Below are 72,089 nucleotides of genomic sequence, written 5' to 3'. Positions count from 1 at the left end.
GTGACTTTGATTATTTATAGTAAATTGTGATTTACAAGAAATTCGGTTATAAATAAATTAATTGGAAAGTAAACAAACGTGTATGTTTATTTTGTTAATTTAATTTATAATTATGGCAGTTAATGATTGGACCAAGATATATAATATTTGATCAATTGATTATTGTGATAATTAATTGATGTTGTATGATATGTGATATTATGCATGAAGGGTGATCAAAAGCCCAAGACCAATTTTCTAGGTGTATGCTAGGATATTTTGTGTTGAATGGGTTGTAATAATTATCAAATTATAAAGTGAGCATGGTTTATAGCCCGTTTCCACCCCATGAGATGTATCCCTATTTGCCATGGATATTTTTTTGTAAAATATTTGATAGTGGAAGATCAAGATTGGAAGATGGTGGGTCATGATGAATTATGAAGATCCAAGACATATGAATATTGGAAGCTTATGTAATTGTTGCATTTGCATCCCGTGCATTCCCTAGGATTGGACCTAGACCAATGTTTGGCTCACACAGGCCGAATAGTTCTGAGGCTATTGATCATCCTTGTTAATTTATTGTTTATAATATATGCATGATATATTATAAATAATCAGTATGTACGTTATTATTTTATAATAATAAAGTTGCATGAATCCGGCAATCATACGATCAAACATGGAGATTTTTAAAATTAATGATGAGACCATTTCAAAAATTAAAAACCCTCATTTTGAATTAGATTCAAAATTTATATCAAGCCCTAAAAGGGAAATTATAATTTTTTTATAATTTCCATGTCTTTCATCGACAATGGGTGCATGTTGAACGCTACATGTCTTCAATGCTCGGCTCATATTATTGGGGGGCTTGGATGCCAAAAAGTTGTGACATCCATTGACATGGTGATGTGAACTACGTTGAACTCCATGACTTCGGCTCATATTATTTGGGGAACTCATGGCGACCGTCCATTAAGGTTTGATATCGATGGGTAAGGTTTGACATGTAAAGATGAACGACGTCATATTATTTGGTCCTAATCAAGCGTGAGACAAAAGTTTACGTAAGGGTTTCATGGAGATGAATGGAATCTAACTTTTAGGAATTGTGATTGGCTGATATTATTCGGGATCATGATTGGCTAATTGGACCTTACGTACCTACTGAGAAAATGTGTTTCCCGTTTCCACTAGAGGGTAGTGAAAATATCAAAACAGTGGGAGCAAGAATTTATAAAGTAAAAGTCCATACTTTATATCTTATTAAACATTTTAAAATAGTCATTAACATTTATATGCTATGATTTTTCAGTACAAAACTTTTGACATGTAATCAATTCGCAATTCGTTATCAGCAATACTCAACAAACATGTACTGACTGGTCAAAATTACCTTGATTGGCTAAGAAATTTGAAAATTTTCTTGAACTCAGAGAGGATTGCATATGCACTTGATAAGTCACCCCCTGCTGAGGTTCCGACTGGATGTAGCCTTGATGAGCTACAAACTTAAAAGGATTGGTGTGACCATGACTTGAAAGCCAAGTGTTATATACAGGCTTCTATGTTTGATGAGCTGCAGAGGCGCTTTGAGGATGCCAAGAATGATGCTGACATTCTTTTGCATCTAAAAGAGCTCTTTGGTGTGCAAAAACGTCCACTTAGGCATGGACATTGCATGCATAATTTCAAGGAATATCTTGACAAGAATGGTTCTGGAAAGGATACGTTCTACATTGAAGTGAACATATCAATTAAATATTCTTCTTGGGTATTGGATATCGGCTGTGGCTCACATCTCTGTAATGATTTGCAGTTGATGGCAAGAAGTAGGAGACTCAGGGAAGGTGAGACCTTCTTGAGGATGGGCAATGGGGCAAGAGTTTCTGCCAAAGCTGTGGGAGATGTTTACTTATTGTTGAACAATGATTTTAATGTAATTTTAAGAGATATTTTGTTTTACCAGATTTGGTGAAAAACATTGTTTCCATTTCTATGTTTGATAAAGATGAATATTCTTGTTTATTTGGCAAAGGTGTTTGCAATATTTACAAGAATGAATGTTTAATTGGTACATGCAAATTGGAAAACGATCTCTATTATTTAAAATTGAAAGATATTCCAATGTATAATGTCCAAGAAATATCAACAACACACAAGAGAAAACAATATACTCTGAATCCTGCACACTTTGTGGCATGCTCGATTAGGTCATATATCTTTAACAGGGACGAACAAGCTAGTGGGAGAAGGCAGGTTTGATATATCTGATATTAATTCTCTTACTACTTGTGAACCCTGTCTAAAATAAAAGATGACCAAAATTCCCTTTAAGGGCCATGTGGAGCGGGCCAATGGACTGTTGGATTTGATCCATACAGATGTGTGTGGTACACTTATAAGCATCACTACTAAGCACAGACATTCCTAATTCATCACCTTTACCGATGACTTATCTAGGTATGGGTATGTGTATTTGATTAAATACAAAACTGAAGCTTTTGAAAAGTTCAAAGAATTCAGAAATGAAGTGGTGAAACAATTGGTACGAAGCATCAAGGCACTTTGATCGGATCGAGGTGGTGAGTACTTGAGTGCTGAATTCCTAGAGTATCTTAGGGAGAATGTGATTCTATCGCAGTGGACTCCTCCTGGTACACCTCAGTTGAATGGTGTTTCAGAACGTCGTAACCGAACTTTGATGGACATGGTTCGATCTATGATGGGGTTCACGGAGTTGCCGCCATCTTTTTGGGGATATGCATTTGAAACAGCGGCACTATTGTTGAACAATGTTCATTCAAAGGCATTTGATAAGACACCATATGAGATATGGATGGGAAATCCTCCTAATTATTCTTATATTAGAATATGGGGGTGTCCTGCTTATGTGAAGTAGACAGTGGGAGATAAATTGGATGCTCGATCCCTTTTATGATACTTCGTGGGATATCTAAGGAATTCGGTTGGATATTAATTCTATCATCCAAAAGAAACAAAGGTGTTTGTTTCTAGGAATGCAACATCTTGGAGAAGAAATTTCTATTGGATAGAAAATGGGAGATGATATAACTTGAAGAAGTTCGAGAAACACCCACGATTGTAGAGCCCATACCCGAACAACCAACAGAGGAGATACAAGATCCTAGAAGATCCGAGTGGATCTCAAGACCACCTATGAGGTATGGTCTGCTTCTTGAAGAGGGCCAAGATGAGCCTGACCATGGATGTGATCCAAGGGCATTCAAGGAAGCATTGTCTGATGTCGATTCATCCAAGTGGCTTGAAGCTATGGAATCTGGGATGAATTCCATGCATTCGAACCAAGTGTGGAGTCTTGTAGATCTACCTGAGGGAATTGTTCCTATAGGATGTAAATGGATTTACAAAAGGAAACTTGGAGCGGATGGGAAGGTAGTGACCTTCAAGGCGAAATTGGTAGCAAAAGGGTATACTCAAAGGCAAGGAGTTGACTTTGAGGAAACTTTTTCTCCAGTTGCAATGTTCAAGTCTATAATGATAATGCTTGTCATATCTGCATGGTATGATTATGAAATATGGCAGATGGATATGAAGACAAATTTTCTTAATAGGGATATTAAGGAAGAGATTTACATGTCTCAGCCTGAAGGGTTCACATCTATCGGAAGTGAGCATAAAGTATGAAAACTTCAAAGATCTATTTATGTTCTAAAACAGGAATCTAGGAGTTGGAACCTCAGATTTAATTCTACAATCAAAGAGTTTGGTTTTATTAAGAATCCTGAGGAATCATGTGTGTATAAGAAGGTCAGTGGGAGTGCCGTGACATTCCTGGTACTTTATGTTGATGACATTCTACTCATTGTAAATGATGTAGGAATGTTGCAATCGACTAAAGTATGGTTGGCGACTAAGTTCTCAATAAAGGATTTGGGTGAAGAATCTTTTGTATTGGGATTACAGATCTATCGGTGTAGCGACCCAACCCAGATCCACTACCTAATCAGAGTTAAGAGCATAATTAAGCATGCATTAAATACAATCGCTGCGGAAGACTTAAATACAAGCAGACCGGTAGAATACAACCGGCTAACAAACTCGATTTATACAACCCAATAGAATTACTTAGATAAAAACCTACAGCTAAATACTGTTGTCTTCAAGGTCGTTGGCTCCTCCAGGCTCCTGGTGCTCAATCCTGCACCTACACCTACCCTGTCGAAATAGGGTATCCAGATACACAGAAAATACTGGACGTGAGCTCTAAGTTCAATACGAAAGCACGGATAAACATACAAATATGATGCATGCAAATGACAGGGTATCCATATCTGGGATAACTGTATACGAACTACTCAGACTGGCGCCTGGGATATAAGCTCATCACATCGGGGTAGCTAACCACTGTGTGCGACCACTCATTCCCGAATCACGGACGTGGACCACGGAGTCCTTCAGGTATCAGTACCTAGGGGTACTCGATATCAAATGTCCTAACAGGGCTGAGCAACCCTAACTGGCTCATCTCGAAAGATATACAGATGTACAGGCACAAGATGATATGCACATTCCGCATAACAATAATAACATGCAAACACATAAATGCAACATATAAGCATGCATATCCGCTGGCAATCTCAGTCAGTACTTACGTACCTTTCTAAGGCAGTCCTAGTAGTCCCACTCTAGGTTCCAAGCCTATCATCAAGTCTACAATGCAAATACCCATGCATCAAACAATAAGCTCTACAACACGATCACTGCTCCGCTACTATGTCAGACACTGTCTGACTATACTAAAACAAATATCCTACTCCAACTCTAGAATAAGAGTACCCAAAGCCTTAAAATAGGGCCACGAGGGCGAAGGAGAGAATTCGAAATTGGCAAGAAATGAATGCCTCGGACCTTATATTTATAGGCATCGATCGGAACCTCCGATCCTCGATCGGAACGTCCGATCCTGCCATCGGAGCTTCCGAACATCCTTATCTGCCACATGTCAAAATCTCACTGGTTGACTTAGGATAGGGGTGATCGGAGCTTCCGATCCTGTTCGGAGCTTCCGATCAATCACACGTCATGTATGACGTAATTCGATCGGAGCTTCCGATCGTTTATCGGAGCTTCCGATCACCTTCGGAGCATCCGATCCTAACTTCGGAGCTTCCGATCTGTCTGACCCTCCGGACCATTTCTGATCATTTTGGGTCTATTTCCGGCTCCGTTAATCCATTTAGAAGTCTCCTTAATCACGTTTTACTAAATATAACATGATCACACGATAATTACTCATTATCGTTAATTCTGGATATGGGCCACTACATTCCCACCACCTTAAAAGGATTTCATCCTCGAAATCTAAGGTAAACCTCGGGACTATAGTATAAACCATTCGTCCAATTCATTAGTAGTTCTGGTTCAAAACATCTGGTCAAATAACCTTCGACAATACCAACCTCGCTAAACCTGCAAGGTCTGTTCATTCACTGAACCACATCAGAACATAAACTCGATTTATAATTCGCACTGATTTCAAACTCGTACGCTTTTAACAATCACTCTGGAAATCACTGTCTTCTTATCAGTAATCCTGCGAGAATCGAGTAACACTACTGACTATCGTCAGTTATCCATCGATAACCACAACAACACGGCACCTTCGGTCCAAATTGCCGACTCTATCAACCACACTGCCTAAAAATCTTAGCGATGACACTCCTGCTAAGATCGTAACTAGCCATCAGCTATTCTCTAGACATGCACGAACTCCATCGCTGCCCATTGAGAAAACAAGATACAACTCATTGTATCTCACTAGTGTAACGATAACATCGCATCCCTTGACGTTATCGCAAAGCTCTAAACAAATCGATCTAGATTCGACTCTCGGTCAAATCCTAGATATCCCTTTTCCAAGAACTCATGTGAGTTACTCTTTATCACGAAGGATAAAATATTTCTTCCCAAAACAGTACCTTATGCGAATAGAAATGGCAACTACCGGCCACCAGTTCGCAAAGCAATCGCATCACTGCCACCACTCTAACCATCTGAAATCCTTAGACTGATTGCGATAAACCTTGATCTGAATCCCGCTATCGTAGATAGCATCTACTCAATCGTATTAGTCATCCTTCCATGGATAACAACAAAATCCTGACAATTCCTGGCGTCATAGTACGTACTTTCAGTACTCACTCTGCCCGATGAATGTTTCCCAAAGAACACCAACTAAGTAACCAGATGACAAAATCTTTATACACAATTTCTTGTCTAAATGTATCCTTCGAGGTCGTCACCTCGAAATTCACTATCATCCTGCTGAAACTCCCAGATGGACTAACACCATTCTCAGCAGTAGTCTTCTATCAGATGCATACTTCTATCTCGGAACTAGAGATAGTATCGACGAAAATAATCTCCGTTTTATCCTGTTCCAGATAACCAAATCCTTGGCTCCCTAGCGAGGATAACCAAACTGATTCACCTTGATCCCGCACAGAATCTATCAATACTAGTGGCAATTACGTTATCTAACCCTTTCAATGACACAACATATCAAAACGCATTGGGATCTCAGTGATAACAATCCTGCCAGACTCAGAAACACAATTCTCAGCTGTTGTTTCATCCCATGAAACAACTAATGCTAACATGCTAATGTTCATTGAAATCCATGATCACTTGTCGAATCGCCTCTCAACAACAAATCTTGAGAAATCTGCTGGAAGCACCCCAAGCAAAACACTCTGACTAACAGTCTTCAAAATTCGTCCACTGACAAACCTGGGACGATCACTGAATCATATTTTCGTAAATTGAATAATTCATTGCTAACACCAAGAAATGCTCAGATCAAAATCCGTCACTAGTAGCTAAAGCAATGTTACCAACATCTACGATCACAAGAGCCAACTAATGATCACTTTCGTGATTCGCAGAATCCAAAAGTCTCGATTCCCGCATTCCTGGAGATCCCTTAACGACTAAAGAATTTCCTAAATGCACGTGAATCGTTATATCAAAGCATACCATACTTAAAGTACCATTCCCAGTACTTCTTGACTCACTATATCCCATCTGTACCGATTGGAATAATCTGATCAATCAAATCGATATACTGTAGCTCTCGCCATGCCTGACGATATCAACCCTAATCAGACAATCACTGATCAATGAAACTCTCATGGCTCGATCAATATCGATGATCTCACTGCCACACGTCCGCATATCCCAAATACTTGGAATAAAAAGAATCACAGCTGATTCAATCACTCATCTTTTACAGAGTCAGACAACAGTTACAAGTAGTCACTAGCGCTAAACATGCACCAGTCTAGACATACTATCACTGTCTATCTTCATCCAAGATGATCATAAGGACTTGTTCAATCCAAGCCGCAATACAAGTCCGAAAATATTTCAACTATCGTTGAACATGCTCCTGATAACTATATCTCTTGCTAAGACTGCAACAAATCGAGAGTGAGGTTACTTGTAGCAGTGTCCCACCTGAAATCACCACCAAGTGTACACTGGCATAAATCACGCTATCCTCACGCCTCAAATAGTCATGTGCAATCCTTAGCATCGGATATAATCTATCACTGAAGGAAACCATTAATGTTGAAAACTACTCATCCCCGAGTCAAATGTTTCAGGAATTTCACAAACCCATCTCCTGGATAGCCCCTATCACAAGAGCATCCAAACCCCGACTAGATCCACTAGTCTAGCAGTTCCCAATAGCTTAAAACAATCTGCTCAGAGTACGCACTCGTCAAGGAAATCCCTCCAAGACTGGTCCTTATGACAAAACTACAAACCAATATCTCTGACAACAGTCTGTCGATATATAAACCGCTGATACCTAACCAGGCATCTAATCCAATGTCATACCTTGTCGTGACTGTTACCAAAACTCTAGACTAGGTAGCCTTCCCACCGCCAATCCTGAAGCACGAAGGCTTCCAGGTATTCTCCGAAGTACAAAAGACTCCCAGAGTAATACTGGCATAGGGTCGCGCTCCATCATGTCTAGTCATGATCGTAGTCCACAACTCTCGATATGTACTCAACTGGTTCCTGATGAAATCCCATCATCACGAATTCCCAACCTATGAAGGTCAATCAGACTACTGTTCTACGGAAACAACCTAGAACGAAACTCAAAATTTCAAACAAGATCAAAATTTTCATGCCCCAGATGAATCACCTCATCACTGGCACTAACCCAGTCGAATGACTAATTAGGTCAATCCTAGGAAAACACCTAGACTAACCCCATGTCAATCCGTTACCGCTGGCTTACTCAAAATCCATGAGCTATCCTAGTTGATTACCAATCAACTAGTTCCAAGCCAAACTTTATAAAATTACTTGCAATCAATCACTAATTGCTGAATAAGTAACACATGTATCATTACTTTAATTTTGTACAATTTCTTTATTACAATCCCATGTAATATCATTACAGTATTCCGAAAATACAACAACATGTACATCCAATAACTTGATATGATACAACTAAATTTTGATGATATATTACAAATACATCAATACAGTATTTAAAATCGTCGAACTTATCTTCACTCCTTGAGCATGAAGCTTCCAATCGACACACGCATCGATACAAGCATACTTCCGTCCAAGTATCTCTACATGTCCTCCAGCGAAGAACTCCGAAGAAATGGAACGTGATAGCTAACCAGCTATGCTCTGCGTCAGTGCATGTCAGTTGACTTCTTCTGCTCACGATCTACCATCAGCGTTCTTCTTGTATCCAAATCATGCTTTTGAACATGAAGTTTCTCGTATGCCTACCAAAAGCATCGATACAAGCATACCGGCAAAACCATGTTCTGCACGAGTTTACAGACCTTACGCTCGAAACCTGTCATGCCTTAGGCAATCAAAGGTATCTCCTGTGAAGGTCTATCTGACAATCTCTCCAGCTACGAGTGTAGAATCTTCAAGGACTGGAACCACATGGATTACTAAACACCATTCGTTACAAAAAGCCCTCAGAGGTATCTGACGCGATATACTCGATCTTCCCTTCCAATCTTCCCTGGTTGAAATCCATATATTCTTCGATCAACATCCCAATGCATCGAATGATGAACCGTCCACAACAATCAGTCTATCTATCGATATGCTACTACTGGTGTTCACATCACTGCTTCATTCCTTATAGTAAAGACTTATGCCGCAAACCTCGGCAATGAAAAACCAAATCTTCTTTCGCTAGGCCTCAATCAATCCAACAAGGATAATCAAGAAGTCTTATTATCAATTTCCTAAGTCCCTTGAATGCAGCTCTGATACCAATAAATTTAGCGACCCAATCCGGATCCACTACCTAATCAGAGTTAAGAGCATAATTAAGCATGCATTAAATACAATCGCTGCGAAAGACTTAAATACAAGCAGACTGGCAGAATACAACCGGCTAACAAACTCGATTTATACAACCCAATCGAATTACTAAAATAAAAACCTACAGCTAAATACTGCTGTCTTCAAGGTCGCTGGCTACTCCAGGCTCCTGGTGCTCAATCCTGCACCTACACCTACCCCGTCGAAATAGGGTATCCAGATACACAGAAAATACTGGACGTGAGCTCTATGCTCAATACAAAAGCACGGATAAACATACAAATATGATGCATGCAAATGACAGGGTATCCATATCTGGGATAACTGTATACGAACTACTCAGACTGGCGCCTGGGATATAAGCTCGTCACATCGGGGTAGCTAACCACTGTGTGCGACCACTCATTCTCGAATCACGGACGCGGACCATGGAGTCCTTCAGGTATCAGTACCTAAGGGTACTCGATATCAAACGTCCTAGCAGGGCTGAGCAACCCTAACTGGCTCATCTCGAAAGATATACAGATGTACAGGCACAAGATGATATGCACATGCCGCATAACAATAATAACATGCAAACACATAAATGCAACATATAAGCATGCATATCCGCTGGCAATCTCAGTCAGTACTTACGTACCTTTCTAAGGCAGTCCTAGTAGTCCCACTCTAGGTTCCAAGCCTATCATCAAGTCTACAATGCAAATACCCATGCATCAAACAATAAGCTCTACAACACGAGCACTGCTCCGCTACTATTTCAGACACTGTCTGACTATAATAAAACAAATATCCTACTCCAACTCTAGAATAAGAGTACCCAAAGCCTTAAAATAGGGCCACGAGGGCGAAGGAGAGAATTCGGAATTGGCAAGAAATGAATGCCTCGGACCTTATATTTATAAGCATCGATCGGAACCTCCGATCCTCGATCGGAACTTCCGATCCTTGATCGGAACATCCGATCCTGCCATCGGTGCTTCCGAACATCCTTATCTGCCACATGTCAAAATCTCACTGGTTGACTTTGGATAGGGGTGATCGGAGCTTCCGATCCTGTTCGGAGCTTCCGATCAACCACACGTCATGGATGACGTAATTCAATCGGAGCTTCCGATCATTTATCGGAGCTTCCGATCACCTTCGGAACATCCGATCCTAACTTCGGAGCTTCCGATTTGTCTGACCCTCCGGACCATTTCTGATCATTTTGGGTCTATTTCCGGCTCCGTTAATCCATTTAGAAGTCTCCTTAATCACGTTTTACTAAATATAACATGATCACACGATAATTACTCATTATCGTTAATTCTGGATATGGGCCACTACAATCGGGATAGATCAAAATATTTCTTGGTCTCACCCAATCTACATACATTGATACCATCGTGAAGAGGTTCTCGATGGAAGAGTCCAAGAGATGACATCTACCAATGTGTCATGGCGTGTCTCTATCCAAGTCCATGTATCCCAAGAATGATGTAGAGATAGAAGCGATGACACACATTCCATGTCCATCTGCTATTGGTAGTATCATGTATGCGATGATATCTACACGTCGTGACGTGGCATTTTCACTGAGTGTTGCAAGTAGATATCAATCGAACCCATGAAGGACTAAGAATGTGTTCTTGGTCTATGGGGTGGAGAACTAAAATTGGAAGGCTATACCGACTCTAGCTTCCAAAGCGATATCGATGAATTGATGACAACCTCTGGGTTTGTATTCATGCTCAATGGTGTTGCTGTCTGTTGGTAGAGTTCAAAGAAAGACAACAATGCATATTCAACCACTGAGGCCGAATATATTGCTACATCAGATGTCGCAAAATGAGGGTGTTTGGATGAGGAATTTCGTCCAAGAGTTGGACGTTATTCTTAAAGGAGTTGTTCCAGGTCTCATCAGAAATCCAAACGTATACTGAGAAAATAACACATCATCCGGGAGATTGTGGAAAGAGGAGAGGTGTCATTAGACAGAGTCGCCTCCGCAAATAATGTTGCTGATCCACTAACTAAGCCTTTATCAGGACCATTGTTCGAAAAGCATCGCGAATCAATGGGTTTGAATAATATGGGTAGTTGGCTCTAGTGCAAGTGGGAGATTGTTAGAGTAGGTGCCCGTCAAGCTAAGTGTTGGCCGATGGTCCTTGAGATAACTCTTGTATAATAATATTTATTTTAATAATATTTGAATTATTTAATTTGGCACATCTTTATCTGAATACCCATGCTAGCTGTTTAGATAAAGCCCTTGAATATACAAATAGTAGAAAGAATATGAGATGGTCATGGGATGAGTATCATGAAACTCATATTTGGAGTACTGTATATTCTAAACCGTTCCTAGTCGATTCAACCGCCACAAAGAAGGATAAAGGCCGCTCGAGCTTGAGACTAGTATTTGCGATATGAGTACCATGTTTCATTGGTAGGGGACATGGTGATGTTCGATCAAGCATGCAAATAGGTGCTCCTTGTAGAGTGCATTGAACAACCCTCCCTAAAGGAGTTTCCAAGTGGTTATCACTTATCGAGTGGAGAAGTCCTAGTTTATGGTTGTACACCATGAGTCCTTATGACCCGGACAACATGGAGACTCTATATGCTAGTGCTTCACTTTGACTTGTTTACCGACTCAACTGAGGTCATCAGGTGGCAATGTTGGGTGTTGTGACGAAACATATAGAATTCGATGCATTGTAGTCGGGGATTCACCGCTTACCTACGGGTATTGATATCCTATGTGTTCTCATGCATATGTAGCTTGAAATCTTTGATCAGAGTAGGTGGTAATTAAGAAAGGGTTTCTTGAATTACACATTCGATGCAACTATAGCATTACACATAGTTATCGATTCATTGACAACTCTCTATATACCAATGGTTGTCGAATCGATAGGGATATATGAGTTGAAGGGACCTTAATGTACGCTAACCATAATTGATTGGTTCTTGCAGGCACTATCATTTGATACCTAGGGGGTCATGTAAGCGATACTGCTAGACGTTTAACATGACTGGTTGGGTACTATTAGACTTGAGTTTTCTGACGTTCTTATTATCAAGAAGTTGATTAATAAGAATGGAGCTATATAGGTTATGCTTAAATAAGGGACTTGTTGATCCCGAATCACATGGAGATGTGAACCCACTGCTAGTTGTATCAATAAAAAATTTAGGGTCACACAAGTACTAGTTTTATTGATCCCGTTGAGATTAAAATTAGTTCAATGTGTTGAACAACTTATATAGGAGTTTATAAGTAAAATAAATTAGAAGTATGACTTCTAATGAAGAATAAAAGGGAAAGTAACTTTTAATTTGTGACTGTGTTCCAAGATTAAAAGTTGACTTGAATAAATAATTAGTTTTTGAAAATGGTAATTTTCAAAAACTATTATTTCAAACTTAATTAATTAATTCAAGTGTTGAATTATTTCACTAGTAGACTTTGTGAAGTTTAAATAATTAAATTAATTAAAGTGTTGAATTAATTAAACACTATTGAGTCTAGTAGAGTTCAAAAATAAAATAGTGTTGAATAATTATTTTACTAGTGGGCTTGAATGAGTTCAAGATTGAATTTAATTAATTGATTAAACTTAAATGGGTTTGAGTTTAATAATTAATTAAATATTAAGTTAAAACGCCATGTATATATATATATATGATTGACATATATATATATATATATATTATTATATTTGTGAGGAAATATGAAGGGTTAAAATATTGGACACAATTTTCCATGCATGTCTTTCATTTTCCATGCATGATTTAATTGTATCAATCATCTTTGACCATGATAATTAGATTATATATATTCCTCCACTAAAATCAAAAAAGTGGCCGTGCACTTCATCTCTAATATTCTCCAAGTTTTTGTCTTTTATTTTGGGAGAAAAGGCAAGAAACATCTCAATAAAAAATTCTCTAAATATTCTAGTTCATATTTAGAGTGAATCTAGATTGTCTAGTCGTGGACCTAATTCGAAGGAGGAGCTATTTCGAAGAAGGTGTATTCTTGAAGGCTTGAATCCATTCGAGCAAGGTGTGTTCTTGGAAGCTTGTAGATTGTGTCTACCATTTCAAAAGCTAAGTTGTTCATAACTTGGTTTGGAGCCATAAATCAATTTTTGAGATTGATAGTAAAATATTCTGAAACACCATATGGATGTTTGATGATTTTGAATGCTACACAAGTTCTCGGTGTTTACTATAAAATTTTGAAATTCCGTTGCATTTTTGGGCATGAGTTAATCGATCCCCAACACTAAAAACTGGTGGATCACGACAAAGAGAGCCATTGTGAATCGAGGTACGGCAATTACCTGGAATCTGTTCAAAACGGGGTTTTATAAGAGGTTTTTCCCAGTTTCGTACAAAAAAGATAAGGGAGCCGAGTTTGCGAATATGCGTCAGAGGAATTTGAATATCGAGGAATATGTTACTAAATTTGATAGCTTGTAGAGGTTCGCACCGCACATTGCTGAGAACGATGAAGCCAAAGCCGATCGGTTCATAAACGGCCTGAATCCCGATATCTTTGTTTTGGTAAACACAGGTAGGCCTAATTACTTTGCAGATGCTATGAATCAGGCTAAGGGAGCTGAAGCAGGTCTGATGAGACAGCGAGGAAATCAGTTTGTACCTCAGCAGCAGCAGAGTCTTTTTCAGGCTCAACCGTCTCAGTATCAGAATCAACCACAGAGAACTCAGGGTGGTAGCTGTGGAGGTAGTAGGAAGGATTACTTCCGTATGAAGGGGAAACAGTTTAAGAAAGCTGAAAGCAGTTCATCAAGTTCCAGTGGTTTGAAGCAGTTTGGCTCTGGATAGAGTTCCGGTTCTTCAGGTTTGTTGTGCAGCAAATTTGGAGGTCGCCATGCTAGTGATCTATGCAGAGGGACTTTTGGTATTTGCCAGATTTGTAATCAGACTGGACACTTTGCCAGCATATGTCCTCAGCGTAATACTGAGAGACCGTAGAGTGATAGTTCTTCTCGACCTACAGCTCAGCCTGAGAAGCATTTATCTGCTGTTCATTCCTTTCAGCCACAACAGCAGGGTCGACATGGAGGTGGTCAGAACCTGAACCAACCTCCTAGAAACCAGGCAAGAGTTTATGCTCTTATTGAGGATCAGGCTCAGGCATCACCTGATGACGCCATAGAAGGTAACTGTTTGATATTTGGTTATCAAGCGCATGTTTTGATAGATACGGGTGCATCTCACTCTTTTATATCTTACAAATTTGTGTTGATGCATGTTTTACCTACTGAACCTTTGCCTGCTGTAGTTTCTGTTACTTCAACTTTGGGTAGAGGAATTGTATCTTTGAAATTTGTTAGAAATTTTGAACTTGGGTTTGAAGGAAATATGTTGAGTTGGATTGTATTGTACTTGGGTTATCTGATTTTGATTGCATCGTTGGAATAGATGTTTTGACCAAGTACATGGCTACAGTTGACTGTTTTCAGAAGGTAGTCAGATTGAGACCCGATACGGCAGACGAGTAGAAATTCTTTGGTAAGGGTTCTCGATCCATAATTTCTTTGATATTTGTTTTGTTATGACTCGATTGTTACAGAAAGGAACAGGGGGATTTTTAATCTACGCAGTGGATGTTTTGAAGTCTAGCCTCGAGTGGATTGACATACCAGTGGTTAGAGAGTTCCCTGATGTATTTCCAGATGAGATTCCTGGATTACCGCCTATTCGTGAGATCTAATTCAGTATTGAATTGATGTTAGGAACTCAGCCGATTTCCAAAGATCCATATCGAATGGCTCCGGTCGAATTGAAGGAATTAAAAGAACAGCTTGAAGATTTGATTGCCAAGGGATATATTCGACCTAGTGTGTCGCCTTGGGGTGCTCCTGTTCTCTTTGTTTGGAAGAAATATGGATCTATGCAACTTTGCATCGACTATTGTCAACTGAATCAAGCGACGGTAAAGAACAGGTATCCATTGCCTCAAATAGATGACCTTTTTGATCAACTGCAGGGTTCTTGTGTTTATTCGAAGATAGATCTGAGGTTTGGATATCATCAGTTGAGGGTTTGAGAGGATGATGTGCCTAAGACTGCTTTCAGAACGAGTTATAACCATTTTGAGTTTATAGTCATGCCGTTCGGTTTGACTAATGCCCCAACAGTTTTTATGGGTTTGATGAACCGTAACTTTCAGCGTTATTTGGATGATTTTGTTATTATATCATCGATGATATCCTTATCTATTTGAAGAGTCGTACTGACCATGCAGAGCACTTGAGAATCGTCTTGCAGATTTTGCGGACCAAACAGTTGTATGCCAAGTTGTATAAGTGCGAGTTCTGGTTGGACCGAGTCTTCTTTCTTGGTCACATTATTTTTGGAAATGTTATTTCCGTCGATCCCAGTAAGATTGAAGTGGTTATGAATTGGCCTAGATCGACATCGGTGCCGAAAATCCGTAGTTTCATGGGTTTAGCGGGTTATTATCGCAGATTCATAGAGGGATTCTCATCTATCGCAAAACCGATTACCAAGCTGACTCAGAAGAATGCACCTTTTGTTTGGACTGAAGAGTGCGAGGCCAGTTTTATTTATCTGAAGAAAAGATTGACCAGTGCTCTGATTCTATCTATTCCGTCAAGTACTGGTGGTTTTTCTGTTTATTGCAAGGCTTCTCACCGAGTTTTGGGATCTGTTCTTATGTATATAAAGCATGTGATAGCTTATGCATCAAGGCAGTTGAATCCGCACGAGACTTGATATCCAATTCAAGATCATGAACTTGCAGCGATTGTCTTTGCTTTGAAGATCTGGCGACATTACCTTTATGGTGAGACTTTTGAAATCTTTTCAGATCATAAAAGCTTGAAATATTTGTTTTCACAGTTCGAACTGAATATGAGACAGAGGAGATGGTTAGACTTGTTGAAGGACTTCGATTGTGAACTCAAGTATTATCCGGGGAAGTCGAATGCAGCTGCAGATGCATTGAGACGAAAGCTTTGTTCTTTATCTCTTTCTACTATTAGTGTTTCTCGATTGATAGAATATTGTTGTACTTCTGGTTTGATTTTTTTAGATAGATAGGAGGCCTATCAGAGTTCTCGCTATCCAAGCCAAGCCAGAGTTATTTTTGAGTATCATAGAAGCACAGAAATCTGATCCTGATATTCAGATTTCGATAGAAAAATTCAAGTTTGGAAATCACTCTTAGTTTCAAGTCAAGGATGACGTTTTGTTTGTGAATAACCATATTGTTGTGCCTGATATATCTAATTTGAAACAGCGTATTCTTCTAGAGGCATATTTCAGTCGGTTTAGTGTTCATCTAGGTGGCCGAAAGATGTATAATGATTTGAAGAGTTAGTTTGGAGGAAACAGATGAAGAGTGATGTCACGAGATTTGTGCCCGATTTTTGAACTGTCAGCAGGTGAAAGCAGAGAGAAAAAGATCGGGAGGCCTGTTACACAGTTTACCTATTCTTGAATGGAGATGGGACCATATCTCGATGGATTTCGTCACGAAACTACCGCGTTCAGTCCGAGTTTGTGATGCTATCTGGGTAGTGATTGACCGATTGACAAAGTTTGCCTGATTTATTTCGTACCGAATGAATTATCGACATGATCAGATGGTTGAGTTGTATGTCAGTGAGATTGTGAGATTGCATGGTGTGCCGAAGTCGATCGTTTATGACAAAGATCCTCGATTTACTTCTCACTTCTGGCACAGTCTACAGGAAGCACTTGGTACTCATTTGCACTTGAGCACAACATATCATCCTCAGACCGAAGGGCATTCTGAGCGGACGATTCAGACTCTTGAGGACATGCTACGAGCCTTAGTTCTTGATTTTGGCACAAGTTGGCAGGATTCATTGCCCCTTGTCGAGTTTTCATACAACAACAAATTTCATACGAGTATTGGTATAGCACCATTCGAAGCGTTGTACGAAAATAAGTGCAGATCTCCTTTGTCTTGGGATGAGATTTCTGAGTCACCTGATTTGGGACCAGATATGATTCGTGACATGGCTGAGCAGGTGAAGATTATTCAGTTGAGGATGAAGACGGCTCAGGACAGATATGTTAAATATGCGAATATCAGACATAGACCTAGGTATTTTGATCAGAGAGACCGAGTATTTTTGAAGATTTCTCCTTTCAGAGGAACTGTTAGATTCGGAAGGAGAGGGAAGCTATCTCCGAGGTTTATTGGGCCGTATGAGATTCTGGAGAAGATAGAAAATATTGCCTACAGACTAGCACTTCCTCCTTCTTTATCTGGTATTCATGACGTATTTCACATTTCTATGTTGCGGAAGTACATCCCGATCATTCCCATATTCAAAAGCCTGACGAAGCCGAACATGACGAGACGCTAAGCTACTTCGAGCGACCTATTCAAATTCTCAACCGAAAAGAAAATGAGCTCAGAAACAAGTTTATTCCATTGGTAAAAGTTCAGTGGAGCCAACTCGGAGTCCAGGAAGCGACTTGGGAGACCGAGGCTGATATGAGATAGTGATTTCCAGAGTTATTATGATGATGTAAGTTCTTATTTCGGTTTTTGGTTCTTATTTATATCTTATGTGATTGATTCTTATTCGATTTTGTGGACGAAATCTATTCTTCGAGGGGGAGAATTGTAACCCCCCAAAATTATTATAACTGAGTTTATTTAAGATATTCGGAGATTATAGAATTCAAGGACTGAATTGATATTGATCAGAAACCGTTTTGCAATTTTCAAAAATTTCAGGGACTAAAGTGCTATATTGGAGATTTTACTTAGTCTTTATATTTTATTGCATGACTAGGCTTCCCACTCATCCTTCTTCCTCTTCCAAACCGATTCCCCTCCATTGAAAACAAGAAACGAGATCTTCAAACTTTTGTCCTTCGATTTTTTATTGATCCGTTCGGCATAATTTTAATACGAAGCTAGTTTTGCGATCACAACAACGAGGGATTCGTTCTATCATAAGTATTTCTTCGATCGAATATACTTCAATTTTTGGATGTTGTTAGAATCAAATTCTTTTTGGATATAACGTGCTTGAGCTAGTATTTATCGTTATTTCGAAGACGGATCGGAAAAAGAACAAAGGTTGGATTTATTATGAATTTTCTAGTGATTTTCGAAAATGGGGGCTTGGAGATTTGTTGTTTTTGAAATATATTTTTTTTTTTTGAGATTGGGTTTTATATGAGTTGATCTTGATTGATATGTTGAATTGTGGTTTTTCGGTTGATCAGAATATAGTCGTTATGTCGTCGGTTTGAATTTGGATTATCGGTTGATTTGATTGTTTAAACCGTATTTTGATTGAGTCTGAATGTGGATATTGATCTATATTGCTCCATTTCAGATTGGCTTGAGAGTTCTTGAAGTCGAGGTTGCATAAATTGTTTTGAAAGAGAATTGAAGCCGGTATAGTATCGTTTTACTTACTTGACGATTGATTGAGTTCGAATGAGTTTTGAAATGAGTTTACCCTTTGTTATCCAGATTTGGAGCTTGTGAATCATCGAGAAAGGTAAACGATGAAATCGAATCGAATAGGGTTGAATACTCGAGATCTGATTGATTCTCGAGTCCCTAATTCACATATTATATGTCTAATTGTTTTGATTGAGAATGTGATCATATTTGTTCATATGGCATTCACATTTCTAAATCTCGAGTCGGTTACAAACTACGAGTAGTTGGGATAATCGCATCAAGATCGGATACGAATCTTGATGTCGAAATCGGATATGAATCTCGTTAGTAGAAAAAACTCATGAATCATCCATTGCATATACATTATATCATGATTTGATATATGATCTTTGTTATTTTCTTATGTCTCTTTTACTGGGATTTATTCTCATCGGTTTATCCGGTTGTTGTCTTGTTTTGTATGTGTGCTTGGCAGCAGGTAGGGAAGGATCGAGTCAGAGATCGCATGGATAGTTGGGATGAGAAGATAGAGTGAGGACTTGGTGTTTAAAAGTCGATTATGTAATCGAACTTATTATGTATTCGAACTTGTTATGATTTTGTTTTTTAAAAATTAGAACTAATACATGTTATACCTTTTGGGAGCTTTTGATCAACTCTAGAACTTCATGTATTGTATTATACTAGTTGAATATTCTAATGTATGTGGTAATTGAGTATATGAGTTGATTTTAGAATTGCATGAACTTGCTGCCTGCGTTTTTATTTTTCTGAACTTTTGCAGGGCACGGACCCCGTGCCACATCCATGCCAGGGTCCGTGTACCTTCGTATTTAAAAATGCATGGAAATTGTTCATGCACGGTCCCCGGACATGCCTCCGTGCCTGGGTCCGTGTGATCATGGCTCGAGGCAGTAACTTGAAGTTTTTGTAAATTTGGGCACGGACCCGGGCACGGAGGGTTCACAGGGTCCGTGCAGAAAACAGAGAATTGAACTTTTATTGTATTTTTTATGCACGGACCTTGACCCGGAGACAGCACGAGGTCCGGGCATGTTCTTTAAAAAAAATTATTTACCTTTTTGGTCTGGACTTTCTATCGATGGTTGTATGTTTTATTTTAATTAGATGATTAGAATCAAGGTCCTCACACTTTCATTCTTTGGAAAGCCCCTCCGGAGCTCATCCCAGAGTTCCAATCTCGTAAATTCCATCCTGTGAGCCATAATTTGGAAAGGCCCATAAGGAGCTCATCCCAGAGTTCCAATCTTGTATTGCCCCAACAAGAACACATACAACATCAAAATCTTATTCATGCATCATCATAACATTCATCATCGTACTTTCTTATCATAAATTTCATGGTCATAAACTTCTTCATAGACTTCATCATTCTTATCATAAAACATTCCTATCATAAAACTTTTTATCATTCATGAAGCATACTTAAAAAAAACTTAAAATCATCATGAACCTTGAACATAACTTTAAAATTTTCCTGTCATCATGAACTTTGACAATAACTTGAAAATTAAGGCTAACATGTCATGCTCTTAAAAATATTTTCATGCTCGAAAATCATGCGCTTTAATTAAATAAAATGAGAACATCATATTTACATTCATAAAATTGCATGCTTTCATAACGAACATAATTTTTGTGAAAACATACTAGAATATAATGCATTACATAACTTTACCGCTCCCCGTAAATCGTTTTTTCCGTTCTTGACATTAAAACTCGAAATGTTTTGCATAGGACATCTTAAAAATATTTAAAACACCTTAAAATATCATAAACATGAATTTAGGACTTAAAAACATGCATGAAAAATTTATGGGACAAAAGGTTGCTCGCTCGAGCGGTTCCCAATGCAGGAGCGGCCATTTTCACGCGCAGAGCGTGGATTAATCTGTCTGAAATGTTAGTTTGCGTCCCGAATTAGGAAAAATGGTAAACACAAAAGTTGTAGCTCTATGTCGTGGTTTTTATTTTCCATTGACCTCACTCAATTTGTACATTGAAATAAAAGGTTATGCTCGTTCTACCAAACTATATTGGTGCAGAAACTTACAATACACACGACGCACTTTATTATGATTTTGGTTATTCTTCCAATGGGATTTGGAAAAACTCAAAACATGAAAGTTGTAGATATATGAATTAGATTTCTATTATAATTGACCTCATATCAATTGGATTATTACATCAGTCTTGATCCTCAAAATCGTAACTGATGTCGCTAACCTGGTGTAACCCAACACATGTAAAATCTTTAAAGCTTTGGATAAAAAACACCACAACCTCTAAAGTATCGAAATAAAAACACGTACATCATATTCACACAAAAAATCTGAGATTTAAACATCTTTGAATCATTTTCTCATCAAAAAATTTCTCATAAACATCAAGAACAATAACAATTCACATATCTACATCACTCTCATCAAAACTCATAGAATCAATGCAATATATATATCATACACATCAATATACATATTTTTCATATCAAAATATGTATATTTTCGATTTGTGGTTTTAAAAGCATTTTAAACTTGCCTGATCGTCGTGGGTTGGATACAACCGGAACATTGGTAGGGATCCTAGCCTTGCACGAAGGAGTTCGGAGCATCTTTCTTATTCTTTGGTGTAGGGTTGAAAGAGAGAAAAGGGAGAGGAAGATGGGAGGCGGCGGCTAGGGGGAGAGAAGAAGAAATTTTGGATGAAAAATAGTTACACCCTCAATTAATTTGTATATAATGGGCTTAGTAATCGGCCGATTAGTAGCAAGTACTGACTATTAAAATATTTCTCTACTAATAATAAAAATTACACTGCACCAACGTGAAACTGAAACATAAAATATTTTCTTAATCTCGTTCGAAGGCTAGTCTCGTTCCTCAGTCCAGAATTAATCCCAACCTGAAACACCAAAACTAACTTGCAACCAACAAACATCAGGAATTTTACATAATATTAAAATATTCAACACAATATTTAAACATATATTTTAATACATAAAATCTCAACTTTGAAAAATAAAATCTCACGCATAATAAATAGCATGAGAAAACTTTTAAACACAATATTTTAAATCATTAAAACATCACATAAAGGCATTTAATTAAAAATAGCATTTAAATCATAAATAAATAAAAACATTTAAATTTCATTTAAAATCTTATTAATACTCGTGACTGAATTTATGGATTTTTCGATTGTTATAATATACCCTCCTTAGAAAAACGTTTCCTCGAAATTTGACTGATCAAACTCTAATAACGGAGTCTCTCTAAAAATCTAATCTACTAAATCCATGTGTACACATCTAGTTCCAAAATTTCAGTATCCCAAAAGTCATGCTTCAGTTGCGCACGCTGATAAAACAAAATATTTTATTCTTCTCATGTGTCTTCTTATCTCAATCAATCCTACATTTATAAAGCTTCTTTTCTAAACACCTCGTATTGAGAATTATTACAACTTACTAATTTCCCATTGTAAACCAAATTTGACATTTTTATTCAATTCTTAGTACTATAATGAAATTACAACCACATGGTTACATCAACATATAGATAAAACTCAAAGGTTAAATCTAATGTTCATCACCCCAAACACAACAATCGCATTATACCACAACTTGACTGATGACATATGCTTATACACTCTACTTATCTATCCTCAACCATTCGTGAGCCGAAATTTTGTTCCCAAATTTGTCATTTAAACATATAACTTAAAATACCAACTTCTATAATAAACGTAACTTAGAAAAACTTAACCATGCAACTCAAAATAACATCACATATAAACTATGTTCCTTGTCATAACTAAATCCACAATCATTCTTCCTAGAGTTCAGAGCAATAAAACCAGAAATAATCTTTATCAACGTACAAATCATATACAACCAAGGCATTCAAGATGACAATTATGTTGGGATATAGGATCTCTCCTGCCCAAGACGCAACGAAAGTTTAAAAATTTTATTTTGACATTGAAAAATATTGAACACTCGTATGGTTATTAAATTATTCGTAAGGAGTTTATCAAATTATACCTTTGGTGAACAAATTCACTGGACTCCAACTATTTCGCAAAATCGAAAATAGCTCTTGTTGTATATCCCTACGAACAATCAACTGGATTTTTCCTCCTTTCTTCAAATCAGATCCACGATTGGATTTCCTGTTCCTCTTCTAAAACGCTCTTAAGAAGAAGAAGAAATTTTTCGTTGAGAAAGAAACAACGAAGAAGACTGGCCGAGAGGAAAACATTGAGCTGAGAAGAAAATTTTCTTTTCCATTATTTCTTCTGATAGCTTCAGCTATCTTTTATTGCCTCAATCAAATCTCAATTGATTGAGGCAAATTAAATGGGCGTCGATTGACAACTCATTTAATTAATTTTTTTTAAATTATAATAATATAATATATATATATATATATATTATTGTAAACATAAGGTCCCACAATCGTAAATATATATTATATATATTCATATATATATACGATATATATATATGCATTTATTTATATTGTGTGAGTCATTAAATCTAAGTTCAACTAGGAAAAATTAATAAACCTTTTAATTAATTTTGCTCTCAAAATTTCTATAAGCTCTTATAAACCATTTATAAGCTTATCTATCGATTCAGTCAAATTTGTTTATCATAAATTCAACTCTTTGAATTCATTATCTCAACGGGAACAGGGAAACCAGTACTTGTGTGACCCTCAATGGTTCAGGGATACAACTAAACGTGGGTTGACAAATCTTTGTGATTCAGAACATTTTCCTTTATGTGGGCTTACCCTTATTAGACCCATTTTATGTATCAACCCCTTGATCATGAAATTTCAAAACTCATTTCTGATTTAACCCATCGAGTCATGGTAAGAGCGTCAAGTAGCACCACCCCAAGATTCCCTGGGTATCACTGATAGTGCCTGCAAGAACCAGTCGATTATGATTAACGTACAGTACAATCCCTTTATCTCATATATCCCGATCGAATCAGAAACCATTGGTATATCGAGAGTTGCCTATGATTTGATAAATATATTATATCATCTTGGATAACGCATAGTGATATTGTATATGCAACTAGAGTAACCATTTCCCTAAAACATATATCATGCTCTCGCCAGAGACTGAATACACTATCATTCCTCAAATCATATAGGATATCTACATTTCATAAATGTGTGGTTAATCTCCGACTACAACCACTGACTCCCATGTATGTCATAGCTACACTCAACCATGCCACTGTAATGCTCTCCTGGAGCCAGTAAACTGATCAATGTGTAGTATTAGTACACAGAGCCTAGTGTTGTTCCGGGTCATAAGGACTAATGGTGTACAACCATAATCAGTACTTCATCCACTAAAAAAGCTGATAACCACTTGGAAAGTCCTACGAGGGTTGTTCAATGAACACATCCTTTGTGTCACTACCTGTATTCTTCGGACATCCAATGTCCATTACCAATGAAACATGGTACTCCACATCACAGATGATAGTCTCAATCTCAAGCGACTCTTATCCTTCTTTTGGGCGGCTTAATAGACTATGAACTATGTTTAGAATATACAGTGGAATAAATATGTGTTTCATGACTATCATCCAATTATATCTCATCTTTCGTGCACTATAGAATATTCAAGGTCTTTATCAATGCAGCTTGCATGGGTATAGAGATAAAGATTTTTATATACAAAAGATAAATTGTATTAAATAAAGATTGTTTGTACATAGAGTCAATAATGTCCTGCCAACAGTTGGCCTTATGCGAATCTGATTCGCTATTCCAGACTGCAATTCAAAATCACAGACCGGAAAATATCGGGCAGAGGGGGAGGGGTCGGCCGAACAGAGAGAGAGAGCTAGGGTTCGAAATTTTCTCTGTCTCAAAAATTATGACCTATTGTGTGTAATTTCTGTACTGAAATAACTTATTTATAATGCAGGCCACTAACACCTTAGGGCCCATTAGTCATAAGCTGGGGCCCGACAAGCAAAGCCCGCTCGTTCAGAAATTAATATAAAATTCATCGTGACTCCGATTGATGAACTGATTTCACCAATGTGCACAGAAACCATTTCTGCACATTTTAAAGTCAAAATAAATTTTCCTGAATCCGAATTCAGTGGTTTCCAAAAATGTCCATCCCTATGTCATTTTAGTACTCCCTTACTCTTATTGGAACAACACTTTCCGACTTGCCCAACGAATCATGGTAAAGCGCCTAGCAACATCGCACCATGATTCCCTAGGTATCACTGATAGTGCCTACAAGAACCAGTAGATTTTGGTTAGCGTACAGTACGGTTCATCCATATATCCCGATCGAATCAACAACCATTGGTATTCGAGAGTCGCTCAAGATTCGATAACTATGCAATACATCTTGAAGATCAAACTAAGAAACCATTTCTTAAATCACATCAATTACTCTGGCCAGAGATTTTTCACACTAATATCTCCTCAGATCGCATAGGATATCCACACTCGCAAGTATGTGGTGAATCCTTGACAACAATGCATTGACTCCTATATGTGTCGTAACTGTACCCAATCTCGACACCTGATGACCCCCTCAGAGTCGGTAAACGAGTCAAAGCACAGTACTAGCATATAGAGTCTCCATGATGTTTCAAGTCGTAAGGACTAATGGTGTACAACCAAAACGTCCGGATAGGGTAGTTCGACTATTCATCCTATGAATATCCATTTGCATGCTTCGAACATCTCCATGTACCCTACCAATGAAACGTGGTACTCCGCATCGCAAATGCTAGTCTCAAACTCGAGCGATCCTTATCCTTATTATCGGACGGCTCAATCGACTAGGAACGGTTTTAGAAATACAGTGACTATAAGATGTATTTCATGATAGACATCTCCATGTTCTACCACATCTTACATACACTATAGTATATTCAAGGTCTTTATCAAAACAACAATAGTATATCACAATATAACAATATGAAGTAATATAAAGTCATTGCCATAAAAGTGTAAATAATATTAAACAAAAGATTGTTTATACAAAGAGTCATCAAAGCCCATAGCCACACAGTTGGCTCACTGGGCACCCACTCTTACAATCTCCCACTTGCCCTATAGCCAACTAGTCATACTACGTAGACCCATTGCTTCGCGATGTTTGTCAAACAATGGTCCTGGCAAAGGCTTAGTAAGCGGATCAGCGATATTGTCTGCAGAGGCCACTCGTTCGACAGTGATGTCTCCTCTTTCCACAATCTCCCGGATGATGTGGTATTTCCTCAGTACGTGTTTGGATCTTTGATGAGACCTTGGTTCCTTTGCTTGAGCAACGGCACCCGTGTTGTCGCAGTACACCGGGACTGGACCAACAAATTCAGGAATGACGCCCAACTCTTGGACGAAATTCCTCATCCAAACGGCCTCTTTAGCAGCAGCTGATGCTGCAATGTATTCAGCCTCAGTGGTGGAATCCGCTGTGGTGTCCTGCTTGGAACTCTTCCAAGAGACAGCACCGCCATTGAGCATGAACACAAATCCAGAGGTAGACTTCGAGTCATCCACATCACTTTGGAAGCTAGAGTCGGTATAGCCTTCCAGTTTGAGTTCTCGTCCTCCATAAACCATGAACATATTCTTAGTCCTTCGCAAGTACTTAAGAATGTCCTTCACGGCTTTCCAATGCATTTGACCAGGATTAGACTGATATCTGCTCGTGACACTCAGAGCAAATGCTACATCCGGTCTGGTAGATATCATCCCATACATGATACTACCTATAGCTGACGCATATGGTACATGTGTCATATTCTCTATCTCTGCATCAGTCTTGGGACACATAGACTTGGATAGAGAAACTCCATGACACATGGGTAGATGTCCTCTCTTGGACCCATCCATTGAAAACCGTTTCAATATGGTATCGATGTAGGTTGATTGAGTGAGTCCTATCATTCTCTTAGATCTATCTCTATAGATCTGAATCCCTAGAATGTAGGATCTCACCCAAATCCTTCATCGAAAAATCTACCTGATAACCATATCTTCGTTGACTGCAACATCCCTACATCATTCCCAATGAGTAGGATGTCATCAACATAAAGTACTAAGAATGTCACCGCATCCTTAACTACTTGTACACGCAAGGTTCCTCCGGGTTCTTGATGATACCAAAATCTTTAATTGTTTCATCAAATTTCTGGTTCCAACTTCTTGATGCTTGTTTTAGACCATAAATTGATCTCTGAAGCTTGCATACCTTATGCTCGCTTCCCATGGATGGTTCACTGCTTCATATAGATTTCTTCCTTAATGTCTCCATTAAGAAAAGCAGTCTTCACATCCATTTGCCATATCATAGTCATACCATGCAGCTATGGCAATAAGGATTCTTATGGACTTGAACATGGCAACTGGTGAAAAGGTTTCATCATAGTCAACTCCTTGCCTTTGAGTATAACCTTTCGCCACCAATCGCGCCTTGTAGGTCAATACCTTACCATCAGGCACAAGCTTTCTTTTGTAGATCCATTTACACCCTATTGGAACAATTCCATCGGGAGGATCTAAAGACCAAACTTGGTTTGTATGCATCGAATCCAATTCTGACTGCATAGCTTCAAGCCATAAATTCGAATCCGCATCAGAAATTGCTTTGGATCACATCCAATGTAGGGTTCATGAAGAAGACCATATCGAATAGGAGGTCTAGAAGTCCTCTCGGATCTTCTAGGTTCAGGCGTGTCCAGCAATGGTTCCTGAGGTGTAGGATCGTTATTTTGTATTTCGTTAGGAGCTTTGCCATTCCATAACTCGTATGGTGTTTTGTCCACTGCTTTAGTGTGGACGTTGTTCAACAACAATACCGCCGTTTCAAGCGCATAGCCCCAAAACGAAGGTGGAAGCTCAGTGAAGCTCATCATGGATCGAACCATGTCCAACAAAGTTCGATTACGACGCTCCGATACACCATTCAGCTGTGGTGTCATAGGAGGAGTCCACTGAGAGAGAATCCCATTCTCTTTTAGATAGTCCAAAAACTCGGTACTTAAGTATTCTCCACCTCGATCCGATCGAAGTGCTTTAATACTTTTACCTAGCTTGTTTTCTACTTCAGCCTTGAATTCTTTGAACTTTTCAAATGCTTCAGACTTATATTTCATTAAATATAAATACCCATACCTTGAATAATCATCAGCATCCTCCTTGAGGAAATATGACCTAGTCTAGCGTGCCAAAGGTTTGCCGGGTTTTGACTATCGATTTTCCTTTTGTTTGTTGTCGCCGGTTTGTCAATACAATTCACTGGAACGTCTTTTAGTTTTAAATTGTATAGATCGTTTTCAAGTTGTCCATTTCCAATTAAACATTCATTCTTGTAAATATTGCAAATCTCATTCACAAAATTACAAGAATAACCATCTCTATCAAGCATAGAAATAGAAATAATGTTTTTAATTAAATCTGGCACAAATAAAACATCTCTCAACAATAATTTAAAACCATTCTGCAAAATCAAACAAACATCTCCAATGGCCGTAGCTTCAACTCTGGAACCATTCCCGAGCCTCAGCTGGGTCTCACCCATTCTAAGCCTGCGACTTCTTGTCATCACCTGCAAATCATTGCAAATGTGAGATCCACATCCGGTAGTAATGGCAAACATCCTTGGATTTTCCATTGTTTGAAGCGTTCATGCTCCAACACCAAATCAAGGGTCGCTAACTTCTGTATCATTCACCGTGTCCTCAAATCGCCTAGGTGCTTTCTCTAACACATAGAGCATTTTCTCCGAAGTTAAGACAATCTTCAACTTCCGGAACCATTCCGTATAGTTGGCGCCAGTCAGCTTGTTTTGTTCGAGGATCGAGAATAAAGGATTTCGCGAATTCATTGTATGAAATACTGAAAAGGAAAAACAGACATATATCAATGATTGTTTAACAATTTACTAAGACATAAAATAGGCGAATTTAATTTTATGAATCTCACGAACATGGAGTCCAATTGACAAACTTATGGTCCCGAATAATATCAGCCAACCATAATTCTCAAAAGGTAGAGCCCAATTGCTTCCTAAGCAACCCCATGTGTTTACCTCATGTCCAATAAGGGCCCAATAATATGACGCCGTTTAAAGTGACATGTCAAGATGACCCATCAATATTAAGTTGTGATGGACGGTCGCCATGTGGATCCCCCAATAATATGAGCCGATCTGTTCCACCCAACTTACAACATTTGTCGATCCAATGTACAGCTTTCCGACGGACGGGCCCCCCCAATAATATGAGCCGGACCGTATCCGCGGGTAGCATCACATACATTGACCGTTGATGGAAGGTAGGAACATTTAAACAATATTTAAATTTCCTTTATTTATCTTGATATAAATTTTAAATCATATTTAAAATGAGGATTTTATTTATAAAAATATTTGTCTCATCATATTTAATTTATTGCATGCATTGCCGGATTCACGCAATTTATGTCTAAACATGCATACAATCATAATATCAAATATTATATAGGATGATCGATTCCATTTCTAATTGACCCGTGGTTGCCAATCACGGGTCTTAGTCCAATCCTAGGTAATATGCAGTATGCAAATGCAATCCTATTACATATGCTTCCAATTTACATTTCTTCAGTCTTCATTGTCTGCTGGGCCCACCATCTTCAAATCTTGATCTCCCACTAAATCTAATGTATTTACAATAAATAACAATGACAAGTAGGGGATACATTTTTAGGGGGTGGGAACGGGCTATAAACCAAGCCCATGACATTCATATCGGGCCATAAACCAGGCCCATTAATAAAACCAACAACAATAAAAACAAAATGTAAATTCCTAACATACACCTACAAAATTGGTCATGGCAATCGATCATCCTTATCCAATAACATTTAATTCAAAATTAATTTATTGGATAACATGCTGTGGCAATTCAAATTTAAACAAGATAAAATCATATTTTATATATAAAATCTCATTTCACATATAAAATCATATTTTATCTCTATATCAAATAAAATCATATTTTATCTATAAAATCCAATTTTACAAATAAAATCATATTTTACTTAATATATCATAAGATCATATCTTATCATCAATTGTACCAAAATAATTGATTTCAAAATTCAATTTACGGATAAAAATATTAAAATTTTCCAAAAATTCAAATTTATCCAAAATCAATTTTAAAATTTACGGACTCGAACAATTCGATCCGAAATCTCGTGAACCAATCAAAAACAATTTTTGACCGGACCAAAAATAAAATTTTAAATATTAAAATTAATAATTTTTAAATAAAAATATAATTTTTCCCGCGGGCCGCCCGGGACACTCCCGGGCCGGCCCGCCCGGGCCCGACCCTTAGGGCAGCGCCGTGCGCCGTCCTGGGCGGCGCCGAACGCCGCCCCTGGGCGGCGCTGTGCGCCGCCAGTGCCGAGCGCTGCCCTGCGCAGCGCCCAGCGCTGCCCTGGGCAGCGCACAGCGCTGCCCTGGGCGGCGACGGTCGCCGTCCTGGGCGGCGCCGTGCGCCCCCTTTGGGCGGCGCCGTGCGCCGCCCGGGGCAGCAACAATTGCTGCCCCACCGGGCAGCGATCCAATCGCTGCCCGGGTTTTGCCCCGGAAAAAAAAAAAATTTTTTATTTAAAAAATATTTATTTTGTTTTCCAAAAACCGAGATTCAAAAATTTTGTACAATCGATTAATTTAATCGTTTGATCTGAGCAACCTGGCTCTGATACCACTGTTGGAAAACTGGCGGTCAGATCAATTACGATTGATACCCGGTGCAGCGGAAGTTTAAAAATTTTTCATGGAACGATTCCATGTTGTGGGTATCAACCGTTCAACGATTAAATTATTGTGTGTGTAAAATTTAAATAAAAGTTATTAAATTTTACCTTCAATCTCGCAACGAGATTACTGGACACCAACAGATTTTATCTGCTCTTGTTGTCTCTCCCTGGAACCGATGAACTCCTTCAATCAGGTCCACGAACAGAGGTTTAATCCCTCTGATAGATTGCACTAGAAAATCTATCAGAAGTTTTCTGCGAAGAGAATAAACGAATCTGATTCGCTATTCCAGACTGCAATTCAAAATCACAGACCGGAAAATCTCGGGCAGAGGGGGAGGGGTCGGCCGAACAGAGAGAGAGAGAGCTAGGGTTCGAAATTTTCTCTGTCTCAAAAATTATGACCTATTGTGTGTAATTTCTGTACTGAAATAACTTATTTATAATGCAGGCCACTAACACCTTAGGGCCCATTAGTCATAAGCTGGGGCCCGACAAGCAAAGCCCGCTCGTTCAGAAATTAATATAAAATTCATCGTGACTCCGATTGATGAACTGATTTCACCAATGTGCACAGAAACCATTTCTGCACATTTTAAAGTCAAAATAAATTTTCCTGAATCCGAATTCAGTGGTTTCCAAAAATGTCCATCCCTATGTCATTTTAGGAAATCCTACTCCCTTACTCTTATTTAAGAAGTCCAACTCCTTAGTTCATTAAATTTAACTCTTTAAATTTAACTATCTCAACGGGGATTAAAACTCCATTACACTGTGTGACCCTCAATGGTTCAGGGATACAGCTAGCCGTGGGCTCACAACTCCTTGTGACTCGGAACAACACTTTCCGACTTGCCCAACGAATCATGGTAAAGCGCCTAGCAACATCGCCCCATGATTCCCTAGGTATCACTGATAGTGCCTACAAGAACCAGTAGATTTTGGTTAGCGTACAGTACGGTCCCTTCATCCATATATCCCGATCGAATCAACAACCATTGGTATATCGAGAGTCGCTCAAGATTCGATAACTATGCAATACATCTTGAAGATCAAATTAGTGACATCGCATGTGCTACTAAGAAACCATTTCTTAAATCACATCAATTACTCTGGCCAGAGATTTATCACACTAATATCTCCTCAGATCGCATAGGATATCCACACTCGCAAGTATGTGGTGAATCCTTGACAACAATGCATTGACTCCTATATGTGTCGTAACTGTACCCAATCTCGACACCTGATGACCCCCTCAGAGTCGGTAAACGAGTCAAAGCACAGTACTAGCATATAGAGTCTCCATGATGTTTCAAGTCGTAAGGACTAATGGTGTACAACCAAAACCGCGGACTTTATCCACTCGATAAGTGATAACCACTTGGAAAGTCCGGATAGGGTAGTTCGACTATTCATCCTATGAATATCCATTTGCATGCTTCGAACATCTCCATGTACCCTACCAATGAAACGTGGTACTCCGCATCGCAAATGCTAGTCTCAAACTCGAGCGATCCTTATCCTTATTATCGGACGGCTCAATCGACTAGGAACGGTTTTAGAACATACAGTGACTATAAGATGTATTTCATGATAGACATCTCCATGTTCTACCACATCTTACATACACTATAGTATATTCAAGGTCTTTATCAAAACAACAATAGTATATCACAATATAACAATATGAAGTAATATAAAGTCATTGCCATAAAAGTGTAAATAATATTAAACAAAAGATTGTTTATACAAAGAGTCATCAAACTTACATTATGGGCACCTACTCTAACAATCTCCCACTTGCCCTAATGCCAACTACTCATTAGTTTTAAACCCATTTCTTAGCGATTCTTTTCGAACAATGATCCTGGCAGGGGCTTAGTAAGCGGATCAGCAACGTTATCTGCAGAGGCTACCCTCTCAGCAATGATGTCTCCTCTTCCCACAATCTCCCGTATGATGTGGAACTTCCTCAGTATATGTTTGGATATGTGATGAGATCTGGGTTCCTTTGCTTGCGCAACGGCACCAGTGTTGTCGCAGTATACCGGGACTAGATCAACAGCACAAGGAATAACACCCAACTCTTGGATGAAATTTCTCATCCAAATGGCCTCCTTAGCTGCATCCGATGCTGCTATATATTCTGCCTCAGTGGTGGAATCCATCACGGTGTCTTGCTTGGAACTCTTCCAAGAGACGGCGCCACCATTTAGCGTGAATATAAATCCAGAGGTTGAGTTCGAATCATCCACATCCGATTGAAAGCTAGAGTTGGAATAGTCTTCCAATTTTAATTCTCCACCCCCATATACTATGAACATATCCTTAGTTCTTCGCAAGTATTTCAGAATATCTTTCACAGCTTTCCAATGCATTGGACCGGGGTTTGCCTGATATCTACTTGTGACACTTAGAGCAAATGCAACATCAGGCCTTGTTGAAATCATATCATACATGACACTTCCAATGGCTGATGCATACGGTATGCGTGTCATCATCTCTATCTCCTCGTCATTTTTAGGGCACATTGACTTAGATATAGAAACTCCATGACACATGGGTAGATGTCCTCTCTTAGACTCTTCCATAGAGAACCTCCTCATCATGGTATCTATATAGGTGTCTTGGGTCAAACCTAACATCCTTTTTTTATCTATATCTATAGATCTTTATTCCCAATACATAGGATGCTTCACCCATATCTTTCATCAAGAATTTACTCGACAACCAAACTTTAGTTGATTGCAGCATTCCTACATCATTCCCAATGAGTAAAATGTCATCAACATAAAGTACTAGGAATGTTACCGCATCCCTATGAACTTTCTTATACACACATGGTTCTTCAGGATTTTTAACAAAACCAAACTCTTTGATAGTGTCATCAAATCTTAAGTTCCAACTTTTTTATGCCTGTTTGAGACCATAAATAGATCTCTGAAGTTTGCACACCTTATGCTCACTTCCCATGGATGTAACCCCTCTGGTTGAGACATATAAATCTCTTATTTAATGTTGCCATTAAGAAAAGTTGTCTTTACATCCATTTGCCATATTTCATAGTCATACCATGCTGCTATGGCTAGCAGTATCCTAATGGAATTGAACATAGCTACTGGTGAAAAAGTTTCCTCATAGTCAGTTCCTGGCCTTTTAGTATAACATTTTGCCACCAATCGAGCTTTGAAGGTCAATACCTTCTCATCCACCCCAAGTTTCCTTTTGTAAATCCATTTACAACCTATAGGAATGATTCCATCAGGAGGATCTACCAAAGTCCATACTTGGTTGGAATGCATCGATTCAAACTCTGATTGCATAGCTTTAATCCATTGGGATGCATCGACATCAGAAATAACTTCCTTGAAAGTTCTTGGATCACATCCAACTTCAGGTCCAACCTGATCACCTTCAAGAAGCAGACCATATCTCATAGGTGGTCTTGAATTCCTTTCGGATCTTCTAGGTACGTGTATCTCAGGTATTGGCTGCTGGGGTGTGAGATCTTCAGTGGGTTGTGGTTGAACCTCTTCAAGCTCTACTATATTTTATATCCAATAGAAACTCCTTCTCAAGGAAGGTGGCATTCCTAGAAACAAATACCTTTGTTTCTTTAGGATAATAGAAATAGTATCCAATAGAATTCTTTGGATATCCTATGAAGTAGCATAAAATGGATCGACTATTCAATTTATTTTCAACTTCTTGCTTTACATAAGCAGGGAACCCCCAAACCTTCAGGTATGAATATTTAGGAACCTTTCCTTTCCATATCTCATATGGTGTTTTGTTCACTGCTTTAGAATGAACATTGTTCAACAATAGTATTGCCGTTTCAAGTGCATAGCCCCAAAACGAAGAAGGTAATTCAGTGAAACTCATCATTGATCGGATCATATCCAGAAATGTCCTATTTCGATGTTCTGCAACACCATTTAATTGTGATGTTCCAGGAGGAGTTAACGGAGAGAGAATTACATTCTCTTTAAAATAGTCTTGAAACTCGGTACTTAAATATTCTCCACCCCGATCAGATTGAAGAGTTTTAATATTTTTGCCAAGTTGATTTTCAACTTCATTTCTGAATTCTTTGAACCTTTCAAAAGATTCAGATTTGTGTTTCATCAAGAACACATACCCGTACCTTGAATAATCATCGGTAAAGGTAATTAAGTAAGTATGTCCATACTTAGTACCAATACTACGTGGACCACACACATCCGTATGGATCAAATCCAATAGGTCATGTGCATGTTCGACTTTACCATCAAATGGTAACTTGGTCATTTTTCCTTTTAGACAAGATTAACAGGTTTGTAAAAAGCTTATATCGGTCATGTCAAACATGCCCGCTCCCACTAGCCTATTCATCCTTCCTTGGGATATATGTCCAATTCTAGCATGCCATAAGTGTGCGGGGTTGAGACTATCAACCTTTCTTTTGGTTGTTTGAATATTGTTCAATGGTATTTCTTTAATTTTTAAGTTGTATAGATCGTTTTCCAATTTCCCATTTGCAACCAAACATTCATTCTTGTATATTTTACAAAACCCTTTCACAAAAATACAAGTGAATCCATCTCTATGATGCATAAGAATGGAAATGATGTTCTTTACAAATCAGGGACAAATAAAACATCTTTCAAATATAACTTGAAATTATTATTCAACAATAAATAAACATCTCCAATGGCTTTTGCAGCAACTCTTGCTCCATTGCCCAATCTCAAGAAAGTCTCACTTTCTCGGAGCCTCTTGCTTCTTGTCATCACCTGTAAATTATTGCATAGATGAGAACCACATCCGGTATCTAATACCCAAGAAGAAGAATTAATTGAAACATTTACTTAAATGTAGAATATACCTTTTTCAGAACGTTTTTGAGCTAGGTAATCCCTACAGTTTCGCATCCAATGCCCTGGCTGTTTGCAGTGATAGCATACATCGTCTTTCTTGTCGGATTTGGGAGCGTTCAACAGACGCTTCTTGTTGGGTTTGTTTTTTTGGGTTGGGGCAGAACGTTTCTTGCCCTTTCCTTTAGGCCATTTATTCTCACGAGACGAAGAGCCAACTAGGAGAACCGGTTTCTCCTTTTTAATGGTTGATTCAAATGAAGTAGGCATGTTGACCAACTCTTCAAGGGTGGCCTCAATCTTATTCACGTTGAAGTTTATTACAAACCCATCAAATGAATCTGGTAAAGACAATAGCAGGACATCAACTAAAAGCTCATGAGTAAGTACCATGTCTAGGCTTACCAACCGCTCAATGTACCCAATCATGCGAACACCATGCTCATGAACCGAAGTCCCTTCTTGCATACGTGTATTCATGAGTACCTTTACGGTTCTGAACCTTTCAGCTCTTGTTTGTGCACCATACAAATCTTGTAGGTGTAAGTGAATGCTAGCAGCATTCACAGCATCCTGAAATCGCCTTTGTAGTTCATTTTACATTTAAGCCAACATATAGCACTTGGCTTTAAGATCATGGTCCCACCACGTCTCAAGCCTCTTCAGCTCATCAGGGCTGATGTCCTTAGCTGCCTCTTTTGGAGGTGATTTTGTTAGTACATATTTTAACTTCTCCGACACGAGTACGATTTTTAGGTTTCTTAGCCAATCAGAGTAATTTATCCCAATAAGTTTGTTGGTATCGAGGATAACAGATAGTGGATTGCGATGAGCCATATTCGAAATTTTTACTGAAATTAGAAACAAATAAAATGTTACTAATTATTTAGCTAATATATTAAGACATAAATTATGGTCTTTTATTTTATGAATTACCCTCCCACTGTTTTAGCATTTTCACCACTCTTTAATGAAAACGAGAAATCGTATTTCTTCAGTGAGAACATGAAGTCCAACTGGCTAATTTTGATCCCTGAATAATATCAGCCCATCTCAATTCCCAAATGTAGTTTCCAATTACATCAAATGTAACCTTCATGCTATTCACCTCATGATTATATATGAGCCCAATAATATGACGCCTCATATAAATTTCATGTCAACCCAACCCATCAATGTCGAGTTACAGTGGACGGCCCCCTAAGATCCCCCAATAATATGAGCCGAAGTCTTGGGATTTTCACCTAACTCACATCACGTATGTCAGTGGAAGTCACAGCTTTTCGATGTCCAAGTCTCCCCAATAATATGAGCCAGACCTGACCATAGGTAGCGTTCATCATGAAACCACTGTTGATGGAAGGCAGAAATCATTAAAAAATTTAATTTTCCCTTTAATGGTCTTGATATAAATTTTGAATCATATTCAAAATAAGGGATTTTAATTTTGAAATTTATCTCATCTTTTGAGCATTTAAAAATCGTGTCATGTTTGTAGTATGTATGCCGGATTCATGCAATTTTGTTATCGTATAACACACATACTATTTTACCATACATATTGCATATATATAATAAATATTTAGGATGATCGATCACCGAGACCTATGTCGATCCTTGTTTTACCGAGACAAGGATCTAGGTCGTACCCTAGGTAATGCATGTATGCAATGCAATCCTATTACATTGTATCATTTATTTTACACATCTTCGGTCTTCAATTTTTATCATCATCTTCATCACCTTCGCGCTCCCACTAATTCTAATGTCGTACATTAAAATTCTATGGCACATAAAGGGATACATCACTAGGGTGGAGATTGAGCTATAGAACAAGCTCATTATGCAATGATAATTCATTATTATAAAACCGAATGATAAATAAATCCTAGCATTCACCTAGCACATTGGTCATGTCTCTCGATCATCCACGGAATAATAATATCATATATTACATAATCCATAAATTCATGTATCTTATAATTTTATCACTAACCGCCACAATTATTAAACGAATTAATAAATTAAATAAAAATATCTAATTAATTCAATAATAATTGATTTTTTGTAAAACCCTTTTACTATAAATAATTAGAATCACATTTCAATTATTTATTTCATAAGAAAATTTTATAATTTTACCAAAAATTAATTCCAAGGGCAAATTTACCAAATTTTCATAAAATTTTAATTTACCCAAATTAATTTAAAAATTAAAAGAAAAATGCATTGGGCTACGAAACCTTTTCGATCCCACGATCGAGACTTCTTGAAACACTTTCGCACAGCCTATCTCAGTCCGAGGACTACCCGAACATTTCGGACAGCCCGGTACTGTTCACGTGAACAGTACACGAAGAACTGTTCACGCATAAACAGTACACGCGCTGGCTACCCGAACAATTCGGGCAGCCGGTTTCTGTTCACGTGAACAGTACCCGATGTACTGTTCACGCGTGAATAGTACATGTATGGCTGTTCACGAGCTGCCCGAACTTTTCGGGCAGCGATAAACTTTTTTTTTAAAAAATTATGTGTCTGTATTTTCGAAAAATTTTCTTATGCGTTTAGAAATAACAATACTCAACATGAAATAAACCATACGATACAGAGAACCCGGCTCTTATACCACTGTTGGGATACCGGATCTCTCGTGCCCAAGACGCAGCGGAAGTTTAAAAATTTTATTTTGACATTCAAAAATCTTGAACACTCGTATGGTTAATAAATTATTCGTAAGGAGTTTATGAAGTTATACCTTCGGTGAACAAATTCACTGGACTCCAACTATTTCAAAAATTCGAAAATAGCTCTTGTTGTATATCCCTACGGACAATCAACAGGATTTTTCCTCCTTTCTTCAAATCAGGTCCACGGCTGGATTTCATGTTCCTCTTTTAAAACACACATAAGAAGAAGAAGAAATTTTTCGTTAAGAAAGAAACAAAGAAGAAGACTGACCGAGAGGAAAACTTTCAGCTGAGAAGAAAATTTTCTTTTCCATTATTTCTTCTGATAGCTTCTGCTATCTTTTATCGCCTTGAGGCAAATTAAATGGGTTGTCGGCTGACAACTCATTTAATTAATTTTTAAAAAAAATTATAATAATATAATATAATATATATATATATATTATAAACATAAGGTCCCACAATCATAAATATATATTTTATATATATTGTGTGAGTCCTTAAATCCAAGTCTAACTCGAAAAAATTAATTAAACTCTTTTAATTAATTTTGCTCTCAAAATATCTATAAGCTCTTATAAACCATTTATAAGTTTATCTATCGATCCAGTCAAATTTGTTTATCATAAATTCAACTCTTTGAATTTATTATCTCAATGGGAACAGGAAAACCAGTACTTGTGTGACCCTCAATGGTTCAGGGATACAACTAGTTGTGGGTTCACAACTCTTTGTGATTCAGGACAATTTTCTTTATGTGGGCTTACCCTTATTAGCCCCATTTTATGTATCAACCCCTTGATCATAAAATGGCAGAACTCATTTCTGATTTAACCCATCGAGTCATGGTAAGAGAGTCAAGTAGCACCGCCCCAAGATTCCCTAGGTATCACGGATAGTGCCTGCAAGAACCAGTAGATTATGGTTAACGTACAGTACAGTCCCTTCATCTCATATATCGCGATCGAATCGGCAAACATTGGTATATCGAGAGTTGCCTATGATTCGATAACTATATTATATCATCTTGGATAACGCACAGTGATATTGTATTTGTAACTAGAGAAACCATTTCCTAAAACATATATCATGCTCTGGGTAGAGACTGAATACACTATCATTTCCTCAAATCATATAGGATATCCACATTTCATAAATGTGCGGTTAATCTCCGACTACAACCACTGACGACCATGTATGTCATAGATACACCCAACCATGACAGTGTAATGCTCTACTGGAGCCAGTAAGTTGATCAATGTGCAGTATTAGTACACAGAGCCTAGTGTTGTTCCGGGTCATAAGGACTAATGGTGTACAACCATAATCAGGACTTCATCCACTCGAAAAACTGATAACCACATGGAAAGTCCTACGAGGGTTGTTCAATGAACACACCTATGTGTCACCACCTGTATGCTTCGGACATCCTATGTTCGTTACAAATGAAACATGGTACTCCACATCACAGATGATAGTCTCAATCTCAAGCGACCCTTATCCTTCTTTTGGGCGGCTTAATCGACTATGAATTATGTTTAGAATATACAGTGAAATAAGGATGTGTTTCATGACTATCATCTAATGATATCTCATCTTTCATGCACTATAGTATATTCAAGGTTTTTATCAATGCAGCTTGCATGGGTATAGAGATAAAGATTGTCATATATACAGAAGATGAATTGTATTAAATAAAGATTGTTTGTACATAGAGTCAATAATGTCCTGCCAACAGTTGGCCTTATGGGCACCTACTCTAACAAATGAACCAACATACTACATTCCATATAATGTAAGTGCATTCTCAAAAAAGAAAAAAAAATAGTAATCCTAACCAAAATGCCCATATATGAAATCTCATCAAACAATTCTATGCTAACACGAAATCCTTTGAACAAAATTAATAGAATCCGAAGTAGATTGTTTTAAATCCAAAACAATCACCTAGTTCTAGTAAAATAAAACCCTCCTATTAACCCAAATAATAAAATAATATCAATCTCAGTCAATACATCAGAACAATAAATCAATCCTTCCTAAGGATTCTCTTAAAAAGCTATCAAACATGGTAACAAATCCATAAATCCATCCAACAACACGAAATGTTCTACTGTAAATCATGCAAAGTCATAATTGTAAGCAAAATAATATTTTAACTTTAAAACATAAACCTTACAGTCATGGAGGCATAAGCATTCGAGTCCTTGGCGATATTGCATGCACGCATTGTCTCCCAGAGCCAACCGTGCTCTGATACCAACAGTGAATTCCCATATTTTTAAACATTTACATGAAATAATATGCGGAAAAGTAAGGTAAATTTTTTCAAAATTTTTTAAATATATAAGTGCAGAACATACATCGAACTACCAAGTTCAGCAAATCGCGATTGGAATCAAAATCTAAGAAATAGTATTTAAAAATTTAATGACTCTATAGTGCATAAAATATTTTAAAGAAATGATACAACCCTACAATGCTAAAGCACTCAATGAAATTTTTTTAATTGTGGATATGAGGATGTATGGAATCATAGCTGACTGCACTATTGCTAAGGATGCATGAGATGCTCTTCAAGAACACTGTGAAGGAACTGATAGCGTGAGAAGAACAAGATTGAGATTGGTTAACACAAGATTTGAGAATATCAGGATGGATGAGAATGAATCTATTGCTGATTATGATAAGAAACTTAGGGAGATAGCTATAGAGGTACATGCTCTTGGAGGACCTATTGCGAGTGAAACTATGGTGAACAATGTTCTTCGATCTTTGCCTAAAAGATTCAATGGGAAGATTTGGGCACTTGATGAAATAAAAGACACTTCAAAGATGAAGATGAGTGAACTGATTAGCATTCTTCAAGTTTTTGATATGAACAATACAAAACAAGAGAATGATAAAGGAAAATCAATAGCCCTTCAAGCCTTGAAACCCTCATACGAGGAGTATGTTCAATTTCATCAAGAAGTTCATCAATTTGATTTAGAAGATGATTCGATCTCTCTCATGACTAGGAAATTCAATGATTATCTGAAGAAGATAAAAGAGTCAAGAAAGACGGATCAAAAACTCAAAGCTCCAATGTTCTCTAACAAGCCTTTAAGGATTACTGGACCAGAACAATCACCAAGGAAACCTGTTGATACTCCTAAGCCTCGACTGATGATGGAAGAGAAGAAGAAGTTTGTCTCAAAGAAGTTGGACACTGTTCAATGTCATGCTTGTCAAGGTTTTGGAAACTATGCAAATGAGTGTGTCAACATGCTTAGGAAAGGGATGAACAAGTCCTTGACTGATGGAGAGTCTGAAGAAGAAGAACAAGAAGATGAAGAAAGCCATACTGCCTTATCTGCCATACTGAAGAGAAAGAAAAAGTTTCAAGTCAATCCTTTAGGTGTTGCCGCAGGTGTTGCCACACCTGGCCGCAACATCTCCCAAAGGTCAGTTTGTTTGAATTCCTCCATTACCGATAATATGTGTGATAATGATACAGGTGAAGAGACAATGTCCATGGAAGAAGCTCGGATGATGTTTGAAGAGTTACATATTGATTGGGTTGAAACAAATAAGATGAATACTATTCTTTCAAAGGAAAATTCTGATCTAAAGGCTGATGTGTCAAAACTGGAAGTCATGCTGAGTAAGAAAGACATGGAATTAAGCCAAGTAAAGAAAGAACTCGGAAAAGCAAACGCTACTTTGGCCAAGTTTAATTCAAGCACTTCCAAGCTGGATTCGCTACTCATGATGGGAAGAGATGGTACGGCTGGTTTAGGTTTTGAAAACAGCATATTTGGGGTTGGTGAAAGTTCGAAAGGCCCTGTGTTTGTCAAGGAAAGAAGCAGTACAGAAAGCTCAAGCAAAAAGGCCTTACCTATTGATCCTCCAAAACCAAAGCCACAGCCTGCTGCTCCTTCAATGTCTAGAAGGAAACGTAGGTACATATGTCACTACTGTCATAGACCTGGTCATATCAAACCGTACTGTTTTAAGCTGCAGGAAGACTACAGGTATAGATTTGCATCAAAGGTGTTGCCTAAGGTATTGCCAACACCTCCCCACAACATCCCTAGAAACAGATCTTATGTAAGAAAGATTTGGTTACCTAAAGCTGATATTCAATGTCATATGATTTATAATGCTTTGAGAACTAATGTTTCAGGTGCATGGTACTTTGATAGCGGTAGCTCTCGTCACATGACAGATTCCAAAAAGTTTTTCACTGACTATGTTGAACAGAAAAGTGGAAAAGTAACCTATGGTGGAGGTTCAAAGGAAAACATTATTGGAAAGGGAACTCTGAATGTTGCTGGTCTGCCCAAGCTTCGCAATGTGCTTCATGTTGAAGGATTAACCGCAAATCTAATAAGCATAAGACAACTTTGTGATGATAATTTGCATGTGCAATTTGATAAGAAATTATGCAAAGTTTTTTATGATTCAAATCTCTGTGTCATGAAAGGTACTAGGTCATCTGAAAACTGCTATCAACTCGGAGAAGAGATGTCTTGTAGACACACCAAAGTTAATGAGTTTGATCCATGACATCAAAAATTGGTCATGCAAATTTCAAGACACTAAGGAACTTAAGTAAGTTAGATGCTGTTAGAGGTATGCCTAACTTAAAATCTGGTATTCCATTTGTTTGTGAAGTATGTCAGAAAGGGAAGCAGACTAGGGTGTCACATGAGGTGTTACCAACATCTGTGACAACACGCTGCCTTGAGCTTTTACATATGGACTTGATGGGTCCAATGGATGTTGAAAGCTTTGGAGGTAAGAAATATTCTTTTGTTTGTGTGGATGATTTCTCATGATATACTTGGGTAAATTTTCTGAGAGAAAAATCGGACACATTTGATGCCTTCAAGAAACTGCTCACTAAGATTACGAATCTACATAATCTGAAGGTAATCCGTATTCACACTGATCATGGTAAGGAGTTCGAAAACTCTTCTTTTGCTAGCTTGTGTGATAAGAAAGGTATTTCTCATGAATTTTCGGCTCCTAAAACCCCACAACAAAATGGAATTGCTGAAAAGAAAAATAGGACTTTGCAAGAAATGGCAAGAGTGATGTTAAGTTCGAAAAATATTTCAAAACGTTTTTGGGCTGAATCCTTGAATACTGCATGTCATATTTCAAATAGAGTTTATTTGAGAAATGGTTCTACTATGACATCCTATGAAATTCTCATGAGAAAGAGGCCAAACCTTAAATATTTTCATGTTTTTGGATGTGTATGTCACGTTTTAAATTATAGGGATCATCTTGCTAAATTTGATGCAAAAAGTTTGAAGAGGCTTTAAAAGATGAAGTTTGGGTCAATGCTATGCATGAAGAGTTAGAACAATTTGTTAGGAATGATGTGTTTTCGAAAATTGTCAAAATAATGTAATTTCTGTACTGAAATACAACAACCATTGGTATATCGAGAGTCGCTCAAGATTCGATAACTATGCAAACATCTTGAAGATCAAATTAGTGACATCGCATGTGCTACTAAGAAACCATTTCTTAAATCACATCAAGTACTCTGGCCAGAGATTTGTCAAGTGACTATAAGATGTATTTCATGATAGACATCTCCATGTTCTACCACATCTTACATATTTATCAAAACAACAATAGTATAACAATATAACAATATGAAGTAATATAAAGTCATTGCCATAAAAGTGTAAATAATATTAAACAAATTCAAAGAGTGATGTAGGTTGATTGAGTGAGTCCTAACCCAAATCCTTCATCGAAAATCTACCTGATAACCATATCTTTGTTGACTGCAACATCCTACATCATTCCCAATGAGTAGGATGCTTATGGACTTGAACATTGCAACTGGTGAAAAGGAGGTGTGGGATCGTTATTTTGTATTTCGGTTCTTCTCGAACTTCTTCGAGTTCCATCATCTCGCCTTTCTTATCCAATAAGAACTCCTTCTCCAAGAAGGTGGCATTCCGTGAAACAAACACTTTGTTTCAGCAGGATAATAGAAATAATATCCGATTGAATTCTTCGGATACCCCACAAAATAACACAAGCTGGAGTCCAAAAACTCGGTACTCAAGTATTCTCCACCTCGATCCGATCGAAGTGCTTTAATACTTTTACCTAGCTTGTTTTCTACTTCAGCCCTGAATTCTTTGAACTTTTCAAATGCTTCAGACTTATATTTCATTAAATATAAATACCCATACCTTGAATAATCATCAGTAAAGGTAATGAAGTAGGTGTGGCCATGTTGAGTCCCTACTCTAAATGGACCACAAACATCTGTATGGATCAAATCAACAGATAGGCTTCCCCTTAAAAGGAGATTTAGTCATTTAGCGTGCCAAAGGTTTGCCGGGTTTTGACTATCGATTTTTCTTTTGTTTGTTGTCGCCGGTTTGTCAATACAATTGAAGTTGTATTAAGCAGAAGATGACAAGAAAGCTGGCTTATCCTTCTTAAGTGTGGATTCATATGTAACGAGCATATTGACCATCTCTTCAAGGGTGGCCTCTATCTTGTTCATATTAAAATTTATCACGAATCCATCAAATGAAGAAGGAAGAGATAGAAGCAGCAAGTCCACATTGAGTTCATGCTTCAGACATCGAGGCTTACCATGCATCAAGTTTGGCCAATTCGCCAGTCAGCTTGTTTTGTTCGAGGATCGAGGGATTTCGCGAATTCATTGTATGAAATACTGAAAAGGAAAAACAGACATATATCAATGAAATAACATTTAATTCAAAATTAATTTATTGGATAACATGCTGTGGCAATTCAAATTTAAACAAGATAAAATCATATTTTATATAAAATCACATTTCACATATAAAATCATATTTTATCTTCATATCAAATAAAATCATATTTTATCTATAAAATCCAATTTTACAAATAAAATCATATTTTATCTAATATATCATAAGATCATATCTTATCTTGACCAAAATAATTGATGCAGCGGAGTTTAAAAATTTTCTCATGGAACGATTCCATGGTGTGGGTATCAACCATAACAACGATTGAAAGTCAACAAAGCCCATAGCCACACAGTTGGCTCACTGGGCACCCACTCTTACAATATTTTGATGAAACCTTTGCTCATGTAGCCCGCATTGAGTCTGTCCAACTTTTGCTTGCTATTTCATGTAACATGGGAATGAAACTTTTTCAAATGGATGTAAAGAGTGCCTTTTTGAATGGGATCCTAAATGCAGAAGTCTATGTGAAACAACCTAAAGGGTTTGAGGATCCAAATCATCTTGATTATGTGTATAAGTTAAAAAAGACATTTTATGGATTGAAGCAAGCACCACGTGCATGGTATGAGAGACTTACTGAGTACTTGCTCAATATTGGCTTCAAAAGAGGTGAAGGTTATAAGACTTTGTTTGTGCAAAAGTCTCAAGGTAATATCTTAATTTGCCAAATTTATGTGGATGATATAATTTTTTGTGCTTCAAATGATAAATGTAGTAGCCCGTACCTTAATTGAGTAATTAAAGGATTAATGCTAATTAATTGAATTGGGTATCGGATAGATCGGAAGCTCCGAAGGCACGATCGGAAGCTCCGAACAGGATCGGAAGCTCCGATGAGCGATCGGAGGCACCGATGTTATTACGTCAGGCATGACGTGTGGTTGGATCGGAAGCTCCGATCAGGACCGGAAGCTCCGATCACCCTTATCCGGAGTCAACAAGTGATATTTTGACACGTGGCAGATCAGGATCTTCGGAAGCTCCGATGGCAGGATCGGACGTTCCGATCGAAGTTCGGACGTTCCGATCAAGGATCGGAAGTTCCGATCGTTGTCTATAAATAGAAGGCCGAGACTTCACTTTCATTTGCCAATTCCGAGTTCTCCTTTCCATTCTAGTCCTTTTGGAGCTGTTCTAGTCTTCTTAGGCTTGGTCCGGAGGTCGGCGAGGCGTTCGGTAGTCGTAGCGGAGTTGTGCCCAATTTTTGGAGGCATCGACATCAAAGGGCTAACGACGGACGAAGGTATAGCTTTTGCTTCCTATAAATATTTAGGAGTATGCAATAGCTTAGTTAAGGCTTTTAGAGCACTTTAATGATAGTAGTATCATTTGGCAGTGTAGAGCAGACTATAGGCGTGGACCTAGAGTTGGTAGAGCTTGCACTGTATTGAGGTACGAAAGTACTGTTCGAGATATCCTGACTGAGTATGCATGTATTATGTGACCGCATGATTTATATGCCATGATATTATGCTGCATTCATTTGCATCTTGCTGTATCTCTTTCGATATGTCTGTTAGTAGGGTTGTACCCTATCCTGTTAGTGGATGGACTTCCATCGATTTGGGTCCGGCGTTTCCACAGTTATCTCGGTATGGGAGCCACCTCCTGAAGCGACGGCACAGCGTGCTATATACCAGGGCCCGGTCTGTCTCTGTTATCTGATCCTTGACCTCGAGTCTATAGGGAGTACACTTTGCATGCATGTATACTCATACTCTCGTACTGAGCGCTTTATGCTCACGTCTCGTACTCTGTATTTTTTGGACACCCTATTCTATTGGGCAGGTTTGCGATTGGACGAGGAGGGTGTATCCACGAGGGGCTAGTCAGCGGTTGGCTGGCTGGAGCTTCGCTTAGGTTTTATTACTGTTGTTTGAGTTTATATAGCTATTCGATTTGGTTGTATATTATTGGATAAATTACAGATTCCTTTACTTGGGATTGTATAATGTTTTTGGTTTTCGCAGTTTTATTCTGATATCTGTTTTATTAAGTTAATTGCATGCCTAAGTTCTGTTTAGTAGGTGATCCGGGTAAGGGTCACTACATTTATGGTATCAGAGCATGCAAAAGATTTCTTGGGATTTAGTCTCATCTTGAGGTATTTTTGTAGATGTCAAATCGTGACGACCAGAGTTCTCATGGCAGTGTTGGTGGGCGTTGGGGTGATGCCGACCGGGAGCCTCGTCGAGAACGGCGTCATCGTCACCATGACGACGAGCGTTTCACTGTGCGTCGATTCTTAGCTATGGGTCCTAAGCCCTTAGTTGGAGGTGAGTCTCCGGAGGATGCGGAGAATTGGTTAAACCGCATGGAGACGACTTTTCAGACTTTCCAATGCATCGATGAGAAGAAGGTGGAGACCCTTGGCTATCTTCTGGATGGGCGTGCGCGCAGGTGGTGGAGGTTTACTTCTGCACCTTTTGTTGCGGCGAGAGGAGTGGCCACCTGGGCCGAGTTCCGCACAGCTTTCCAAAAGCGGTATTTTCCTCCTGCACTCCGTCAGTCGAAGGCAGGCGAGCTACTGAGTCTGCGACAGGGAGCCATGTCTATCGATGAGTATCAGCAGAGGTTCTTTGATCTGTTATCCTATTGCCCCGAGATTGCTGATAGCTCAGAGATGAAGTATAATCTGTTCCTTCAGGGCCTTAACCCTGAGATCCATGACCGTGTGGCAGTTGGTGACGACATTTCCTACGAGGGTTTGGTGAGCCGTTGTCACCAGGAGGAGGACAGCATTCGGCGGAACAAGTCTTTCTCTCAGTCGAGACCTGCTAGTTCTTTGGGTCCACGTGCCCAAACTTTCAAGAAGTCTGGATCTTCTTCTTCCTCTGGTTCTGGAGGTGTTGTCCGTTTCGGTAAGAAGGACAAGTGTGATCACTGTGGGAAGAACCATCCATCCGACAAGTGCCGCAGAGCTTCTGGGGCTTGTTTCCGTTGTGGAGAGACTGGTCATATCCGGAGAGATTGTCCACTGTCTGGGGGAGGCGGTTCTGGTTCTGGTTCAGGATCGGGTTCTCAGGCCACCGTACAGCAGAGGTCGCAGGGACAGTCTGCTGGGAGTTCCCATTTGAAGCCACGAGCTTCTGGCCAGGTGTTTGCCCTGAGACATGATCAGGCTGTGGAGAAGAATGAGAAAGTCATCACAGGTACATTTCTGCTTTATGGTATACCTGCTCTTGTACTTATTGACACTGGTGCATCTCATTCCTTCATTTCTGCACGTTTTGTTAAGAGGCATAAGTTACCATGCATTGCACTAGACGTAGTGATGTCTGTTTCTACTCCGACGGGCCAATCTGCTTTGGCTAAGCGTCTAGTGATGGGTTGCCCTTTAGAGTTCGAAGGGAACATTCTGTTGGCGAATCTCAGGGTCCTGGCGATGGACGACTTTGATTGCATTCTGGGAATAGATGTGTTGACTACCTATCGAGCTTCAGTGGACTGCTATCAGAGGTTAGTACGCTTTCATCCGGAGGGGAGTGAGAGTTGGTTTTTCTATGGTGAGGGAGCGCGACCCCCGATGCCTTTGGTATCAGCTTTGAGAGCCTGTCGAGCTCTAGAGTCAGGCGGGGAAGGCTACCTTATCTATGCAGTTGATTCGTCCGCTGAGAGTATTGGGATAGAGCATTCCTGTTGTAGATGAATTTCCAGATGTGTTTCCTAATGAGATTCCGGGTTTTCCTCCTGCTAGGGAAGTCAAGTTTGGCATAGAGTTGGTGCCGGGTACTTCGCCTATTTTTAGAGCACCGTATCGTCTGGCTCCGTCAGAGATGCGTGAGTTGAAGAATCAGCTACATGATCTTTTGGACAAGGGGTACATTCGTCCTAGTGTGTCTCCTTGGGGAGCTCCTGTTCTCTTCGTGAAGAAGAAGGATGGGTCGATGCGGCTGTGCATTGACTATCGGCAGCTGAATCGAGTCACTGTGAAGAACAAGTATCCGTTGCCTCTTATTGATGACTTGTTCGATCAGCTGCAGGGTACGTCAGTTTACTCCAAGATTGACTTGAGATCTGGGTATCATCAGTTGAGAGTCCGTGATCAGGACGTAGCCAAGACTGCATTCCGTACTCGCTATGGGCATTACGAGTTTCTAGTGATGCCATTTGGTTTGACTAATGCGCCGGCTATATTCATGGATTTGATGAACCGTGTCTTCAGGGAGTATTTGGACAAGTTTGTCGTGGTCTTCATTGACGACATCTTGGTGTATTCGCGTAATACGGAAGAGCATGTTTCTCACTTACGGTTGGTACTACAGACTCTTCGAGATGAGCAGTTGTACGCCAAGCTGAGCAAGTGTGAGTTCTGGATGGATAGAGTGGTCTTTCTTGGCCATATCATATCCAGGGAGGGGATTTCTGTTGATCCAAGCAAGATTGAAGCGGTACTTAATTGGTCGCGTCCGACGACAGTTGCTGAGATCCGTAGTTTTCTGGGTCTAGCAGGGTATTATCGTCGCTTCATTCTGAACTTCTCTCAGTTAGCTCGACCGTTGACGCAGCTTACTCGCAAGGGTGTGGATTTCGAGTGGTCCTCCGAGTGTGAGGAGAATTTCCGTGAGCTTCGACGGCGGTTGACTTCTGCGCCGGTGTTGGCATTACCGTCAGGATCTGGAGGGTATGTAGTTTACACGGATGCTTCTCTTCAGGGGTTAGGTTTTGTCCTGACTCAGAATGGGCATGTGATCGCATACGCTTCTAGACAGCTGAAGCTTCACGAGGACAACTACCCAGTCCATGATTTGGAGTTAGCAGCCATTGTGTTCGCTTTGAAGATCTGGCGTCATTATCTGTATGGCGAGAAATTTGAGATCTTCACCGACCATAAGAGTCTCAAGTATTTGTTCACTCAGGCGGAGTTGAACATGAGGCAGAGACATTGGATGGACTTGCTTAAGGACTATGATTGCGATATTAAGTACCATCCGGGAGCTGCTAATCTCACCGCTGATGCTTTGAGACGCAAGGTGCGACTATCCGCACTTCAGACTTGTTCGATGTCTAGTGCAATCAGTGACTGTTGTACTTCAGGTTACACCTTCAAACATAAGAAAGGTATGCAGAGTATCCAGATATTTGCGATATTATCTGAGCCAGCCTTGTATTCGCGGATCCGAGATGCTCAGATGTCTGATTCGAAGACCCAGCGTTTAGCTCGTCTAGCTAACGAGGGTAGATCGTTTGGATTTCATTATCAGTCAGATGGTTTTCTGTGTTTGTCTGGTAGGCTTGTGATTCCGCAGGATGAAGAGTTGCGAGAGGAGATTTTATCTCAGGCACATCGCACTAAGTTGAGTATTCATCCTGGAAGCAACAAGATGTACAAGTATCTACGTACTCGTTTCTGGTGGAAGGGAATGAAACGCAGTGTTTATCAGTTTGTTTCGAGATGTTTGGTGTGTCAACAGGTCATGGCAGAGCACCGACGACCTGGAGGATTGCTTCACAGTCTGCCTATTCCTGAATGGAAATGGGAGTTTATCACTATGGACTTTGTAACCCATTTGCCGGTATCCCCAAGGAACTGTGATGCTATCTGGGTTGTGGTGGACCGACTCACCAAGTCAGCGCATTTCATTGCCTATAGCCGAGAGTACTCTGTGGATCGCATGGCACGGATGTACATTCAGGAGATCGTTCGACTTCATGGAGTGCCTGTGAGCATTGTCAGCGATCGGGACCCCAGGTTTACTTCTAGATTCTGGGGGAGTGTTCAACGTGCGATGGGTACTACTCTTAGTTTCAGTACTGCCTATCATCCGGAGACTGATGGTCAGTCAGAGCGCACTATCCGTACGTTAGAGGATATGCTTAGAGCGTGCGTCATGGATTTTGGTTCAGCCTGGCAGGATCATTTGCCGTTGATCGAGTTCGCTTACAACAACAGCTATCATACTAGTATTGGGATGGCACCTTTTGAGGCGTTGTATGGGCGACTTTGTCGTACTCCACTCTTCTGGGAAGAAGTGGGGGAGATACAGACTGAGGGACCGGAGTTTATCCAGTAGGCGATAGACATTGTTGATCAGATCAAGAAATGGATTAAGACTGCACAGGATCGTCAGGCCAGCTATGCTAATATCAAGCGTAGGCCTTTGCAGTTCGAGGTCGGGGAGAAAGTGTTTCTGAGAGTGTCACCTTTCCGCAAGATTCTCAGATTTGGCCTTAAAGGCAAGTTGTCTCCCAGATTTATCGGCCCGTTTGAGATCTTGGAGAGCATTGGCGATTTGGCTTATCGACTAGCTTTGCCACCGCATCTGTCCAGTATTCACGACGTGTTCCACGTATCTCTGTTGCGACGGTATGTGGCGGATGAATCTCATATTCTGCAGCGGTCTGAGGTTCAGGTAGACAAGGATTTGACTTATGTGGAGAAACCTCTTCGTATCCGGGATTATAAGGATAAGGATTTACGGAACAAAGTCATTCCTTTGGTTTTAGTTCAGTGGCAGCGCCGAGGCACTGAGGAAGCTACTTGGGAGATTGAGGACAGGATGCGTAAAGACCATCCTGAGTTGTTTTGATTTCATTCTTTAAGTTGTATTCAGTTGCAAACTCTGTAAACGTTTGATTTGAATAAAGAATGTTTCTGATTTCTGTATTTGCATTCGGTACTTAAGATCTGTTTTCGAGGACGAAATATCTTAAGTGGGGGAGAATGTAGTAGCCCGTACCTTAATTGAGTAATTAAAGGATTAATGCTAATTAATTGAATTGGGTATCGGACAGATCGGAAGCTCCGAAGGCACGATCGGAAGCTCCGATGAGCGATCGGAGGCACCGATGTTATTACGTCAGGCATGACGTGTGGTTGGATCGGAAGCTCCGATCAGGACCGGAAGCTCCGATCACCCTTATCCGGAGTCAACAAGTGATATTTTGACACGTGGCAGATCAGGATCTTCGGAAGCTCCGATGGCAGGATCGGACGTTCCGATCGAAGTTCGGACGTTCCGATCAAGGATCGGAAGTTCCGATCGTTGTCTATAAATAGAAGGCCGAGACTTCACTTTCATTTGCCAATTCCGAGTTCTCCTTTCCATTCTAGTCCTTTTGGAGCTGTTCTAGTCTTCTTAGGCTTGGTCCGGAGGTCGGCGAGGCGTTCGGTAGTCGTATCGGAGTTGTGCCCAAGTTCTGGAGGCATCGACATCAAAGGGCTAACGACGGACGAAGGTATAGCTTTTGCTTCCTATAAATATTTAGGAGTATGCAATAGCTTAGTTAAGGCTTTTAGAGCACTTTAATGATAGTATTATCATTTGGCAGTGTAGAGCAGACTATAGGCGTGGACCTAGAGTTGGTAGAGCTTTCACTGTATTGAGGTACGAAAGTACTGTTCGAGATATCCTGACTGAGTATGCATGTATTATGTGACCGCATGATTTATATGCCATTATATTATGCTGCATTCATTTGCATCTTGCTGTATCTCCTTCGAGATGTCTGTTAGTATGGTTGTACCCTATCCTGTTAGTGGATGGACTTCCATCGATTTGGGTCCGGCGTTTCCACAGTTATCTCGGTATGGGAGCCACCTCCTGAAGCGACGGCACAGCGTGCTACATACCAGGGCCCGGTCTGTCTCTGTTATCTGATCCTTGACCTCGAGTCTATAGGGAGTACACTTTGCATGCATGTATACTCATACTCTCGTACTGAGCGCTTTATGCTCACGTCTCGTACTCTGTATTTTCTGGACACCCTATTCCATGGGACAGGTTTGCGATTGGACGAGGAGGGTGGATCCAGGAGGGGCTAGTCAGCGGTTGGCTAGCTGGAGCTTCGCTTAGGTTTTATTACTGTTGTTTGGGTTTATACAGCTATTCGATTTGGTTGTATATTATTGGATAAATTACAGATTCCTTTACTTGGGATTGTATAATGTTTTTGGTTTCCGCAGTTTTATTCTGATATCTGTTTTATTAAGTTAATTGCATGCCTAAGTTCTGTTTAGTAGGTGATCCGGGTAAGGGTCACTACAATAAACTTGTTGATGATTTTGTGAAGTGCATGTCTTCTACATTTGAGATGAGCATGGTTGGTGAGTTAACATATTTCTTAGGTTTGCAAGTGAAACAAATGCATGATGGTATATTTTTGTGTCAAAGCAAGTATGCTCTTGTAAAGAAGTTTTTGAATGACAACACTAAACACATGCGCACACCTATGGGGTCTAATGAAAAATTATCTAGGGAGGATGTTGCTGAAGGTGTTGACAACACCCTCTACAGAAGTATGATTGGTAGTCTTTTATATTTAAGTGCTACTAGACCTGATATCATTTATAGTGTTTGTTTGTGTGCTAGATACCAGTCTAACCCAAAAGTTACTCACTTAAAGGCCGTAAAACGTATACTGAAATATGTGGCTGGAACTTTGAATTTGGGATTGTGGTACACTAAAAAAACCAATTCAAATTTGGTAGGGTTTAGTGATGCTGATTGGGCTGGGGATTTAAATGAGAGAAAGAGCACTTCGGAAGGATGTTTCTACTTGGGGAATAACTTAGTGTCATGGTATAGTAAGAAACAAAACTGTGTCTCACTGTCTACTGCCGAGTCTGAGTATGTTGCTATTGGTAGTTGTTGCTCACAACTCCTTTGGATGAATCAAATGCTAAATGATTATGGTGTTAAGAGTGATACTCCTATTGTGTACTGTGATAATTCTAGTGTCATTGATATATCCAAAAATCCAGTACAACACTCTCGAAGCAAACACATTGACATTAGACATCACTTCATTCGAGATTTGGTCGAGAAAAGCATGATCTTAATTGAGTTTGTTGGAAATAATAACCAATTAGCTGATATATTCACAAAAGCTTTGGATTTCGAGAGATTTTCCAGTCTAAGGAAGTCTCTCAGTATGTGTGCATTATAGACAGAACAGAGATGTTGTCAGCAGTGTTGCCAACACCCTGTGACAACACCTTTTCATGCATATGCATTTTTAAGGATCTTAGGCATACTGCATTCATGTATTCACTCTGTTTTGTGATGTGTTTGATACTTTGTAACCATTGACTAGTTTTCACTCAGGATTCTCTGCAAAATATTTTACACTTAAATTCGGATAAATTGAAAAAGAATTCTGACTGAGTCACGAAGTAGTGGAGGGACGTTCGTGTATTCCATGATCTTGTCCCAAATGAACAGTGACTTTGCAAAATCAGAATATCAAAATAACAAGGGTGACTTAGCATGAAATGAGTCAATCATCAAATTTGATTGATGATCAGAAGCAAATGGAAAAAGCTACCTAAAGGGGTCCATTTGAATATCGTTCCTTTAGTGTGCAGGCTACCACTTCTGCAAAAATAATGAATTGGATATAATAATTTTTTTCGGAATCCTGAGGTGTTGTTGGAAGATGTTGCCAACATCGTGGATAACACCTCACTTGTCAACATTTATTTGTGCATAAACTTGCATTTTATTTTTATGTCACACTTTGTTTTTAGACATAATTAGGGCATGCATATTTGTGATTATATTTGGCCGAAAGGTTACAAATTCTGATCAAATAAAAATTTCAATTTTTTCCCTATCCTCTGAAATTTTTTAATTTTAATGTGATTGGATTTTGTTACAGTGGTGTTATATTCTGATGAGGAGTTAAATTTGAAAATATTTGGTGAAATATTTGGGCCTAGATTATCGGTGAAAATCAAGGGATTTATTGCCTATTTTAAATCGGATTTGTTACCGTTTTTGGAGTGTTACCGTTGAGGATTTTATTACCGTTGGGAACCTACTCAGAATCTGAGCTAGAATACGAAAAGAATTTGGTGCCTTATATATCTGTGTTCTTATCTGTTTAAGGAAAGATATTATCTCCTTGCCTTGTCCGCACCTTTGTATACTCACTGTCTTCAAATTGCTGAAAAATTCTCCTCTGTTCACTCTTTCATATTCTAATGGCAGGAAAGGGTTTTGATTCACACGATATTCGTTATGAGATGGGATATAAGAAAGATGCTGCGAAAGTTGTTACAGCACCTACATCACCACACCCCGTGGTTGAGCAAGCAATCAATCCTGTTGCCGAGGAACCTGTGCCTCTGGACTCTATCGCTCCAGTAGAGCCTGACAATGCCATCGATGTAGAGAATTTACCAGATATGAGCGTGCTGAATAAGGTGTTTCCCACAAAACCCTTAACTCGCCGATCCAAGAGACAAGCTGGATACAACCCAGATTACACTGCCTCCAAACGATTCCGTGGAAAAGGACAACCATCAAGACCATCTCTGGTGGACACTGAATTCACCTCTGGAGATGAAAGATCTGATGAAAACTTTAAGCTGGTCCGCCAAAAAAGGGGAAAATCGAGTACCCAGGAACCATCTGGAGATGCTATTCCGGTTCCATTTGCTGCTGAAAGCAAATCCGCAAGTGATTCCTTTGATAAGGACTCCACAGAGTCAGAAACTCCATCACCTGCTGCTACTGTGGCTGATAAGAAAGATGCACCTGCATCTATTCCTACTGTTGAGGAGACATATACTGTTCCTTCTGTTCTGTCCGATGAAGAAGAGATGTCAATAGCCCAGTTCATTGCTAAAATGAAGAATTCTAAAAGTAAGAAGTCTTCATTCACTACTACAGCTTCTGTTCCAGAATCCGAGGATGAACCAGACGAGGAGATGCTCGCAAAATTTGCTGACAACCGCCCTCAACCATTTGATAGTTCCAGCTCTGATTCGAGTGAAGATTTAGATGCTGAGAAGGAGTTAGAAGAAGAGTCCGATTCTGATGACTCTGAATAAGAAGAGGAAGGTGCTGAGGAAGGTGTTGCCGACACCCTGGACAACACCTTAGGTGAAGAATACCAGGTATACTCGTCCTATTCATCTTCTTTTTACTCCAAGTAGATTGCTGATTGTTGGGAGAAGTATTCTGATCGTGAGTTCCTTGAGGAACGTAATATTGATGTGGAGAGCTATGGAGCTCAAAATTTGGTCAGATTCTTTGAGGTGAGAAATCTGTTGGCCACCGTCTCTACTGCTGGTCCGTATTGCAAGGAAATTGTTCGAGAATTCTACTGTAATTTGACTGAAGCTGTGAAGGATCCGCGATATGTAAAGTATGGGAAGGTGTATGTGCGAGGACAGATTTTTGCCTTCACTCCTGCTATGATAAATGGATTCCTCCATACTCTTACCTGTGATGATGCTGCGCTACCTTCTATAGATGATATGACCTCTGTCATTATAGGTGGTCAAGTCACTGTTTTTCCCTCACACCCTAAGAAGTTGCAGGCTGCCAAGCTCACCTCCTTCTACTCTGTTTTACACAAGAGCGCTGTTAAGACATGGACTCCATCTGGGAATTCCACTGTTGTTACTAAGCATCAGGCTCTAGTCTTGTATGTCATTGGCACAGGAAGCAATTTCAACTATGGTCGACTTGTGTTTGACACAGTCATGGCCTTTGCAGACTATGCACAACCAACATTAAAGCTGCCTTATCCATCCCTCATCTATTTTATGTTTCTTTCTCAAGAGATTGAGAAAGATGATGATGAGGCTCTTATTGATCCAGGAGAGTTGCTAAAGATCGCACCTGCATTGCTCAAAGGAAATCGGAAGAGAGACCTTCCTTGGTCTGAGTCAGCTAATGCCGCAGGTGTTGTGGCAGGTGCTGCAAACACCTCCTCTGCCACTGCTATTTTTGTACCCCCCCCCCCCTCTACTGCTCATGATGTTGATCCTGCATTCATACAAGCTCAATTGGTGCATGCTGAGCAGAAGATTGCACAAGAAAAGGCTGACCTAGCCTATTATGAAGGGTTAAAGGCTCACTATGAATCACTACTAAGCGAAGCTGGCCATTCTGAACAAAAAGGGGGAGAAGGAAGTGAAGCAGAAGAAACGGAATCTGAGAGCAATCAATTTTAATCTTAATTTTAGTTTTCTTTTTGGTTTTTCTAGTTTAGTTTGATTTTTTTTTTGTTTATTTGTTTAGTATTGTTTTTGTTCTCTGATCCTAATCAAAACTGCCTTTTGTGGTGTTAACTCTGATATGACTTCTTGTTATTGTTTCTCCTTGCTCTTATGGTTTCTGATTTAAGGTGTCAAAACAAGATGTTGCCAACATCTCGCGCCAACACCTCTTGATATAATTAGGGGGAGAATCTATTCAGGGGGAGTTTTGATTCAGGGGGAGTTTTGATTAAGGGGGAGTTTAGTTGATCTGTTTTTGGATTAAATGTGTTTTGTCCAGAAAGGCAAAAAGGGGGAGATGGAAAGGAATATTTTATTCCTTAAAAATATCTTAATCCTAAAAAGATTTTATTTAATATCTTTTGCCTTTCTTGGACATAAAGTAATCTTTATTTCCTATTTGCGATATTGATAAGCTGATTAGAATATTTATCATATCATATCTAATATTTATCTTTTTTTATTTGTGTAGATTTGATATGATCAAATAAAAGGAATCCTGCGCCTACAAGGAAACATATTGAAGAAGGATTCTTGGTCTATTTATTTGAGAGAGGCGCACACAAGGAAGGTAGATTGATAGAGAGAAAACCGTGAGAACCTAAGTATCTACATTGTGAGAAAGCTGAACATCTCTTTGAAGATTAGTTGAAGCAGTGCCAACTTGAAGCCGTGTAGAACACTTGAAGATTGAAGATCAAGAAGTGTGTTGCTCGTCCGATTTTGGCTTCAACATTGTTTTTCTCCTTATTGTGTTTTAGTCATTTTATTTCATATAGAATGCTTTTAGGAGAACGTTTACTATTTATTTTCTCACTTGTTTTGAGAAATTAAATTTTACAATAATTACTAGTGTTAGGGTTTGTAAAACTCTTTGGAAGTTTTCTAGTAAAGTTTTGCCCTGAGTCTATTTATTGGGTATTTATTTATTTTAGTTACGCTTTAATTATATTCCGCTGCAAATTACTCAAGGTGTTATTGTAGGTGTTGTCAACACCTTGTGACAACACCTCAAACTATTTATATGCAACCCCAATTTCCTTACACCTGTGATCACGGTTGTTGTACAACACGAATATGGCTCTCACCCTTAAACTTTTATTTTTTTGGAAAGGCCTCTCCGGAGCTCATCCGGAGTTCCAATCCTGTAAATTCCATACTATGAGCCAAAATTTTGAAAGGACTCTCCGGAGCTCATCATGGAGTTCCAATCCCGTATTGCCACCACAAGAACACATACAACTGAGATTTAAACATTTTTGAATCATTTTCTCATTAAAAACTTTCCCATAAACATCAACAACTATTCACATTTCACAATTGTACATCACGCTCATCAAAACTCAAAGAATCAATGCAACATACATTAATCTCATCAACATACATCTTTTTCATATCAAAATATTTATATTCTCGATTTGTGATTTTAAAAGCATTTAAAACTTGCCTGATCGTCGTGGGTTGGATACAACCTGAACCTTGATAGGGATCCTAGCCTTGCAAGAAGGAGTTCGAAGCGTCTTTGTTCTTCCTTGGTGCAGGGTTTGAAAGAGAGAAAAGGGAGAGGAAGATGAGTGGCGGCGACTAGGGGGGGAGAGAAGAAAATTTTTTTTGAGGAAAAATAGTTACAACCTCAATTAATTTTTACATAATGGGCTTAGTAATCTGCCCATTAGTAGAAAGTACGGACTTTTAAAATACTTCACTACTAATTATAAAAATTACACTGCACCAATATGAAACTTAAAATAAACATAAAATATTTTATTAATCTCGTTCGAAGGCTAGTCTCGTTCCTCAGTCCAGAATTAATCCCTACCTGAAACACCAAAACTAACATGCAACCAACAAACATAAGGAAGTTTACATAATATTAAATTATTTAACATAATATTTAAACATATATTTTAATACATAAAATCTCAACTTTAAAACATAAAATCTTACGCATAATAAATAGAATGAGAAACCTTTCAAACACAATCTCTAAATCATTAAAACATCACATAAATGCATTTAATTAAAAATAACCTTTAAAATATATATAAATAAAATAAAATCATTAAATTTCATTTAAAATCCTATTAATACTAGTGACTGGATTTATGAATTTTTCGAGCGTTACAATCTACCCTCCTTAAAAAGAATTTCGTCCTCGAAATTCAACTTATCAAACTCTAACAACGAAGTCTCTTTAAAATCTAATCTACTAAATCCATGTGTACACATCTAGTTTCCAAATTTCAGTATCCCAAAAGTCATGCTTTTGTTGCGCACTTTGATAAAATAAAATATTTTATTCTTCTCATGTGTCTTCTTCATCTCAATCCAGTATACATTTATAAACATTCTTTTCTAAACACCTCTTAAAGAGAATTATTATAATTTACTTATGTCCCACTGTAAACCATATTTGACCTTTTTATTCAATTTTTAGTACTATAATGAAAGTACAACCATATTCTTACATCAAATTATACATAAAACCCAAATGTTAACTCTAATGTTCATCACCTCAAACACAACAATCGCATTATACCACAACTTGACTGATTATATATGCTTATACACTCCACTTATCTATCCTCAACCATTCGTGAGCCGAAATTTTGTCCCAAATTTGTCATTTAAACATATCACTTAAAATATCAACTCATATAGTAAACTTAACTTAGCAAAATTTAACCATGCAACTCAAAATAACATCACATATATACTATGTTCCTTGTCAAAACTAAATCCACAATCATTCTTCCTATAGTTCAGAGCAATAAAACCAGAAACAATCTTTATCAACGTACAAATCCTATAAAACCAAGGCATTCAAGATGACAATCAAACATCATACTACATTCCATATAATGTAAGTTCATTCTCCAAAAAGAAAAAAAATAATACTAACCATAATGCCCATATGTAAAATCTCATCAAACAATTCTATGCTAATACGGAATCCTTTGAACAAAAATAATAGAATCCAAAGCAGATTGTCTTAAGTCCAAAACAATCACCTAGTTTCAGTAAAATAAAACCCTCATATTAACCAAAATAATAAAATAATATCAATCTCAGTCAATACATCTGAACAATAAATCAATCTTTCCCAAGGATTCTCTTAAAAAGCTCAGATCCAACATGGTAACAAATCCATAAATCCATCCAACACAAAATTTTCTATTGTAAATCATGCATAGTCATAACTGTAAGCAAAATAATATTTTAACTTTAAAACATAAACCTTATAGTCATGGAGGCATAAGCATTCGAGTCCTTGGTGAGATTTCATGCACGCATTGTCTCCCAGAGCCAACCGCGCTCTGATACTAACTGTGACGTCTCGTATTTTTAAACATTTACATGAACTAAGATGCGGAAAAGTGATGGAATTTTTTTCAAATATTTTTTTTAAATATAAAAGTGCAGAGCATACGTCGAACTAGCAAGTTCAGCAACTCGCGATTCGAATCAAAATCTAAGAAATATTATTTAAAAATCTAATGAATCTCTCGTGCATAAAATATTTTAAACAAATGATGCAACCCTACAGTCGACCATAGTCTCCTATACGGGCACACCAAAACTCTTACTTAAAATTAAAACCTGAAGTGACAATCAAAGTTTTTAGGAAAAACAGATGAAACATGTGTTTCGATAATATAAAATTAGTGCGGAAAAATACTTATTAAAACATTCGTGAAACCATGCATAAACTATCATATAGAAATAAACAACATTAAAACTTAAAATCATTAAAACTCTTCGTAACCAGACCGTCATTGAAAATACTAAATCTAAACTTTTCTTTAAAATTGACTCTTAACGATTGTGCATCAAATAATTTAATAATGAAAGAACAATAAACACATATGCAAAACTTCTTGCTTGAAAACGTCAGAGCTTTGAAACCATTGTGTCATGCAATGCCTTTGCCTTTTGAAGTCTTTTGCATTACTACCAAGCTTTTATTAACTTTAGATCTCAAATCTAATTGCACCAATAGAGTATAGTAAGTCTAAAGACTCACCAAGAAACATACATTACATAGCTACTACATATTTGAAAGTATCATCATGTTCGAACATACAACAATTTTACAATCATGCAGTAAATAACACAAACATAACATAAAAATTTCATTTAGGGGTGATGAGATATGTGTATTTTTGGCAACCATCATAAGAACACATCATAGGTTCCCGTGATCACAGTCGTTGTACGATAAGAATATGGTTTTTCCCTTAAACTTTCATTCTTTGAAAAGGCCCCTCCGGAGCTCATCCCGGAGTTCCAATCCCGTAAATTCCATCCCGTGAGCCATAATTTAGAAAGGCCCCTCCGGAGCTCATCACGGAGTTTCAATCTCGTATTGCCACCACAAGAACACATACAACATCAAAAAAATTTCATGCATCATCATTACATTCATCATCATACTTTCTTATCATAAACTTCATGGTCACAAACTTCATCATAGACTTCATCATTCTTATCATAAAACACCCTCATCATAAAACTTCTTATCGTTCATGAAACATACTAAAAAAAAACTTAAAATCACCATGGACCTTGAACATAACTTTAAAATTTTCCTGTCATCATGAACATTGAAAATAACTTGAAACTTGAGGCTAACATGTCATGCTCTAAAAAATCCTTTCATGCTTGAAAATCATGAACTTTAATTAAATAAAATGATAACATTATCTTTATTGTGAGACCTCGGTTCTAAACATCAATTAAAGGAGTAATTAAAAATAAGCAAGCATTAAAAGCCAACACATTTTTTATTTTATTTTTTTATAAAAGGGCCCGCGCGGCTGCGCCTGATGCATGGCGCCCTGGCTCATGCGTGGCCACGCCCTTTCGAGGCGCGGGCGCGCATGACGCCCTGCCCGAAAAGGGGCGCAGGCACGCGGGCGCGCCTCCCTGGCTGCTCCGGTGCTAGAATCACCAAAAACAAGAACATCAAGCCATACAATACTCCGAAACATAAACATGCGTTACAAACTTGATTCCTCCATTTAAAATAGGAGTTCTGGAGTTCAACAACCAAACCAAAGTCGAGAACATGCAACAACAATATAACGATGAAGTTAGATAACTAAAAATGTTCTAACATAAACTAGATTGACATGCTGGAATAGACTTCTAGACCGAGTCTCACTTCTACATATTTCCCTCGAAGCTAACCATGCCTCTTCTGACTTGTTCCTGACCCACCTGTTGCCAAGTACACATACAAAACAAAGCAACAGCCGGATAACCGGTGAGAATGATAATCCCAATAAAAGCAACATATCAAGTAATACAACAATAAACATGCTTTCAAGACAACAACGTAATCAATAACAATGAAATAAAATGCTGTCTTTAAACCGGGATATCAAATCTGATAAACGAGGGATTGTTGTTGTGCTTTTGGGATCCCGAGGATGAGATCACGTAACGACTCACCAACTCTCCCAATCGAGGTGGTGTCACATATCCCACTCCTCTAGACTTTGAGCAACTATAATAAGTATGCTAGCACCAGGAGAAATGACTACGACCTTGGCCACTCAATCATAGTTCCCAAACGTCTAAACAAAAAGGGCTATTCTGCCCGCTGAAGTCAAAGTTGGCTCAAGATGAATGCATAACAGAAACATAAAACATAGCCATATAACAAGAGCTCAAGCAAAATCAACAAGACACAAGTTCCTCATGCTAGAACAAGTGTAGATGCAATATGTGATTTAAAAGGGAAAACTCGAGAACCAACTGTCCCGAGTATGCTATCCCGCTACGATGACTGCTTTTACATTTCAATGCAGTAGTTCCAACTCTGGATATGCTACAACCAAAAGATTGTATCAATCACTAAACAATCTAAGCAACAACTGCGGTTCAAGGTAAATCTCTTTACCGTTCTTCGTCCAAAGCTCGATGACCAATGCTGCTAACTCCGGGCTTGACAACTCTAAACGAAACTGTTCAGATACAAAAGATGATCAACAACATCGAACAACTCAAGGCCCAAAGTATAACACTAAAATGGTTCGAATCTCAAAACTCAAACTGACGGCATAACGGCTATAAACTGAACAAATCAGAAATGCAGACAGCAGTTCAATAACGATATAACCTCATATCCATGCCCAAAACAAAATAACAAGACAAACCCATCAACCTTAAAATCCAAGTTTTCGAAAATGGATTCCAAAAATCATAACAAATCCGAACGTCGCTCTAATTCAAAACTGAAAGGATATAAACGATCAAAACTCTGTCAAGAACAACATACTCGAATCTCGAACGATTATAACGACATCCAAAAACTAGAATGTATCTGATCGTAGAGAAACTTACGGTATAACGGAGCTCTCGCTGCAGTGATTGCTAATCTGCCTTCAGAAATAATTTCCAACGACCGGATCGAACTCGGATTGAAATCCCAAAGCTTGAAAAAGGCGTTCCCAAGATTTAATGGAGAGGAATCGAGTTGGAGAAGATGAGAGAGTGGTTGGACTAGTCAATGGAGTGTAGATAATATGTTAAACTCAAAATTTGCACTTTAGTCCCTGAAATTTCCAAAATTTGCAAAAAGGACCCTGATCAAAATCAAGCGGCTCTTGAACTCTGCAATCTCCGATTAACTCAAATAAACTCATTTAAGATAAAAATGGGACGTTACAATTCTCCCCCACTAAGAAGAGATTTCGTCTTCAAAATCAACGAGAACCACAACTCATAAGATAGAATAAAGAACTAAAGACAGTATGAAGAACTCACATCATCCAAATAACTCCGGAAAATGCTGTCTCATGTCAGATTCTGTCTCCCAAGTCGCTTCCTCGACGCCGTGACGGCTCCACTGCACCTTCACCAACGGAATCAATTTGGTTCTGAGTTGTTTCTCCTTCTGATCAAGGATCTGAATCGGTCGCTCAAAGTAGCTCAGAGTCTCGTCTAACTCGGCTTCATCAGGATGAAGGATATGAGAAGGATCTGGATGATACTTTCGCAGCATAGAGACGTGAAAAACGTCATGAATACCAGATAGAGACGGAGGAAGTGCAAGTCTGTAGGCAAGATCGCCTATCTTCTCGAGAATCTTGTACGGCCCGATGAATCTCAGAGATAACTTCCCTCTCTTACCGAATCTGACAGTGCCTCTGAAAGGAGAAATCTTAAGGAACACACGGTCTCCCTGCTCGAAACTCGGAGGTCTACGTCTGACATTCGCATACTTTGCCTATCTATCTTGAGCTGACTTCATTTTGGTCTGAATGATCTTAACCTGCTCTGCCATATCTCTAAGCATCTCCGGTCCCAAATCTGGTGACTTGGACAAATCATCCCAAAACAGCGGAGATCGGCACTTCATGCCGTACAAAGCCTCAAAAGGCGCCATACCGATACTCGCTTGGAAGCTGTTGTTGTAAGAAAACTCGACAAGAGGCAAAGAATCCTGCCAACTAGTGCCAAAGTCTAACACTATCGCTCGCAGCATATCCTCTAACATTTGGATAGTCCGCTCTGACTGTCCATCGGTCTGAGGGTGATAAGCTGTGCTCAGATGCAATCGAGTACCAAGAGCCTCCTGAAGACTGTGCCAAAAGTGCGAAGTGAATCTAGGATCTCGGTCTGAAACGATCGACTTCGGCACACCATGCAACCTCACAACATTGCTAACATACAACTCAGCCATCTGGTCGTGACGATACATCATCCTGTACGGAATAAAACATGCAGACTTCGTCAATCGGTTGATCACTACCCAAATAGCATCGCATCCTCGAACTGATCGCGGTAGCTTCGTGATGAAATCCATAGAAGTGTGATCCCATTTCCACTCAGGAACAGATAGACTGTGCAACAGACCTCCTGGTCGCTTCCGCTCTACTTTCACTTGCTGACAGTTCAAACACCGAGATACAAACCTCGCAATGTCGTTCTTCATTCTCTTCCACCAGAACTGAATCTTCAAATCGTTGTACATCTTACGACCTCCAGGATTAAAACTGAACTGACTGCAATGAGCCTCTCGGAGAATACCCTGTCTCAACTCCGAAATATCAGGCACAACAATACGGTTATTAACAAGCAAAACATCATCTCTAACCTGGAATTCAGACTGATGACCCGATCTGACTTTCTCTACTAAAATCTGAATGCTCGGCTCAGACTTCTGTGCTTCTCTGATTGCAACAAACAACTCTGGCTCGGCTTGAATAGCAAACACTCTGATAGTCTTCCTATTTGTTTCAAACTCTAAACCAGAAGTGCAACAATCATCGATCAACTGAGAAACACCAATAGTATAAAGAGATAAAGAACATAGCTTTCGGCACAAGGCATCTGCAACTGCATTCGAATTTCCCGGATAATACTTGATTTCGCAGTCAAAATACTTCAACAGATCTAACCATCTTCTCTGCCTCATATTCAGCTCTGCCTGTGAAAACAAGTACTTAAGACTCTTATGATCCGAAAAGATCTCGAAAGACTCACCATAAAGATAGTGATGCCAGATCTTCAGAGCAAATACAATCGCAGCTAGTTCAAGATCATGAACCAGATAACGAGTCTCATGCGGTTTCAGCTGCCTCGATGCATACGCTATCACATGCTTATGCTGCATGAGAACACAACCAAAACCTCGGTTAGAAGCATCACAATAGACTGTGAAACCTCCAGTACCCTTCGGAATAGAAAGAATCGGAGCACTGGTTAGTCTCCTCTTCAGATCAACAAAGCTAGCCTCACAATCTGATGTCCAGACAAAAGGCGCATTCTTCTGAGTCAGCTGGGTAATTGGCTTGGCAATAGACGAGAAACTCTCGATGAAACGGCGATAATAACCAGCTAAACCCATGAAGCTTCGGATCTCAGGTACTGATGTCAGTCTAGGTCAATTCATAACCGCTTCGATCTTGCTGGGATCGACAGAAATCCCATCTCCTAAAATAATATGACCGAGAAAGACAACTCGATCCAACCAGAATTCACATTTAGACAACTTGGCAAACAACTGCTCAACTCGCAAAATCTGCAATACGGTCCTCAAGTGCTCTGCATGGTCAGTACGGTTCTTCGAGTAGATAAGAATATCGTCAATAAAGATAATGACGAACTCATCTAAATAACGCTGAAAGATACGGTTCATCAAACCCATAAAAACCGCTGGAGCGTTAGTCAAATCGAACGGCATGACTATAAACTCAAAATATCCATACCTCATTCTGAATGCGGTCTTAGGAACATCTTCCTCTCGCACTCTCAGCTGTTGATAACCTGACCTCAGATCAATCTTAGAATAGACAGAAGAACCCTGCAGCTGATCAAAGAGGTCATCTATTCTGGGTAAAGGATACCTGTTCTTGACTGTAGCCTGATTCAGTTGGCGGTAGTTAATACAGAGCCGCATCGAACCATCCTTCTTCCGCACAAACAGAACAGGGGCTCCCCAAGGCGATACACTAGGTCTGATGTATCCCTTGGCAATCAAATCCTCAAGTTGCTCCTTCAAATCTATCAGTTCAATAGGTGCCATACGATAAGGAGCTTTGGAAATAGGTTGAGTACCTGGCACCAAATCGATACTGAATTCGATCTCTCGAATAGGTGGAAATCCAGGAACATCTTCCGGGAACACATCAGCAAAATCTCTAACCACTGGTAAATCTACCAAAGCTGGGCTAGATTTCAGTACATCAACTGCATATACCAAAAATCCTTCTGCACCTCTCTGTAGCAAACGAGTCATAGATAACACTGAAATCAAAGGAATTCTAGATCGAGAACCCTTACCAAAGAATTTCCACTCGTCTGCCATTTCAGGTCTGAACCTGACAACTTTCAGAAAACAATCGACGGTTGCCCTGTACTTGGTTAAGGCATCTATACCGACAATGCAATCAAAATATGACAGTCCATAACAATACAGTCGAATTCTAACAAATTTCCTTCAAAACACAGTTCACAGCTCCTGACTAATCTGACATAAACAATTCCTCCACCCAAGGGTGAAGTAACAGCTACTAAAGTAGGCAACAACTCGGTAGGCAAAGCATGCAATAAAACAAATTTCTCAGAGATAAAGGAATGGGAAGCACCTGTATCTATCAAGACATGAGCAGAATAACTGAAAATCGAACAGTTACCTGCTATAACATCGTCAGGTGCTGCTTGAGCCTGATCCTCTGTCAGAGCAAAGACTCGTGCTTGCTGTCTCGGAGGCTGGTTTGCACTAGTATTACCTCCCTGTCTGTTCTGCTGCTGCTGAGGTTGGAAAGAGTGAACTGCAAAAGACTGCCTCTCAGGCTGAGCTGCAGGTCTAGACGAACTCCCACTCTGAGCTCTATCTCTGTTACGCTAAGGGCACACCTTAGAGAAGTGTCCCGGTTGCTGACAGGTGTTGCAGTTACCAAAGACTCCCACACACTGATCTGGTGAGTGTCTTCCTCCACACTTGCTGCAGTACAAGGATGATGATCCAGAACTCTGCCCTGAACCAAACTGTTGGGAACCACTGGAACTAGACGAACTGTTCCCCTGCCTTTTGAACTGTTTACCTCTTACCTTGTACTGATCCTTTCTGTTTCCCCCATTGCTACCACCTTCATACCTCTGCTGCTGGTTCTGATGCTGAGGTGGCTGATTCTGATACTGAGATGGTTGGTTCTGATACTGCCTCTGTTGCTGAGGTGCCACCTGATTACCTCTTTGCCTCCACAAGCCTGCTTCTGCTCCCTTTACGTGATTCATGGCATCCGCAAAGTTGTTAGGCCTGTTGGTGTTCACCAACGTGAAGACATCGGGGTTCAAACCATTGATAAACTGATCGGCCTTTGCTTCCTAATCTGCGGCAATTAGCAGTGCGAAACGCAACAGACTATCAAACTTGGCTACGTACTCTTCAATGTTCAGATTCCCTTGCCTCAGATTGGAAAACTCTGCTCCTTTATCTTTACGGTACGATATAGGGAAAAACCGCTTATAGAATTCAGATTTAAAAAGAGTCCAAGTAACTTCCGTACCTCTACTCTCCATTGCTTTCTTTGTCATGATCCACCAGCTCTTAGAAACCCCACGAAGCTGATGAATGACTAACCTGATTCGGCGGTCATCGGTGTAGTCAATGGAATCGAACAACTGATCAATATCGTCCAACCAACTCTCGCAGTCAACTGGACTTTCTGAACCCATCAACAACGGAGGATTGAACGACTGAAACCTTTTCAGCAAGGTCTCCATAGGCGTCGCTGTAGCATCCATCTGATCAACTTCAGTGGTAGCTTGCTCAGTCGCAGAGACAACTGGCGGTGTGTTTCTATTAATCACTCGACGAGGATCCATCTGATAATCAAAGGTTATGACACGAGATATCTCAATCGCTACAATCAGTGCCCTTACAACCGCTTGGAATATCGGATACCAGTCGATAACCGAAACAGTTATATCTCAAGTAGATCATGCTTTATAAATTTAAATCACAAAACCATGTAATTCAATAATCCTCAACAATAAAGCATGCTCGCATGGAATTAAGTACACAATTAAATAATTCAAACACATGCGAGGAGTCGATACACTCTAGTTCAACCAAGAATCTTAACGCTCTGATACCACTTAATGTGAGACCTCGATTCTAAAAATCAATTAAAGGAGTAATTAAAAATAAGCAAGCATTAAAAGCCAACACATTCTTTTTTTTTTAATAAAAGGGACCGCGCGGCCGCGCACGGCGCCCTGGCTCATGCGCGGCCGCGCATGACGCCCTGACCGAAAAGGGGCACAGGTGCGCGGGCGCGTGCTAGGATGCTCGGGTGCGCCTCCCTGGCTGCTCCGATGCTAGAATCACCAAAAACAAGAACATCAAGCCATACAATACTCCGAAACATAAACATGCGTTACAAACTTGATTCCTCCATTTAAAACAGGAGTTCTGGAGTTCAACAACCAAACCAAAGTCGAGAACATGCAACAACAATATAACAGTGAAGTTCGATAACTAAACATGTTCTAACATAAACTAGATTGACATGCTGGAATCGACTTCTAGACTGAGTCTCACTTCTACATCTTTCCCTCGAAGCTAACCATGCCTCTTCTGACTTGTTCCTGACCCACCTGTTGCCAAGTACACATACAAAACAAAGCAACAGCCGGATAACCGGTGAGAATGATAATCCCATTAGAAGTAACATATCAAGTAATACAACAATAAACATGCTTTCAAGACAACAACGTAATCAATAACAATGAAATGAAATGCATGTCTTTAAACCGGGATATCAAATCTGATAAACGAGGGATTGCTGTTGTGCTTTTGGGATCCCGAGGATGAGATCACGTAACGACTCACCGACTCTCTCAATCGAGGTGGTGTCACGTATCCCACTCCTCTAGACTTTGAGCAACTATAATGAGTATGCTAGCACCAGGCCGAAATGACTACGACCTAGGCCACTCAATCATAGTTCCCAAATGTCTAAACAAAAAGGGCTATTCTGCCCGCTGAAGTCAAAGTTGGCTCAAGATGAATGCATAACAGAAACATAAAACATAGCCATATAACAAGAGCTCAAGAAAAATCAACAAGACATAAGTTCCTCATGCTAGAACAAGTGTAGATGAAATATGTGATTTAAAAGGGAAAACTCGAGAACCAACTGTCCCGAGTATGCTATCCCGCTACGATGACTGCTTTTATCTTTCAATGCGGTAGTTCCAACTCTGGATAAGCTACAACCAAAAGATTGTATCAAACACTAAACAATCTAAGCAACAACTGCGGTTCAAGGTAAATCTCTTTACCGTTCTTCGTCCAAAACTCGATGACCAATGCTGCTTACTCCGGGCTTGACAACTCTAAACAAAACTGTGCAGATACAAAAGATGATCAACAACATCGAACAACTCAAGGCCCAAAGTATAACACTCAAATGGTTCGAAATCTCAAAACTCAAACTGACGGCATAACGGCTATAAACTGAACAAACCAGAAATGCAGACAGCAGTTCAATAACGATATAACCTCATATCCATGCCCAAAACAACAATAACAAGACAAACCCATCAACCTCAAAATCCAAGTTTTCAAAAATGGCTTCCAAAAATCATAACAAATCCGAACGTCGCTCTAATTCAAAACTGACAGGATATAAACGATCAGAACTCTGTCAAGAACAACATACTCGAATCTCGAACGATTCTAACGACATCCAAAAACTAGAATGTATCTGATCGTAGAGAAACTTACGGCATAACGGAGCTCTCCCTGCAGTGATCGATAATCTGCCTTCAGAAATAATTTCCAACGGTCAGATCGAACTTGGATTGAAATCCCAAAGCTTGAAAGAGGCGTTCCCAAGCTTTAATGGAGAGGAATCAAGTTGGAGAAGATGAGAGAGTGGTTGGACTAGTCAATGGAGTGTAGATAATATATTAAACTCAAAATTTGCACTTTAGTCCCTAAAATTTCCAAAATTTGCAAAAAGGACCCTGATCAAAATCAAGTCGGCTCTTGAACTCTGCAATCTCCGATTAACTCAAATAAACTCATTTAAGATAAAAATGGGGCGTTACAATTCTCCCCCACTAAGAAGAGATTTCGTCCTCAAAATCAACGAGAACCACAACTCATAAAGATAGAATAAATAACTAAAGACAGTATGAAGAACTCACGTCATCCAAATAACTCCGGAAAACGCTGTCTCATGTCAGATTCTGTCTCCCAAGTCGCTTCCTCGACGCCGTGACGGCTCTACTGCACCTTCACCAATGGAATCAATTTGGTTCTGAGTTGTTTCTCCTTCCGATCAAGGATCTGAATTGGTCGCTCAAAGTAGCCCGGGCCGTCGCACAAAATATCTGAGATTTAAACATATTTGAATCATTTTCTCATCAAAAACTTTCTCATAAACATTAAGAACGATTCACGTTTAACAGTTCTACATCACGCTCATCAAAACTCTTAGAATCAATGCAATATACATATCATACACATAAACATACATCTTTTTCATATCAAAATATATATATTCTGGATTGGTGGTTTTAAAAGAATTTAAAACTTGTCTGATCGTCATGGGTTGGAAACAATCGGAACCTTGGTTGCGATCCTAACCTTGCACAAAGGTGTTTGGAGCGTCTTTCTTCTTCCTTGGTGCAGGGTTTGAAAGTGATAAAAGGGAGAGGAAGATGAGAGGCGTCGGCTAGGAGGGAGAGAAAAATAAAATTATGAGGAAAAATAGTTACACGCTCAATTAATTTATACCTAATGGGCTTGGTAGTTGGCCCATTAGTAGTGTTGCGTATTTTTGTGCCCGCAAGTGCACGGTGTCAAGTTTTAATATATGAAGAGTATAGTATCGTTCCCACGAGGATTGAACATTTATATTCACACTCAATACTGTAATTAAAATAATCTCAAATTTGTTTAGAAAATCAAAGTTTAAAATCAAATAAGCTAAAGTAAAATAAAGAATCTTGAATTTCAAGGATGACTTTGGGTACACGATCTGAGACGGGTTCTAGATACAATATATCATGATTTTTATTCATGCAAATCATATCAATTAATTATATCATCTATTCCAATTTATAGGCCAATAACCCTTAATTGTTATTTACTGCCTCTCCCGAACGCCGAGTAAATGTTATTATTCTAATGCTAATTTTGATATCCCTATCAGTAATCAAACAACAAAATAATTTAATCAAGTTTTATGGTTCTCTTTCAATGATCTCAAAGGAATTTGTAGGCCTCCCAAACTCAAAACAAAATCCTAGGTTGTGTTTTTCTATTATCCTATTCAAAATCTCCTCTCCCGAGTGTCATATCTCAAATAAATTTTACATTCAATCAATGGCCAGTAAATTGAAAAGCAATCAAATCAAGAATACACAAATAAATTGTTAAAAACAAATAATATTAGGCAAAATAATATTCAAAACATGAAAATCAAATCAAGATCCGTCAATCTATACAAACAACAAATAAGTTTATAATGAAATAATTAGACACATAGACATATTCAAAAATCTCATAATAAATCAAGGCAGATAATAAAAATCAAAGATTAGAGTTGATTCTCCGTTCCTCTGTCTTGTGATTCGATTATCTCTTGTCTTTCGCTCCCACGTCTCAAATCCGTGTCCCAAGCCTACTTGAATGCGTAGTTTTTTGTGGTTCTGTTGTTTGAGTGTCGCT

General features: G+C 39.0%; 1 protein-coding gene across 1 annotated transcript; it reads right to left on the bottom strand.

The window, feature by feature from the left end:
- Window positions 1-33,364: 33,364 nt before the first annotated feature.
- Window positions 33,365-34,064, bottom strand: LOC140889350 (uncharacterized mitochondrial protein AtMg00820-like). The gene is made up of 2 exons (XM_073297067.1): window positions 33,700-34,064; window positions 33,365-33,383 (listed from the first exon to the last, which is right to left on the bottom strand). The coding sequence occupies exons 1-2, from the start codon at window positions 34,062-34,064 to the stop codon at window positions 33,365-33,367; spliced, it is 384 nt and encodes a 127-aa protein (XP_073153168.1).
- Window positions 34,065-72,089: the final 38,025 nt, after the last annotated feature.

Source organism: Henckelia pumila, chromosome 3 (assembly GCF_033568475.1).
Source record: "Henckelia pumila isolate YLH828 chromosome 3, ASM3356847v2, whole genome shotgun sequence".
Classification (NCBI taxonomy): domain Eukaryota; kingdom Viridiplantae; phylum Streptophyta; class Magnoliopsida; order Lamiales; family Gesneriaceae; genus Henckelia; species Henckelia pumila.
Note: the sequence above shows the minus strand (reverse complement) of the source record. Positions and strands in the feature narration are given on the sequence as shown.

Coding starts and splice junctions, on each gene's coding strand:
- LOC140889350 (XM_073297067.1), bottom strand. CDS start 34,064: ATGAGATATGGTCTGCTTCTTGAAGGTGATCAGGTTGGACCTGAAGTT.